Below are 51,120 nucleotides of genomic sequence, written 5' to 3'. Positions count from 1 at the left end.
GATCAGTGCTTGCCCCTCCTCTTCCCCTCACAAAGAAGTTGTAACTGCAATGAGGTCTCCTGTCAGTCTCCTCCAAGCTGAACAGACCTAGTGACCTCAGCCACTCCTTGTACAGCTTCCCCTCAGGGCCCTGCACGACTTTTGTTGCCCTCCTTTGGACACTCTCTAATAGTTTCATATCTTTCTTAAATTGTGGTGTCCAAAGCAGCACACAGGACTCAAGGTGAGGCCACCCCAGAGCAGAGCAGAGTGGGACAATCCCCTCCCTTGCCCAACACCTTGGTCCTTGAAAAGGATATACTTCAGCTGTAAGAGTTAAAGAATTGCCACTTATCAGCTCTTCCTATGTATTAAAAAAAAAAAGCTTTAAAGATAGGAAAATCAGTGCTTGTAAACAATTATAAATGTAAGTATAAATTTAGAAGAGATCAGAAGAGAACAAAAAGGAAAACATTTTGCTGCTCTCTTACTTGAGTGCAGAAAATCAAAGCACCAGATTTTTCAAGTGTATTTTTGTTTGTAGTGATACTGATAGATATTTTCATGGGATTTGGAAAAAGCAGCTAGCTGCCTAAACTTCATTGGGAATTTAAGCACTCAGGCACTCAGCAAAATCCTAGAAGGTGCCCACTTGAATTTTTGAGTCACAGTTTTAAAGAACCTGAGTCACCTAAATAAAATAGAATGAAAATAATTTCCATAGAGACTAAAGGAGTAATATGTACCAGATCCATGTGATTTGTAGTGATCCTTAATGAAAAGGGTTGTTTTGGGGACTTAATGTAGACTTAGAGAAATCTCTCCTAAAGCAGTTAAACTGTAAGCCACTGCTTTTGCAGAACAGGTTCTCAGTGTTTCTCATGTGTGTTTTCCATGAACATAGGCATGCATTTCAGGCTCATGATCCAGAATTTGGAATCCTTTCAGAAGAGCTGGGTTATTTAACCTCTACTTGCAGAAAACATTCACTGGTGGTAGTAAGTTGATAGCATGTGCCTGAACTAAAACTTTTTGGATCAAAAGAAGTACTCCAAATCTTCTTGATCTCAAGTGATGTTCTTTCAGTTACTTTCTGTAGATATTTGGATCCTTCTCCCATAAATAAGGGGTGATGTAGCCCAAAATAAAGGAAGAGGGGAGTGGATTCATTGTAAATGAACTTTCCCAGAGCGGATCTGATTATAAAGCTGTAAGAAATAGTTTGCTGTTAGCAATCATTCCAAGAGCTGGACAAAATAGTTTTCGTTACCTGAACTTCAGATTTACTGTTTGTCATGTCCCCCAGCACTGTGTTTGTCTGAAGAGATGCATCCACCAGCTTTTCTATTTTTGGAAATTGTAAGTGAAACATTTTATCTCCAAGTGAAAATTAATTTAGTATTTCATTCCTACTGCACAGATTACAGGTGTAGGAGGTGGAGAGAGCACAGTAGTATGAGGAAACTTTAGGAGCATCTTGATCAGTGTTAATTTATTCCTTAGAGCACATTTCCTGGCAGGCGGTCATGCTGCTGCTCCCCCAATACACATCAGGTCTCTCTTGCAGATATTTAATCCTTTGCTGCTCATCAGGGGAAAAATTGTCATTTTCCAACCTGCCATCACCCCTGTCCTTCATCAAGTGCTTCCTGTCTTCCCAGTTCCTGACCCCAAGCAGCCATGCAGGGACAACCTCCCAGCCTCAACCTTGAAAACAAGGTTCCTCTACCACTGCTTGTTGTTAAGTGCAGAGGCTCTTTCTCACATTTAGAAACACTTAATTGCCATAGTAGGTTATTTCTGGACAGGAAAATTCTAAATGTGGTTCAAAAGGATGAAATTCAGTATTTGCTTACATTTAGGTAGCATTTGCCAGTAGCGTGTCAAAGCCTATCTCTGGAGTTACAGTAAAAATCCAGTAGATCCACTAAGGAAATGCTTTCTTTGGTGAGACACCCCATGCTTGAGCTATTCAGCTGTGCGGGTTTCTCAGAGGGACATCTAACAGGGAATTTGAGGTCCCCTTCTGCCAGGCAGGCTTACAGGGCCATCAGGTTGGCAGCCCCTTGGGTACTTTGCAGCCAGGCAGACTGCATCCAGCCTCTGGAATAAGTGGATGTGGGTTTTTCATTTATCTATGGGAAAAAATCCAAATGCATGTTGTGGAGTGGCTGCTGGAGACAGAGTTGGATGTTCCTGTGGGTACTGAGTATCATCAGGGCTTGTGGAAAATAGAAACCTTGTTCCTGACAGTAGTTAGAGGTACTGGAGATGCCAATTGTTACAGTAATTGTGGGGAGCAAGCCATGCTGTCAGCATCAGGAGGTACAGACCACAGGCGCTCCCAGGGGGCCAGAGCAGGAGGAGTTGAGGTGTTGGTCAGTTGAAGAAACTTCACTGATGTGTCTGAGAGGTTCTTTTGTATGCCTGTGCATAGGGGAGGTAGTGGAGGATGCCTCCTTCCAAGGTGTCCAGAGGGTTTCTTTGGGAAAAGAGCTGGGACCCTTTCCTTACTCCAGAGATGGAGCAGGGGAAGGGAACTGCTCTGCCCAAGAAAAACTTGCTGCTATTGAATTGCATTTTCCCATCCCCATCAGCCGTTTGAAGGGAGTTTTGAGGCAAAATGGGTCAATCACTAAGCATTGTGTCTCCGGCTGAGGAGTCTGGGGGCAGCAACAGCAGCAGGTCCAAACACCAACAGTCCAAAACTGTGTCTCATTCCTCACTTCATGCTCATGTCGTACCACCAGACCCAAACCTCTTCCCTCCACCCCAGCTGCCACATGCCCAGGTGGCTGCCGGAGCAGCCCGCTCATGGTGGTGGGTGATGTGGCCATTTTTAGGGGGGAAATAATAATATTTAGGCTACAGCCCTTGGACTCTGCAAGGCAACGCAGTCAGAGGTCTTTTCACGACTGTGACCAGAACTGGATATGAATTGTAGCTTAAAAAAATAGGAATTTGGTAAACTTGAAATCTCTCGGTTTTACCCTGTTCTCCTTTTGCTGGAAAGCCACACGATGAATGTATATGCTTTATCTTTCTATCCAACATAACTGAAAATCAGACTGCCAACTCCTTGTTTTGTATTAGCCTTTTTTTTTCTTTAAAAAAAAAAGTTTGTGAGCAATATATGTAGCATGCTGTGAACGTCTGTTTTGATCTTTATAGTTACTCTTTAATCCATCAGTATTAACACCAGTTCTTTTTTGTGTTCCCCTTGGTACTTTGTATGCAGTGTAAGCAGAAGCTGTGATCGGCTTTGCAGTCCTGTGCCATGTTACTGTAACTCCTTGATTTTTTAGGAAGCACCTGACTGTGGGCCACCCTGGGGCAGGTAGCGTGCTTGTACACGACTGCCACTTTTCGGTCTCTTGTACTATGTATAGTTCTAAGTAGAATAAGCTTTTTAACAGAATATTGATGCAGTTTATGAGTCACACAGGCTGCAAGTGTCTGGTGTGTGAGAGTCTTTGTATTTATAGTTGTTGGGGTTTGGTTTTTTGTTTTGTTGTTTTGTTTTGGTTTTTTAATTCATAAAGTAGCAAACTTGATAAACATAGCCACTTTAAACTGCTCTTGCTAAACAGACCCTGCTGTAGATAAAATACCACTGTAGATACAGGGAGAAGCACCAGCTGACCTCTCTCGACTGTGGGTGAGCTGAGCCCCTCTCTGCAAAAAGCACGGCCCGAGCCACACGGCCACCCTGCGTTTGACCACACATGGACCCAAACGTGGCGAAGGCTGGGGCCTGGCATCTATTTCAGCCCCCTGTGCCCGTAAGCCTGCCACTGGCTGCCTCCCACACTCTGCTCACCAATGCACGGGGCAGGCGTGAGCCTTGCTGACATGAGAGGGATGGACAGACCAGCTGCTGGACCACAAACATGGTCACGGCACTTCTGCAGCCAAAAAGCTTCCAAGCCTCTCTCAAGTGCAAAAGTTAGCCCTTGATTTGCTGACTGGAGAGCCTGGCACACTGGGGTAAGAAGCAGCACTGGCTCCCCGTTGGCAGCCATGGGGCTGAGCCCCCTTGGCTGGGGCAGCGCTGTGCCCAGGGAGGGGCATTTCATTGCATCTCCCACCTCTGACCCTCTGGACAGGGGGTGAGTTGTACCCAGCCCAGCCCAGCAGCTGTCAGCTTCTTGCCTCCTTCTGCCACGGCCATGCAGGTGTTTTGGGATGGAGGGTTAAGGACAAAGCTCTGATCCTGCAGCTCCCTCCCACCACCAGGAAGTGGGGAAGTGTGGTAGCTCTATGGGTCCCACAGTCCCTACAGCATCCTGTGGGCAGGTGCCCATCTCCTGTCCTGCCTCCCAGGTCACCACCTGCCCTGAGCTCAGGAGATAGGCCACGGGCTCCATGCTTTCACAGGAGGTTTGCCTGCAAGGTGAGGCAGCTGCTAGGAGCTCACTGTGGGTTCCCACAGCAGCTTTTATAATTTCTTTCCTATTGTTGCTGGTTGGGTTTGTTGTTTTGTTGTTTTTTGTTTGTTTTTTTTTTTGCAAAGGACAGACTGACCTAGTGGGATGGATTTTTTTGTGTGTGACTTCTGTTAGTTTTTAAGTTACCCGACTTGAATTTATCTGAACAGATGCAGAAGGAACTTTCTTTTTTTGTGAGTTAAGAGACAAAAACGCATTTTTAAACAAAGGAATCATGTATTAACATTTTAACAGCAATTCATAAATCTGCACTTTTTATGAGGTTTTGAAAAATCTATTTATAGGTACGGAACAATGGGGTTTGTTTAAAACTGTATCGCATTTATACTTGCTGAAATTACTTTCATTGTTATCAGTAGGAATTTCATTGGTTAAATAAAATGCATAAAACCTGCCTCCTGTTTGAGTCATCATTTGCCCCATGCTGGGGAACACATCTCTGGAGCAGAACATCCTGTGTTTTGGGACAAAATCCAGTCCTCAAAGTGTCTTTCCTCTCCGTGCCTTTGTAGTGGGTTTTAGTCTATGTATTATTTAACACAGAGATTATTTAATCCCTCTTCCAGGGAGACCTGGGCAAACCCCAGAGCAGAAGCTGGTGAGAGCCATAAAAACAGGAAGGGCCTGTGAAGCAGTGAGAGGAAATGTGTGCTGAGGGTGCTCAGGGCAGTGCCAAGCTTATCTAGCAGTCAAATTGCCCCCCAGGTCCCCCAGTCCTGTGCTCTGCCCCATCCAGCCCCAGAGAAGGGTGACTTAGTGCTGAGGGATCACCAGGGAAGTTTGTCCTGGGGAAGATGATCATTTCCCCTCAGAAAGACAAAACTAGTTAACACAAGCTGCAGACCTTTCGGGTGTAACTTTACCTCCAGCTGCAGGATGCAGTGATCACAATAAAATAAATACATGTACATATATAAATATCTGTACATGTATAAAGTGCTTCTTTATTTGCTTTCAGTGGGAGTTCCAAAACACTGAAAGTATTTGTCATCTTAGGTCCAGGCAGAACTTCCTGCCCCCTCACCAGTCGTGTGGCTGTCACCCCCAGGTGCCAGAGCAGCTCAGGACTGGGAGGGTGACCATGTCTCCAGCAACATCGTGAAAAAGAAAAAAATCTTGCACTGTTCCTCAAAGCCAAGGGCTGCTGTGGAATTCCTGATTTAGTTCCTAGAAGTCCCAGAGCATGGGTGAGCAGCAGGGCAGGACAGTGCCCTCAAGTGAGCCCTGCCCTGATCTTGGTCCCTGCTCCTTCACCCAGCATGTGGTGTGAGTGCTCAGATGGGGGTACCCAGCATAGGCAGAGGACAGCCCTGCTCCCCCACACCGCATCCTCACCTCTCCAGCTGGTTTCCCCCAGGAAATCCAAAGCCAAAAACATCTGTGTGTTGGTGATTCCCCAAGACATTTTTGACCATCCTCCTGGGCCACCACTCTGCTGCCATCTACCCCCTGCCTCCTGCTCTCACACCAGAGACCAAAGGGCGGTGGCAGACCAGGGACCACATCACAGGGATGCTCATTTGCCCACACCAAGTGCCTGCGGGACAAACTTCCCTGCAGCCCATAGGTGACCACTGTGAGATGCCCCTGGGACCTGGGAAAGGGCCATGGCTGGGATAAGGGTAGGCAGCCCTGCATGGGCAGCACATCCATGGGGAGACACCTGGATGGGCTAAGCCCAAGCCTCCCCAGGTTCCTCCCCTCCTCATGGAGCACAGGGAGACACCCTGGTGTGCCCCATGACCATCAACTGGGAGCGTGGGCACTCCCAGCCTCCTGGTTGGAGCCAAGAAGCCATGAGCAGGGCAGGGTGGCCAGCAGAGTGGTGTGCCACTGCCAGCAGAGACTGGCTGCCCACTCATGGCCCGAGCAAGCCCACAGCTGTAGGGTTGGATTTCCGCTTGTGCCGGGGTCTCCTTTGCTTCTTCCCAGCATCACCTCAGGCTCCTTGTGCCATAGCATGGGAAGAAATGGTGACCAGCCCTGGACCCCTGTGCAGAGCCATCAGTGGATCCACTCTACCAAGTGTACATTAACTGAAGTGCACCCACCTGCACGACTTCATTTCAGCACTACGCACTAGATTAGACCAAATTATAGGCAATGTGGGAGCATGGAAACTCCCCCAAAAACTTTTAATTAGATCATGATTGGAGTTACCTGGCAAGGCACCTGGGAAGAGGAGCAGAGGCTCTACAAGCCCAGGCTAGAATTACATAAGTTTTAAATAACATCATTCATAATGCTAATGAGCTCATGTAAATATCATTGATTTTTTGTTAGCTTTTCAATATATACAGGAAGATGATCACTGCATTTGTATTTCCTGCTAAATTAAAACCCTCCACATCTTCCATGTGGTTTTTTTTCCCAGGCTTTTTTCAGGCCCTTGCAGCAAAACTGGAAGGTTTCTGACCTGCAGGAAAGTGCCCTCTTTCTCCTCCTTCTCCTCCTGCCTGGGGCTGGTCTTCAGAGTATCAGTATATCCAGGCAATAAAACGTTGCCAAAAACTAGATATAACAAATGCAACAAAACGTGATTTCAGTCAAAATGGAAGTGTCTTAGGAGCGATGACCTCCAACATTCAGTGTTGACTTGCCCAGGAAGGAGATTCCCAGCAGTTTGCTGCCACAGTGTGCAGACCCATGGAGGAGGGCTTAGCTTCAGCCCAGACCTCCTCTCCCATGCCGATATGTCCCAGCATCTCTGAAAGCACCAGAAGGGCTGGGCTGGGGAGATGATGCTGCCTGAATACAGGCATTAAATTTGCCTTGCAAAATGACCTAGCTAATCTCTCCTGGCTTCCTCTGCAACCCGTGGAGAAAGGCAGAGACTCCACCAGAGGGTGACATCTGCCCTGAATCATCTCCTGAGGGACTCAGATCCGCCTCCATCCTCCACGTCAGGGGAATCACAGTTGGGATGCAGCGTTTAGCTCGCAGAAGATGAAACTGCCCTCACATCTGCAATACAGCACAGTGATGCTGAAAAGATTGGCTGAAAACATGGTATTAGATTTAAGGTAACCCCTAGGCATTTTTTCTTTTTTTTTTCCTGATGAAAAAACAAAACAACAAAAATACATTTTTTGTGAAAAACAGGAACAGGAGCAGTTCAGTTGGAAGCATCATTACCAGCTCTGGTTAGTAGACCTGAGTGCAAATCCCCACAGCCACAGAGGTCCAAAGCCCCCGGTGCTGTGTCCACAGGAGTCACAGCAGTGCCAGCAGAACGTGTTGAGGGAATGTGCTCAGTGTTGAACAGCTGCATCTGTTCACAGCTGGAAATGGGGTCTGGGGGAAGAGTGAGATTTTGAATAAGCTCCTGAGAGAAATAAAGAACAGGTACCAAGTTCCCAGATAGACCCTACACCACCAAACCTCCGTTGGACTAGGAATGGGGGCATGATCTGAAGCATTACAGGATCTGGGGATGGACAAAATTACCTTTCATCACTGGAGTCTGAGAGCCTGATTGTGGATACAAAAATGCTGCTAGCAAGGATTTTCTTGCTATTTTCTAAGTCCGTGAGAGACTTTTCTCTCTCACAGAAGAGGTAGCAGAGTTCTGTAAACAATGAAACACCTGCAACCTTGAAAAGTATTGTTTATAGTACAGTAGAAAAATATTTTGACAATGGATGTTTTAGGATTTTAGCCAATCACCCCCAAGGGGTGCTGATCCTTTGTCCAATTAGACTATGAAGAAAAAAGTCTATAAAAAGAGTTTGTAAAATAATTAAATCAATCAATCTTGCTGCACAATTCCTGCCTGCTGGATCTTCTCTCCTCCTCCCTATGGCTGCAGGACACGGTGATATACCCTAGGGCATTTTTTTAATACCTGTTCACTTGTCCTTGATCACACATGAAAGCTGATTGCAGCCAGGTGCGGTTCAGTCTCTTCTCCCAGGCAGCAAGTGACAGGACAAGAGGAAATGGCCCCAAATTGCACCAGGGGAGCAACTGACTTGAGATTAAGAAAAATTTGTTTACTGAAAGGATGGTCAGGCATTGCAGCAGACCGCTCAGGGAATTGGTGAATCACCATCTTTGGAAGAGTTCAAGGAACATATGGATGTGGCACTTGGGGACATGGTTCAGTGGTGCATTTGGTAGTGCTGTGTCAATGGTTGGACTCAATGATCTTAGAGGTCTCTTCCAACCTTAATGATTCTATCTGAGTAGTCATCCTCAACTGCTGTGATGATGAGCCTCAGATTTGCCCCCCTCTAACACCAGGACAGCCACTTTTACCATTCAAGCCTCTTCTGCAGCCATGGGTTCTGTGCCCTCACAGATCCTTGAGAAGGCAGCCCCTTGCCCCACATCAGACACTCACCTCATTTTTGCAGAATGCAGTGGTGTTTTCAAGTGCAGGCTGTCATCTCCAGAGCAAAGGTGTACAGTTAACTCCTCCAGGTGCCTGAGGGTGAGGGGTGAACTCATCCACCCCACAAATACGCATGTTTTCCGTGAACTCAAAAAACTGTGGGCGAAGTTCTTTGGGGGCTGGATTCATTACACACAGGTCAGGCCAAGCCATGTGGCTGAGGTGCACAAAGTGGTTAATCCCTTCTGTTTCAATAGGGCCACACACAACCCCCACCACCACCCAAATGTGGCTGTGAGCGCTGTGGGTCATTTCCAGCGGCACTCAGGAGGCATCAGACCCTGATATTAGTCCTACCTGCATAGAAGGATTTAGTGACCCAAGGGCCTTCCAAGGGGCTGTGGGAAAGAGCATCCCACCTGTACCATCATCTGGGTGAACGATGTCAGTGGACCCCTCAAGGGTCTTCAAGGGTGGGACAAGCCCCATCAGCCACCAACCCGAGCTAAGCTTTATTGGTCCCAGCTTTAGGCACCCAGCTGAGGTGCCCAGCTGAAAGCCAGGTGAGGCATTTGTACTGAACAAAGGGACTCCTGTGCCTGCAGAGAAGAAATTTTAAATGCCTACATTTAGATAACATAAATCCAGAAAGTGATGTCTCCATGAGTCTATTGTATCATCCCTCTGGAGCTGCTTCAGGCATCTCAGCAGATGGTTGGTGTCAGAATCAAGCAGAGACCATTTCTCAGCCCTTACTGTCCACTGTTTAGCTGGTGGCCACTTGGTTTCACAGAATCGTAGAATGTTTGGGTTGCAAGGGACCTTTAAAGGCTACATAGTTCAACCTGGGACATCTTCAACCAGATCAGGTCACTCAGAGTCCCATCCAGCCTAACCTTGAATGTTTCCAGGGCTGGAGCACCTACTACCTCTCTAGACAACCTGTACCAGGGTTTACCCTGTGATTTACCCTCATTTTAAAAGAAATTTCTTCCTTTTATCTGGTCTGATGTTCTTCTTCCACATTTCCTCCCCTGCCCAACAGCACAGTCCTGCCCACCTGCTGCAGCTCCTGGCATTGGTCCATAACCACCTTTTACCAGCAGGTACTGGGGATTTGGAAAAGTCACACAATGCCATCTGCTGCAGAAGTCCATTCTTCACCATATTAAATTAGCTTAAAACATCAACTTATTCATAAAGGTGATACTGCAGAAGAACTCGATGCCTCTGCTTCAGTTTTGCATGCAACTGTGCTGCTGGCTCAGTAGAAAATGGCTTCTACCTCTCAGGAATATTGTCACAATTTCAGCATTTTTGGAAAGGAGACAGGGTTTTTTTACCCTGGAAGAAAATGACACATATGCTAAGACGGGCCATGGCTGAAGGATATGCTTCTGAAATGGAGAGAGCCACGTTCACATGCCAAACCTGCTGTAAGGCAGGAGTGGGTGCTGAATGTCCACATCCAAACCACTAATCCAGATCCTGGGCTGCTCTTGGATGTTTCCTGTCCTTGTTCCAACCTGGACCTGAAAAATATTTTCCACTAAAAATGGTAAATTGCTGTGAAAAGAGCCCTGTATGATAAATCACCCTGTTCTGACAGAATATAATTCCTTGGAGATTTTCCAACCAGCTGTAACACTAACACCACTGGAAAGTCTTTAGGCGTTTCTGCTTGGCTGGAAACACCGGTTCTGTGGAAATCAATAGCAGATGTTACCCAGTGTGAGATCCACCAAAGTAAGTCCAACAGCCCAGAAGTCTGTGCAGCAGAGAGAAGTCATCCCATGCCAAACCACAGTATTGCAACCTCACTAATACACACACACCCCAGACACACCTCACACTCCTTGCTCCCAGACAATCCCTCCTGGCCAAACGAGTTGCACTGGTATTTATTTTCCAGTACCTTTTCCATTTTCTGGCACTGACTATGCTGGAGAGATAACCTTTGAGCAAGTACGGCTCGATTCCCTGCTGAGCAGGAGCAGCTCCCTGACAAGAGGGAGGGACAGAGCTGCTGATGGAGTTCCACACAAGGTGAGTAGCTCCAAAACGTGCAGTGGCAGCAGAGGTGTGACCCAGAGGGCCTGAGACTGAGGGGCTGTCCTGCCAGGGTTACTGAGTTCCTCTGCCATTATGGATGCCCAGCCCCAGGGTGGATGCAGCAGTGACAAGGGTCACCTCGAGGTGCAGATACCCCTCTGTCGAGCCTCTGGGTGATCTGGTTAAGGCAGGGACATCTTCCACTAGACCACGCTGATCAAAGCCCCAGCCAACCTGCCAACTTGACCTTGACCATTTCCAGTGATGGGGCATCCACAGCTTCTCCAGGCAACATGTACCAGTGCCTCACCAGCTCCTGCAGACTTGAGACAGATGCAGATTCAGTTGCAGGGCTTCATCTGCCCAAAGAGAGGTACCTGCAAAACACAGGTACCTGCAAAACCAACATCTGGTTTACTCATCACAGGATCTCTATACTTTCAGTGGAGTATAATTAGCCCTTTCAGGAAAGGTAAGGAAGTTGTGATGAAGCCAGGCCAGGGACTGGCCCTGCACAAGAGGGAGTTTCTCCCTGTGAGCTGTGAAGAACTGTGCTGCTGCGCTGTGATTTCTGTATAAAAACTGGCTATCATGCTGCACTCCAGTGCATCTCACTGGAGTAAAACAATCCCCTCTCCTGGCACACACAGTCATATTCACTGCCTGCCACATCTCAGCTTTTACCTACTTATTCTGCAGCTTAATTATTGAGTCTTACAGTGCTTTGTGAGAGGAAAGGTGTATAAAAAGCACAAAAGAGCCATTAATATCAGATGTCAAGCTGTTACAAGGAACAACTGTGCTGCTGGTGTTTTCTTGATTAGTCAGGGCACCCTAGGTTGTATTATCTCATTTGCAACTGTGACAGAAAGTGATACCAGCCTCTCTTTGGAAAAGTTAATTTTATTTTGTTGAAGCCGTATGTTTCCAAGGATAGAGTAAAGCTCAGGAGCCATAAATCATGCCTAGATAAGAAGAATCTCAAACAGTGTTTTTTTGCAGGATGTTGCTTGTTCTGTGATAATTGCTCAATATTCAAGGCAGATTTCCCTCTGCCTACTCAGACATGCAGCACAGAAGAGAAATGCCCCATGTCAGTTACTGTACTTAGCATTTGACATCTGAGCATGTTAAGACAATTTTAATAATACAGTTGCACATCTGCCCAAATCCAATAGAGCTGCAGTGCCTTAGATTTCAAGGATTGTCCCCTTGCTGTCAGAAGTCATGGCTGCAGCAGAGACATGCTGGCCTGAGCCAGGTGGGGTAGTGACAGTGGTGGCAATTTGACAATGCAGACCTCGTGAGGTGCCTCAGCTTTGCTGCTTATCAGCACGTGAGCTCCCATGTCACTGTGACTGCAGAGCTGCACTGGAGATGCTGGTGGACCTGGGATGCAGGGGCTGCTGGGTTCAGGTGTAGGGAAGCTGCTCTGGATACAGAGACCCCAGGAAGGGCATGGCTGGCTGCTGTGCAGTGCCACACAGCTGAGATGGGTCAGACATAAGGCCACACACAAGGTGCAAGACAGCTGTGGGGGGCAGCTACTCCTTCTCCCCAGTGCTTGGGTTGCACTTGAGAGCTGCTGCTGCCACACATGCCTTCAGAGGCTGCTGGGAATCCTGGGGACCCCAGGCTGGGGCCCCTGTCACCCCATCCTGGCATCCCCTTGGACTTGAGCTGGCTGCTTTCCTGCCTTGAGAGCTGCCATGTAGCCCTAGAGGAGTACCAGGATTGAGACAGGGTCTCATGAAGGAGCGGGGAATCAGCTCCACATCTGTCTTGATAGCAGACCAGGCATGTTTGAGTGGGCAGAAATGCAAAGTTCAGTTTGGAGAGCATCCGCTGGCTATTCTCTGCCTGTTAGGAGCAGTGACCTTGCCCCTTGCACCCAACATTCCTATAGTAGAACACCACTGACTTTACCCAGCTATACCTCTACTGGCACACAAAAGCTGCCTTTCCTTTTGAAAAAAGCCAGTGCTGCTTGCAGTCAGCCTCTCTTTCTCCATAAACCAGCTGTGCCCATGAAGGGAGAGACGAAGAGTCATCCTCTCTTCCCACTCATGCCACTGCTTCCCCACTTCACCATTGTTGGCATCCCCAACTTTGCCATTTGCATCACTGCTGAACAAGGTGCCACCCGGCCAGGGTGTGCTGGTCTGGGATGTGCACACACACATTTGGTTGCGTTGAACATAGCCCCTGAGCTGAAGAAACTACTCTGTCCCATCATGAACCAGCCATATCTCCTTTTCCCTCTGAATCCATCCATGCCAGCTCAGCCTTGCTGCAAGCTACATGCAGAGAGGCAAAGCTGCCATGTTAGTAACTGAGTTTTCTTCAGCCATGTTAGTAACTGAGTTTTCTTCAGCCCAGGACAGGCCACCACCAACACAGCACCACTGAGATGGCAGCACCATCACTCCTGGGACTCATCATGGGATGCTATGGCAGAACAGGGGTCCACACCAAGCTGGCGCTGGAGGGAGAGACACAGATGGGTGTGAAAGGAAGGAACCATGTAGGTAGGACTCCCAAATGCCTCTTGGAGTCCAGTCAAAGTAAATGCTGCTGAGACAAGAAGCCTCCCTCCTGTAGGCAACTGCACCAAGAGATCCAAAGCCCCTTGCTGAGCCAAGCCCCAGGGAAGGGCAGCACTCCTGTGCCTTTCTCCAGCAGCCGCAGGCGTCTCTGTGCCCCTCATCTGGCTACTAACACTTGATGGTCCCCTGCAAAGCCTGATGTGTGCCCCAGCTCCAGTGGTGCTGATGCTGGGGGACATGGCTCATGCTGGCAGAGGGAAGATGGTGTGAAGAGTGAGCAGAGAGGATGAGCAGTGCAGAAGAAGGGTTGGTTTTGCCTCTGGCATTAAAGTGAGTGTTTGTGCATGGGTTCACCAGGTGGGTTTTCACAAAGCAAAACAAGAGCTGCAGCCAGGGATCCCTCCTGCCTCTCCTCCCCCTTGACAGTCCATAGTCTCCTGAGTGCTTCAGGAGCAGTCAGCTCTCAAGGGAGGCAAGGCAGGTGGCAACAGAAGCCAAAAGTATGACTCGCAGATCTGCTGGGCTTTGGAGCAGACACGAGGGCTTCAGAGCTAAGACATTTATGGGCTTAGACCTTCAGAGAACACCACATCTTGAATTTTCAGGGCTTAGACCTTCAGTGGTCACCAGACAGCAAGGAAGGGTTGGGGGAAGATGACCTTGGTATGGCTAAGGAAAAATGCTTTCCCATCATGCAAAAAAAATGGGCATTGGGTCTTTCCTTGCTGCAAGAGCCATGCAGTTTCAGACGTCTGGAAAGGCCTGAGGACTATGAGATATACCCAGTTGCAACCCCTCTACCAGTGGGACACCAGAAAAATGAGCAATGCAGCCAACAGCAGGACCTTGCCCCCATTCCACCCCGCTCCCTGCTGTTTCCCAGCCCCAAGGCATTGCCTCCTTCTCCTTTCATCAAGTCCCAGTAACCCTCTGTAACCAAAGTCCTCCCCTGACCACCACCACCTGCTCCTTGGAAGGGATGGGCTTCTGCAGAGCTCACTGACACTTCATAAGTCTCAGTGTCACCACAGCCAGAAAGAAATTACCTCGTACCACATTTAGTGTGCATTTCCCAGAGGAAGCATCTTGACACCTGCAAATCACAGAAACTTTGTGGCCCGCACCGATAAAACCCGAACATTTTACAACAGACAGAACTTGAGTTACAGTGGTGGCGGCCCCAAGCAACATTGCCTTGGCCCTCCTTGTTATTCCCCAGTCAGTTCATTATTATTAATGTCACTACAATAAATACCAGAATGAAATTGACAGCATTTGGCCACGTATCTTAAAGCATTGCCCCACTCCTCCTTCATTCCATGTATTTGCAGCCTTGGTTTCCGTCCCTATCAGTCATCAGAGGAGCCTTTAGGGACAAACCGTTTGACGATGTGACCAGCTAGGTAATAAAAACCATGCAGAACTGCAGCTGTGGCATCGATGACCAGCGAAAAGGTGCCCCCGATCCCAGTGGCCATGTCTTTAAGGACAGAGGGAATGGCACAGATGGAGTGGTAAGGAAAAGCAGCAAGGTGAAGGATGAACCCCACGGGGATGCTCAGGATCCTGTAGGTGAGGGACATCAGATCTTGAACAATTTGCAGGAAGCCCAGGAAGATATTGATGATGACCCTCCCAGCATCATAGGGGATGCTGATGAGCACCATGCTGACAGCTTTAAGGTAGGACACCATCCCATTCCACAGGCTGTACACTCCATCCAGAACTGTACCAACAACTCGCTTTACAACAAGCCACAGAAAATAAAACACAAATTTCACCAGCTCCACAAAGATGTAGATGAGGAGTTCCAGAAGTTTGATGAAAGGGGTAGCAATGATGCCAGCCACTCTTCTCACCCAGCCGCTGTCCTTGGTCTCCTGGTTGTCACTTGTTTCTACTTGCTCTCCAGAGCGGATCTGACTGACAGCTTGCAATACTGCTTCTCTTTTCTCCTGGCTTTGTTTGTCCTCTCCACAGTTGCCCTTGAACAAGTGAACTCCTGGTAGAAGCTGCTTCTCCAGCTCTCTTACAGTGAGGTCTGCCAAGCTGTTTTCATCATTGATTTTTTTCACTAGTCCCAGGGACCATCCCTCTGGAGCATCACAGCAGGCTGCCAGCCAGAGGCTCTCTGGCACTGACACCTTGCCTTTAACTCGGACACTGGAAGGAATTGCACCTGCAAGGAGATATAGATGATCCATCTTGGAGCAGTGAGGGATCAGAGCTTGTTCCACTACCTTCCCAATGTCTCTGTGCCAGCTTTTGCTCAGAGCTGGGCTCAGAGGGACAGCGTTCGTGAGTGTGTAAGTGGCCACCTGGAAATCCTCCTCATTAAGCACACTGGGATTGAGAAGGCCTCTCTCATAGCCAGAGCCCACGTAGTCTGAGGTCAGGGCTTGATTTGCACCAAGGTTGGCCACAGTGCCACCAATATCGGCTTCATGCACCATTTCGTGCAAGTCATTTTCTGGATCATCTATCTGAAAGAGTAGAGAGAAGCGTTACTGCATGCAATTCACCTTCCTAGAAAGCAATGTGTAACATGGGCCTCGACATTTACTCTTCGTTAGCACTACTAGTAGATGCCATGCCTTGGATTATATCCTGCACCCTCTCCTTACTTTCCTTGAAGTGCTTCAGAGGAGTGTATTCTCTACTTAGCTGCTCTGCCAAACACATTGGTTTAGGCTCCAAAGGATATTCGCAGCTCTCAAGTCTCGTACACCGCACAGCACATCCTTCAAAATCTCACCAGGCACCCTATACGAAGCCTCTAACTTGTGCTTTGTCCTAGAAGAGGTTTTTGAGACCAATAGATGGCTTGATTTAGGGTCATGTTTTCACCTCCTACTGTGGTGGTACCTGCAGCTCATTTAAGAACTTAACTATGGCAGCTTAAGTCCCCCTGAACTATAAAATCCAAGCCAAGGGGAAAGAAAAAACCAAACAAGCCATGGTGTATAAGGTGTCTAGAGAAGGCATTTACCACTTATTGTGTAAGAAGCAAGCATGAAGCCATACATCATGTCAGGTCACCTAAACTTCCCTGCCTTGAACAGGAGACACAGCAGTGAGCTCCTAGGGCTGTTGCAGGGCTGGTCATCAGTAGTCTAATCCTCACGTCATTAATAGTCTGAACCTCACCCTTAATGACCACACAGCCATCACCAAAGGTCCTCGATGGAATCTGTGCTACTTGCTTGTGTCTTTGGTTCCCATGCTGTAGAGCCAGAGGTAGCAATTACTGCAGCAAAATTTGTCCTGGAGCCATGCACGGGGCGGGGGAAGGGGGCAGGTGGAGGCGGTAAAGAGCAGTGGGAGGAGAAGCACTAAATGTCAGGGTGTGTTCAGGTCTTTCTCAGGCGGCCACAGCTCTGTCTGATCCATAGTCATTCCTATTGACACTGCCTGCAGCCGCTCCAGAGGGCTGCACCAAATTGTCATTTTGTTCCTCAGATTAGAGGGTGAACATGTTGGTAGAAGCTCGGGGGTGGCAGACGATCTCTGGCAGTCACTGCCTTCTGTATTCTCTGTTTCAGAGGCTGTGGCCCTCAGGTCCCAGCACTGTGCTGGCCCAATTAAACCTTCTGCCTTTGCCCCGGCCTATAAATTGTTTACTGCACTATCTAATATGCACTTTGGAGACATCTATAGCAGACAGTTCATAGACTACCTTGAATCACTGCCATCATCAAGGTCATCCATCCTTGTCTCTTGACCACCCTGCAGTGCACATGGACAGACACCCAACTATGTCCTTGCAATCTTACACAGAGTTTGCATCCTCTTAGTGCCACATCACCTCCTCACAGTTCTGCGCCAGCCTGTGCTGAGAATCAGGATGAAAAGGCCAGTGCTGGCCAGTGCCAGCAACTGTGCATCACCCTCAGCCGGGAGCTGAGCTCTGGCTGGCGTCCTGCATCAGCCAACCCCCAGCAGTCAAGGCGCAGGGCTCCCTCTGCACCAAGCTTGGTCACAGTGCCAAGCTTGGCCATTGCAGAGGGCTGCATTACCCCACCTCCTGCTAAGGAGGTTTCTTCCTCTTTTTTTGAAGCATCTGCTGCTTATTGCTTCAGGACTGGGAGGACCATTGTGAGTCCCATGTGCTGATGCCCAAATCACAGCTTTTTCTAAATGCGCTGCTTAAAAAAGAGCTAATTCTGCACTTTTACTGTCTTATTCTGCCCCTCTTGCTTAGTCACCCCAAACAACAGGCTGCATCTGGCTGATGAGGCCAGACATTCTGCATTCTACAAAATCACTGTCTCTTCCTGGCCCCGCTCCCCTTGCCATTCTCCCCTTCTGATGAGATGATGGTGTGCCATGGGACAAGGGATGCACCTAGTGTGTTTAATCGCACAGAAGAGGTGAGGGGGATTGGGCACAGATGTGAGGCTGTGCCCAGGAACTCTCCTCAGTGCTATGACCCTTTGGAGTTTTAAACCCTCCCAGAGACACTCATCCCATCTCACTCCCATAGTGAGCGCTGCCATGCTACAAGGACACATACACCTAAGATGGATCAGCTCTGCCTCCTGGCAGATATCCCCAACCTACATGAAAAAGAATAATTTTAATTTCTCTCTCCTTATGAGCTGCTGCATGCAAACCTTGAGGAGCCTATCAAGAAAATACGTCCCTGGTTACCTGTCCAGTTTCAGGCCTTTGCACATACCATCGGGATTGTTTGGGTGCAGTTAAGGAAGAATATGATAAAAATGCAGCTGTGTGCTGTTTATGTGTCAGGCTCTGACATCACCTAATTATGCTTATAATAACTCCTATTATGGTTTGTAATAACTAATGCATACCTGAGGTTTTCATGCCTTCTCCAGCTCAGTCCCAAAGGCAGGCTGTCTCAGCACTGCATCTAATCTGCATTGCAAGATACATTTCTTCCCTGCTTCAAAAAGCTTCTGGCTTGTGTCACCCCAAAGCATATCTGCATTCATGGAGTCAGCCATGAAGCCACCTGTCCAAACAACCTGGAACTGCTCAGGGTAAAATCCAAGCAGACAGGTAAACTCCTTATCATAAGATAGAGATTTAAAAATAACTTATGTGCCTGAAGCCTGTGTGGATGTTAGCACATAACAACATTGATGTGTGTCATTAAGTGGAGGGTGCAGATGGGACAGAGGCAGAGGGGATTAAAAGCATGGCAACACACAGTTATTAGGGCAGGCAGCTTCCATTGAGTTTGGTCATTTAACAAGGCAGGACCTCCCACCTTCCCCACCCTGGTATTCAGGATCCCTGGTGAAGTTCAGCACCCCTCTTCCACCACTGCTTCCTCAGGCACCCTTACACCTTTGATTGAAGTGGAAATGTTTGATCCAACCTTAGTGTGGGACTCGTATGTCAGGGAAGAGGCACACTGAGGTTTCTGTAGTAGGACGTTCACATGAGTGGCTCTAGAAGTGCCTGTTTCTTGACTCTCTGCCAAGAGAGATTGCAAGAGCAGCTCAGAGGTAGCTGCACTGTAGCTGGGTAAGAATCCCAGCTTGGTCATCTGCCTGGTGGTAGCCATCAACCAAATGAAAACACGAGGCAATTCATCCAGCCCCTCATACATTAGGATGGAAAAAGCAACTCCAGAGTTTTCCATCTCTGTCTAAGCTACAGAAAGAAATCAAACACAGAGATTTCCAGACAACCAAAATGAACGAGGTGAAAGACACCTAAGTGACTTGCTCTCAGCCCCTAGGAAATCTATGGCAGAGCAGGTTTCCAGACCTGCGCCTGGGGGAGTCCCATCAGCACCCTGCTCATCAGCCTACCCTTCCTGCTCTCTACTTTTTCACTAATTGCCAAATTAATTCATTGTTTCCAGCTGCCAATCCGCAGTGGGTGGCACTGACATACCTCACATTTGTCACCCAATTACTGCTGCTGTGCTACATTTGGCATTTGTTTCTCAGGCAGACATTCCTGAAGAGGGAGTGAGACGGTGCCCTCACCACTTATATCATAATCCCCCCCCAAAAAGCATATGACAAACTTGAGGCCCTCACTGGAGTGCTGAGAATGTTTTACAGTGATTTCTTTCCATTTGCTGTGTGTCTGCATCTCCATGTGCATGCCCGTGCCACTGTGCAGCTCAGCCAGCTCGTACCCAGCTACCCCTGTCTCAGCAAGGAAATCACCCAGAAAATTGGTGATATGAGCTCCCTGGGCTATGCTACAGAGCAGGTGTAGCTAAGAGTTCCCTTCAGCAGCCATCTGACCTAGCCTTGATAGAACATACATGATGGGTGTGAAAGCTCTTCCTCACTCTCTCTCCTCCAAGTGGCAGTGTCTGAGAGGGCTGTATGTACTTATTTCTTGAGTTACAGGAATTTTTCATATTCTTGATTTCTTCCCCTTATATATCCTTCTGCAGATTTTTTTTTTTTTTGGTCTTAGTACTTTTCTAACTCAGAGGTTCCTCCAGGGAACTGCAGAGTTGCTACCCCCTGCCTCTGAGACGTGCATTTCAGCAATGGATGAAGGGGACCCATTAGTGAGTCTAAGAACTACTGTCAGCCTGTGAGGCTGCTCTGGAGAAGCTAGAGCAACTAAAGTTAGCACCTGCCCTATTATTTCTGAGGCTGCAGAAGGTTTTGGTGGCAGGACACACAAGGTTTGGGACTCTGGAGTGCTGGCAGGAACAAAGACAAGATGAGGGATGAAAAGGAATGGAGCAGGAAGGGCAGAGAAGCCAGCTAAAGGGAGGTGCAGGAAAACCGAAGTTACTGGTGGGGGGCTGCCCACTGCTCCATGGCAGGAACAGCTTCTGAGCCTACCTAGGTAGGTTGGGAGAGTTGGACCACAAGAGGCAGGAGGAGATATGGGGGCTAGAGGTGATGAAGCGTGTCACTGGCCAAGGCAAATGGGAAAGGACCTCATCTCTGCTGCTTTACCTTGCTGCCTCCATGGCACTGACCAAAGATTCTTGCCAGCCTAGGTTCCTTTATGCTTTAAAAACTTACCACCCTTCCACAACTCGGTAATGACAGTCTGCAAAAAGCTTCCTCTGTTTTGAAAGGGCAAGCTCCCACAGCTTGCCTGTGAAGTGGAAGGAACTCAGATCAAAAGGCCCTTAGAAGAACTCCTACAACTCAAAACCCAGCCCAGAGAGCCCTGAGATAGTCCAGGGTGATAAGCACTTAGGATCTTCTCTCTTCACTGCCTGTGGCCTTGTGGCCTTAGTATCTCATCACCGCACATGAGAAAAATAAGCACAGCATTCTCCTGGCAGAGGGGTGAATTTGATTGTGGCAACATCCAGTAGCTGAGGGCCACACTCCCAACACACTGCTCTGACACTTCAGCCATTCCTGCCCTAACAAAGCACCCTTGCACACTGGCAATCTTTCCTGAGCTCAACAGATGGGGTAGCTTGACGCTGCTACAAAATTCCTCATTATCACTGCTGAAAAATCTAAAATTTGGGGGGGGGGGAGGGGGGAAGAAGAGCTAATGTTGTCTTAGGGCACCACCAATTTTTAAAGGATTTCCTTTAAATTGAACAGCCTGAAGGCCTTGCTTAAACATGCCAAGCGTCAGGGGAGACAAAAACTACTGAGGCTCTGGCAAAATTCATTTTATACTGCATACTTCTGACTTGACTGAAGCCTGCATGCCCCAGGACACAGCAACTCATTTCCCTACCTCAGTCTGTAACAGTGGGACACACTGAAAAGCTGCAGCATCAACTTGGTGAACCACAAATGGATGTTTTATCTCTGCTTAGTGAAGCTGAAGAACTCCTATCAACACTGTGATCACACTGGCAACAGAACAAACTTTGAACTTGACACTGCGATGTTTAACCCACCAGCAGCGCTCCCTGCCCACAAGAGCTGGCTGGGCAGGACAGACACATCACTGGTGTGGTCAGAGAGAGCTTTCCTCTCCCCTGGGACTGCACATTCATGCAACAGCCTCCCAGTTTTCATTATAAGCTCCCTGGGATAAGAAACTATTTGTTTGCTCAGTTCCAAGCACAAAAATAAGTTCTGCTCATGCTAAATTCATACCAACAGAAGTTCAACAAGCAGAGTTCCTGCCTCCTTTGCAAAATTGTAGCCCCAGCTTCACCCCAGAGGAAATGTTCTCCAGGAATAGTTGCTTTACAGCGAAAGAAAAGCTGCCTTACCTGTGGTTCAACCAGCCAGTTCTCCTCCTCACTTTGAGCTGGCTTTGTAAACTTAAAAGCTGAATAAAGAGGGATTTTGTCCTTAGTACTGTAGAGGGTTGCAAAGCGTGGCTCTTTGTTGTACTGCTGACAGATTTTCACATGGAACGGCTCCGTAAATCCTTCGGGGGGGACTTGTCCAGGGAAGAACACGTTACACTCGGCAAAACCAGTTTCATCCTCTCTAACAACTCTGCCCTGGGAAAAGCCTGGGAAAACTGAGATGCAAAGCAAGAATACAATTGACGTCTTCATGGTCCACTCCCTGGAGCTGAGGGAAGCCCGGTCTGCCTCCTCTGGGTACGGCAAAGGATCTACGGTCAGAGTCCATGCAGCAGCGAAGCCAGAAAGGGTCTGGAATTCGGGTGTAGCGTGCGAGGGAAATGAAATACGAAACCACAGCCGATCCCTTCGGGAAGCCAGCGCGTTCTGCAGGCAGCACCTTGTGAAACCGAACGTGTGCCAGGCTGCTCTGACACACGCTGCGGAAGCAACTGCCCTCAGGAGATGGTGCCAAGCAACCTGAAATCATCAGGGCTCGGTGGGAAGAGGAGGAGGGACGCCTATGGCAGCGGCAGGACTGGAGCTGAGCAGCGCTGGCTGTCCAGGCTGGGGCTCAGCGCCGGCGGGGGTGTGGTGTGCTGCATTGCAGCAGTCCCCGGCAGGAATTTTGGCTGACACAGCCAGAAATGTTCCTGAGGCTGTCAGAGGGGATGCTGCAAAGTCAGACTCACCACCCCAAAGAAGGTATTAGCTGTCCTTTCCAGCTGTGAGCCTGGCCAAAGGAGAGGGAGAGGAAGAAGAGAGGTGGCAACACTGGAGATGCTGGGAGCCCCCTTTGTCCCTTTTTGGGGTGTCTGTCACCACTATTGCTGCCAGCCACAAGCTGCTTAGATGCTTGGGAAAGGCATTCACCTCCTATCTCTCCTGGTGCTGTATGGGGCATTCAAAACCCTTCAGTATCACCTCACCTTTGGAGACCCTCCCTCAGAAGATACTAACAACAGGGAGAAGGATGAAGACCCTCAGATCACATACCTCTAATCAGCATCCACCTCAGAACGTTTTGCCCAAACCTACTGAACTGGCAGAAAAAGGGAATGAAGCTGCTCCTCTGAGTTTATGTTCAGCAGAGTAACCATCCGCCCAATGAACAGCTTCCTGTGATAGCTTGGCGACTGCTGGGTAAAAGCAGTATTCCTTCAGTGACTGTTTTCAAAATAGTGGAGACGGAAAGGAAATTACAGAGCAGTACCTCGGAGTCAAGAAAAGGTAGCATTTTCCCACCCAAGAAGTGAGATGTGATCCTCTGTCCTGCCAACAACTTAAAAAATCCTGGATGCCAATAGGGCACAAGTCCCTTTTATAATACAATTTCCAAGCAAAAAATCCTCCCAAGTGCTACCATCCCACAAGTACTTTGCAGACAAGGTAGGATTAGTCCATACTGAAAATTATGAAGTGGTACAATGAGTGATTAAAGTGCCTGCCCAAGGTCAGAGAAGGAGTGTCTAAAAGGCTAAAAATAGACTGTACTGTATGGCTATCATTCCTCTACTCAGGGATGACTTCTGGAAGTATCAAGACAAGGAAATACGTCAACAGCTCTTGGTGTGGTGATATCAGCCAGGGGAGACAGAAGCAGGCTGGACAGGCTGGGGAACAACAGGAAGTGTAGTAAGTGGGTTTGGGTTTGGTCCAGGCAGATGACTGGTCACCGAGCCCTAAAAGAAAGAGTTAGTCATGTTCAGGAAAGGTGATGGAAAGGAAAGCACAGACATAAAATTTCATTTTCCTGGATGTAAAAAGGCTCCTGGAAAATCAAGAACTGAAGCTGAACCTTAGCTGTTAGGTGCTTTTCTGATCTCAGACTTGCAATTACCTAGGCAGCAGAAGAAAATATTTTCACAAGCATGGTAAGCCCTGCTACTCAGGCAAACCTAGGCCAGACAATGACTTTAAATACCCCACTCCAAGGCTGACATGCATTACCCCAGTATGGGCATGGTCCCAGTCCAACAAAAAGGCAGCATGAGGTGTCTCTAGATGTGCATGACAGCGGCCACCAGCACGCTGAACAGATCAATGATTTCCACCTGGAAACATCCTGCCTCTGTCCTGGACCTGCGAATCAACCTCTTACCTCAAAGTGGCACCTCTGTCTCATCAGGTGTATAGCCCCAAGTTTTCTTCTGAGTCTCAAAGGCTTTTTATGGGCTTTTGGGAAACTCTGAGGAGTTCTTTCCTTTCAGGTGTGAGGCTGGGGTCTGTCTGCCAATTTAACTCTGCATTTACCAGCCAACAGATAAACCTGACTCATCCTGAAGAGCAGGAGCTTCAGGTTGTCGCTTCCCATGAGGAACATCTGTTGAAAGCCAGCATGGAGTTCCACTCCTCTGCTCCCAGTTCGATTTTCTGTCCAAGCGAGGTGCCTTTCCCGTTTCTATCTAATTTAAGATAGCTGTTGTGACCCTTGAACACAGAGCTGCATATTTTTTTTCTCTTGCTAACATCACTATTTCTAAAGAGACCAGTGCCATCATCATGCTGTGGCACTCACCATGCTGAAAAGATAAAGACAAAAGGACTGCTCTGCCCTGGGAAGATTACATTCCCAGCCAAGGCAGCAAGAAAGAGGACTCAAACACAATGAGATGGAGTTGGCCAGGGGTTCTGATGATTCGGTGCTGCAGTAGCTTATCTGCTATCGTAGGCATCACAGGGAGTGATGCCTATAGGGACTGATGTCAAAAGGAGTATTAAGATCAGATCCCAAACAGCCCTAAGGTCATTGATGTGAGCAGAAGGGCTCTGGAAAAATACACGTTGAGTTGGCAATGGGCAGCATGAGCTGGTGGTGTCAGCATGAACTGTGGCAGCAGTGTGGCCTCGTGGGAGCTGGGGCTGCCTTTTCCAAACCCGTCAAGGGTGACAGTGCAATAAGCTGAGCAGCCCCAACAGTGCAGATAAGAACCTGATGTTTCATGTGATGGAGCAGAGGGAGCCCAGGGAGGATGCAGAGTGATGTGGCTAAAGGGACACATGAAAAAAGTGATCATAGAATCACCAAGTTAGAAGTGACACACAAGGATCATCAAGTCCAACTCCTGGGCCTGCAAAGGATGCTCCAAGAGTCACACCATGTGCCTGAGAGCATTTTCCAAACACTTCTTGAACTCTGCCAGGCTGGTGCTGTGACCACTTCCCTGGGGAGCCTGTTCCAGTGCCCAGCCACCCTCTGGATGAAGAGCCTTTTCCTGATATCCAACCTAAACCTCCCCTGACACAACTTCAGGCCATTCCCTTGAGTTCTGTCACTGGTCACCAGAGAAGAGATCAGTGGCTGCCTCTCCACTTCCCCTCATGAGGAAGCTGATCACTCAGTGGCAGGCAGAGGTGTGTGGAAGACAAGAAAGGCTGTAGACAACAAACTGTATAGACACAGGGTTTGCAAGGCATGACAGAGGTAAAGTGTGTTGGGGAAAATCAAGAGAGGTTGGAGACAAGGAAGGGCAAGAAAAGAGGTAAGGATCCAGAAAATAGTATTGACCAGAAGGAAAAGGAAGATACTGCACAAAAACTAGAGTGGAGAAGGATCTGCATTCTTGAAAATCCGGGGTGCTAAGAAAAGGTTAAGAAGGAAAACAAATGGAAATAGGTGAGAGGAAACCCAGGAGGCAGGTTGTGACAGGTCAAGTGAGAAGATGAGAGAAATCTGAGGAAGGTCTCTTGTGATAAGAAAATGAGGAGAAAATATTAGGAGGAAGAGGGGGAAAGGAGAATGAAACGTTTACATCCATCTTCATTGACCTGACATAGATGAGCAGTCTTCCTGTTCTCCAAGAGTCTCAAGCACCAACAACCTCTCAAAAGGAAGAATACCTCCCTGCAAAATGAACCTGAAAAGCATGCAGCATCCAAACTCTCTAGACATTAAGAAGCTGCCAGGCTTGTCTGTCTGCTTTCCCATACTGTTTCTCCAGCCCTGTCTCTGTTCACATGGCTGACACTGGATTTGCTACAAATAGAAAATCTATCTCCTCACATGCTTGACCCCTCTACTCTAGTCTTTCAAAACATTCTTGACTCCAAATATTTTTCTAGGCTGGATCTCCAGTCTCCTATCATGGCCTCTGTGAGACTCTAATGTTGTATGTGACTGTCCATTTCTTCTGAGAAGAAAAGGAAGAAGAGAGTGTCTCCAAGGGCAAGCAGTCTCATGAGAGAGACACCATTTGTTTCAGTAGACATACCAAGCTTGGACTGGGAGCACAACAGTGCCAGCCAACATGCCATGGCATGTCAGAGAGCACATCTGCCTCCTCACTGCCCCATGGGGAAACAGTCTCTTTTTAAAATTAGTTTAAAAACTTGCTCTGGGAAGGGAGCCCAGTGCTGAGCAACAGAGAAAAGCAAGAGTGAAACAATCTTCCTATTATAACTAAGAGATTCAAGGGCTAGGGGAGGGGGTGGGCAGAAGGACAACAAACTCTTCAGGGAAGAGCTTAAAAACACATTTTTGGGATTTTGATTCCCACCTAAAACAAGGTTTTGATGCCAATCTCTGCTGCCTTTTGTCCTCACACTTTCCCCACGGTGTCCCTGGTGCTGGTGAGGAAGGGCCCTCCACTGGTAGTGCTGCTTTGTTGCTCACCTCTGTCATGATGCTCACAAGCAGGGGTGGACTAGTGAGAGGCCACGAACTGCCTCAGACTGCCAGGGATGCTGATCTGACTGCTCTGCTTCTTTACTTGCATTTTCTCCTATCCAGGCTCACAGTGTCCACCCACAGCAGACAGTGGATGCCCTGAAGTGGTGGCACAGCTGAAATCAGAAGAGAAAAAGACCATGAAGTTTTAAACAAAAAACTGCAGAGGAGGTTGTGCACGGTGCACAATCAGAGGAAAAGGGTGACAGCTGGGAACAGTAAAGCACCCAAACTGCTCTATGGATGGTAACACCATTAGGACAGAGACATACTCTCATTTTGTACAAAAGCTTGCACAGTGGGAGTCTGACAGACACCTTGTAAACCATGAAGTATAAATACATTGCATAAATACTGAATAAAATTAATAAAATCCAAAGACTGCTTCCTTTGGCACTTTATCTCAGTCTTCATACCCAAGAGATCTCTGTTAATCTTCAGACTGTTCAAAGCACAATGACAATTCCATGCTAGACAGCAAAAGTAGGATAGCTTTAGATTAGCAGTATAAGGCAATATTTTTAATAGTGCAAATGATTCTCTGTCAAAATGAGCTATTTAGAGATGTGCTGAAAGCTCCAGTATTTCCATTCTTTAAATTAGGAGGTGCTTCTTAATCTTACAACAACTACAAAAAAAGAGTTCATGTTTCAACTGTAATGGTCTTTGTTTTACGGATTGTCAATTAGTCAGAGCCACAACAGTTCTTACCCACCCTAAATCTGTTTTGGACAGGGAAGTTATCCACTTACATGCTTTTCTTCTAGGTATTAATATTGATTTTTTTACTATTTGTTTTGTTTTATATTTTCAGAAGTGTAGTGTGATTCAGTCAATGCTGAGAGCTTGCCGTGCTACATGCTGCCCAAAACAAGGCGTGAGACAGCTCCTGACAGTCTGCATTGACAAAAGACTGGTGAGTGGGAACAAAATTAGAGGTACAGGCTTGTTAGGCTTGCATCATCTCAGAAGAGGGAAGGAGAAAGCCATAACCCTTGAGAAAGCTAAACCTGCTGGCAAGATCCAGAAGCTCTAATCAAGTGGCAAGATAGCAGCCACACCCAGGACTGCCTGTCTCCAGAAACACCACTGTGTTTTGGAACCAACGAGTAGTAGGAGGAGTGAGATGTTCTGCATTAAAGGTTTGGCCAGGCCTGATAGGTGGATATGAGGCTCCAGCTGCTCCCTAGCTCCAGCACCCTCTGTGCCACTCAGATCAGCAGTGGAGATGCCCCTATGGAGCCCAGTCATCCCAACAGCCATAGCAGAGAGGCAGGCACCACAAGGCTGTGACTTGCACCACACTACACAGCAAGGTGAGGATGAGATGACATCCTCCAGATGTGCCTCTGCCTCTGCACCAGCTTTAAAATGAACCCAGGATGTCCATAGCTGGTCAGACAAACCTCAGGCAGGATCTAATGTACTCCTGCCCCCACAGAGACTTAGCCCATGAAAAATAAATTACGTTGGCTGTGTGAGAGAGTAGTGAGCAGCTCTTTCTCCATTCTCATTTCAGGCCTTGACTTGTTACGGAAATACATATTGCAACTGCTGCTAGGCGTAAACGTAATATCATATTTTCCACATATGTTCTTCTTGGCCAGTACTGCCTAGGGAAAAATTCAGATGTGAAAAACATGATCACCAGTCTTAGGATCTTGTCACTACCATGAGTATAGGGCTCTGATTCTGCCCTTAGAGTTCACAGAATAGCATCAGTGCATGACAACCAGGACAAGGTATTTCCTCTAAAATAAAAAAGCAGCAGTGCCTTTAGTCACATCAACAGCAGGGTGGAAGGAAGTACTGGCCTCAAATTAGACCTCTAAACAAACAGGTGGCTGTTGGGATTCCAGGTTAAATTACAAGTGCAAAACCCCTGAGGAAAGGTAACTTTGTCTCTCTCTCGTAAGCTCAGTTCAGCACCTAGAAGATTGAGGTTTAGATCTTATCTCCATCAGGAAGCAGAAGAGGTTTGACCTCACACCTGTAAGAGCCAGAGACAGGAGTCACTGTCCTCCTGCCCTGGGCTGCTTGCCATTGAATTTTGCACAAATAGTCAGAAGGAGAATCACCTTCTGCCCTTTAGTTCTGTAGTGAAAGCACAAGAGGAAGAGTCTCACAGTCCAGCTTGGACCACTCTGCTTACAGTCCCTCTGAGCAGCAGCCCCTGTGCCTGTGCCATGACATGGTGCTCTCAATCTCCTCTGCACAGCAGCCAAAGGAACCAGAACTCTCTGGAGTGCACCCCCGCCTTCCAACCTCCCTCCAGCACTAGGCCTGCATAACCACTCCCGTGTTCCTAACTGATCATCCTTACACCTGATGGGACGTGCTTTGAAGTCTAACAAGTACGGACTACAGAGCTCATAGCTGGTAAAGACTGCAGGAGCTGGAGTTGCTGGAGTAGCTGGAGTAGGCAGGCTCCAGCACAAAGAAAGCTTGAAGGGGGGGAGAGATGTAAATAGTGCAGCACATTCATCACACGCCAAACATTCCTATGAAAGCCCTACCCCCACAGGCACCAGCTCTATCTGTCTTCCCTCCACAGCTGCTCATGAACTGCTGTGCTCTAGTGGGTGGGACTCCCCACCAGTGGGGTGCAGGATCTTGCACAGGACCAGGAATCCTTCCTCTACTCCTGCTTAATTTTTTACCTCCAAGGATAGCAAAGCCAAGTTATTAGGGGCACAGTAAGATAGTATTGGATAGGAGCAATGAGGTCAAGCTGCTCAATGTGCATGTTTTTGCAGGGACAGACGTGAGATGTGGCTGCTTTCACCATGCTCAGGGCAGGCAACTGGACAAGAAGAACAGGAAAAGGGAGGGAAATGCAATTACTAATCCTCAATAGCAATGATACAGAAACAGGCAAGGTCTTGCTAACATGAGGCACGTCTGCAGAGGCATTTGCAGCACACACACCTTGGTGTGCCCCAAGTCTTCAGGGGAGCATGCACTGCCCTGTTCAAAAGGCCTCCTGCTTACACCCACAGTGGAGCTCCATGTTCAGCTGAAGGAACTGGGCACCAGAAATCCTGAGCCAACCAATTCTGCTAATTGGGTTTTGATACTCCTAACCAGCACTAACCACTTAAACTTCAACTGAACCCCTCCTTTCTTCCTGCACAAATCACAAAACAGAGATCAAAACCCAGGAAGGGAACAAATTTTGCCAGGCCAGTGTCATCTATAAGTGGCTTCAGCCAGGGTTACTGATCTCGTAGGAGAAGCCTCGTTAGTCTGGGTCCCACAACAGGACCCAGTTTACAAGTCTTGCTCAAACAGAGGTGACAGTTCTCATGGGAAAATTAAATGTCAAAGCCCTGTGGGCTTTGTAATATAGGAAATCAAATTTCAGAGCCTGCATTTAAATGGGACATTACATCTACAAGTTGCAGAGGAAAAGCCTTTGGTCCATTATTCGTAGTTTTATAAAAAGGGAAATGCATAAGACTTGGGGAGAGGGGGTGACTTTGTCAAGATCCCCTGGCTAGTGGCAGTGCTAGGAAGAAAATACCTGTTTTCTGAGTGCCAGCCCTCTGCACTGAGAGTTTGAAAAAGCCTCCCTTGAGAACTCAGCAGCTAAAATACTGTGAATTTTCAATCAAGAACTGAAAGGAAAACAACCTGGTTGAGCCCACTTACGGGGATTTCACTACTTTTCAAGCTCTTGTTCTTTGTTTCCATCTGAATCAGGATAAACTGACTTCTGCTCACATCTGAAAGACACAATGCAGCTGGTTAAAACTATTCCAAAGCCAGAGTGGCCTCATTACTGGGCAAAGCCTTTGCACAGTGTGCTAGTTCAGTAAATAAAGGATAACTAAGGATAACTAAAGGTTATCACAGTGGTTAAGAGAATTCACTGCAGGCTGATACCAGCTTAGGTAGGAATATGTTACATTCATGTGGCATCTTTGGAGGCAGTGGAAATTGATCCTATGGCTAACCTTCTTTTCAATTGTTTTGAGGACTGCACTACTGAGATGTTGCTGGAAAGAAACCTGAATTATGTTCTAAATTGTTCAGGATGACATATAGCTGTTCCACTTTTCTTATAAACTCTTTCTTGCGTTCCTGGTTTGGAGACTGGAGATAAATAAGGAGATTCTGTGCTTCCACACTGGCTTCTCTATACCTTAGAGCCCTGTTTACAAAAAGTACTTATCTGCATCTTGAAGCTTTCAGTAATTGAAATTTTAAATCCAGAAGGACCTCATCTAACTTAACCTCATCTTTGGAACATAACTACTTACGTAGTTTTATGTTGTAAACTCCACATCTTCTGCTTGCCTTTGTAAATTACTAATGAAATATAGAGCAGGATTTTCTGGGATTGCCCAAGCAAGGGAGTGAATCATCTCCCAGAGGAACCTGTCACTGCCCGCTGAACAGAAAAAGGGCCCTAGAGATTTGCCTAGACTAGATACCTCACTTACCTGGAGCCGTATGAGAGTAATCCTAAAGTTAAGGGAGAGATGCACATAAACTGAGGACTGATTCAGACAGAAAACATTGATAAAGCATTAAAACATTAAAAAACTTACAGAGAAATATGTGTACCTGCTCCTGATGTTATTGCTAAAAGTTATATCTCTTACAGAGACAAGGTCATCTCCACTCCACCCTGCCTAACAAACTCACTTGTGGAATACTTCACTGGTTTCTTTATTCCACATCTACACAAAGAGGGAGGTAAAGTGAGCAGATCAAAAGCCAGAGTCCCTGTGGTACATGGACAGCCAGCCCTTCCTTCCGTATAACACTGGTTTTTAAAATCTGGGCACTGTACTACTGAGACTCCTCCCAGCCAGACTGAGTCATTGTCAGCCAGCATTAAGGAAAAGATAAAATTAGCTTAGCTATTAGAAATGTTTGGTTAATAAATAAAACAGTAGGACAGTTTTGCTTAACAGTGGATGCAACCATAGACAGAGGTATGTCATGGCTGCTTGCCTGGATGTAAATAGTGCATGGCTAAAATTATTTGCTTTGTCCAAGCTCAAAAAAATCTCTTCAGTAGAAACAAGAGAGCTTCCATGGAGCTGAGTATGCATCCAAGACTGTGAGTCCAGAAAGCATTAGCTGTGTGTGTCTTGGGGCGCCACTCCTTCCTGCAGCACCCTCCCTTCCCCAAGTCCCTGAGTGCCTTTTGGCTGACATCACGTCTCACGTTGGAAAAGCACTGGGATCTCAGCAGAGAGCTGCGTGTGTGGGGAAGCAGACAGAGGAAGACACAATAAACAGAAGATGTATTCAAAACCAGTATGTTGGACCTGCAGCACTGGTCTGGCTCGTTTAATGGCTGGCTGAGAAGCCACAGTCTGCGGTGTCTGATGAAGGTCACCACTGCCTCGGGGAGGATCCAGATCAGGTCCTCATCCTGTGTCTTTTCTTCCAGGGAATTCCTTCTCATTCCTGGGATTTTCCCTCTGTGGTGAATAGGTCACAATGTGTCTCTGTTGCCACAAAGCAGGAGTTTGCAGCTGCAAAATACACCCTGGACTGGAGTACTGAAGGCACAAAAATCCCAGCAGCCCAGGGAATGGAATGGAATGGAACGGAGCACAGAAGCAGAAAGCTGGAGAGACAGTGCAGTGGGAGGCGTCAGGGCAGAGGTTACAGGCTGGAATGACTTTGTGAGCAAAGAGAAGCAGCAGTAAATGGTATTTACTGTCCCATGGCAGGCAGCAGGGAAGGTGTGACGGAGAGCAAAGAAAACAAGATGGCCTCATCGGAAAGCAGCCCCTGCTGACTCACCGGCTGAGTCACAGCCTTGCCCAGCTTCTACTCTTTTTCCAATCAAGGAAACAGCAACTTCCCATAAACTTATTTTAAGGCTGGTTCGGATGCTGAGCATTCCTGCACCAAGTTTCTAGTCTTGACAATCCCCCGTGCCCTTCCATATCTGTTTCCCAGCAGGAGGCACAATCCTTCAAAGCACACAGTGTCCTGAGGTAGGAAACGGTGCTGTGGTGCTGTGGCCTCTCCAAAGCAGAAACAGGATTTTCAATTTACTGCTGATCAGCCATGCAAGCTGTGCCTCAGATGGCCAAAGACAGGCTCTCACGAGAATGGAGAGGCAAGGGGAAGATTCAAGCTGGGAGGTTTCCATTCTGGCACTGAACCTGTGCACTGCTGGGGAAAATGCTCACCTTCAGAGCACTGCTTTGAAAGAGAAGATTGCTCATCCTCCTACTGTACTTTAAGGGTGGGAAGAAGATAGCCTACAGTGGGAGACACAAAAACTCAGGAATTACAACTTCTTCAACTAAATTCCTTTCTGGATTCAGAAAAAATCAGTGAAAATCAACAGGTAAGAGTAATGCTATAGATGGAAGAAAGGGAAACCAAAAGCCAAAGAATACACATCAGAAGATGTCAAGAACAGAAAAATTACACAGGAAACAGGAAAAATCCCTACACTGGCAAGGCTAAAAGGGAGTTTTTAAAGTCCATTAGCAACATAAGCAATCTTCATAGCACTACAGGCCAAGAAGTAGATGAGAAAAACATTAGCAGGGATCCAAATAGGCATAAGATTTTTATAAATGTTTTTGTTCTCTTTCAGGACACGATATCTTTTGCAGTCTTGCCACGATCTCAGAGAAGGACCAGCACTTTGGTGAGACCTACATCCTAAAGCACTGGGATAACCAAAGAACCGCCCCAAACTGGGCCAAGAGACACTTCAGAGGTAGAGTCAGAGAAGTGGGTATTTGCTTTATTTGGCACCAGGTGCGTGGGGGATCGCTCCTCCAAACGCACACACACGGCACAGTATTATGGGTAAAATTCATGAATAGTCATCACATTCCTTGGGATAGGAGTGGTTATACAAATTAGTTCTTGGAAGTCATTAGTATCATTAGCATACGTGTCACACATGCATGATGTGTCCCGGTGTGACCGGTGAGGAAGGCTCAGCGGTTTCTGTGTTGTTTTCAAGTAAATTCTTGTTCCTCTTATCTTGACAAGATTAAGATGAATCCTGCTTCTTAGGTTTTGTGATGAACATTTGCTGTCTCTTAATAGTTAACTGTGCTTACATGAGTTAAGTATTGATCAGCTTTATCAATCTCCTGGTGTGATCCACAAGCAGCTACAAAATTGCACTGAGAATGTCTGCAGGTACCAGAAACAGTAGCTAAGAGGCTCTGCCAGTGACACCGGCAAAGGATTTATTTTTAAGACCGATGTCTGTAACACAACCAAGTATGTTTATGTGTTGCAGCTCAAAGACTACGTGGCATTTTCTAATCCAGAAAATGACAACCTTGAGAAGGATTCAAGAGTCACCACGGACATGTACCTGGATTCAAGCCCCCAGTGCTGTGGTGTGGGTAAAAAGGCCGGTGTGATCCTCAGATAAACAATCACATAGAAAGCTGTGGGAGGGAAGCGACTGTATCTCCCTAGTTTGCATTGATGGAGCTGATGCTGAAACAATTCTTATATTTTTGTTGTTGATAAATTGGATAGAGTGCAAGAAAAAGTCCTCAAATAATTGATGTGAGGAAGAAAGCAATCCTAAGGTTAGAAGAGCCCAGGCTGCTTACTTTATTCAAAGGCAGCAGCAAAACTAGATTACAAAGTATAAATACCTAGTGAGAACATAGGCTTTTAAAATTATCACAGAAAGGCACAAAAGGCACCCGTGGTTGGAAACAAAGACAACTGATACTAAAAATAAGGTGCAGTTTTATACTGTGAGTATAACTAATCACTGGAGGAAATGAACAAGGGAAGTGGTGACTTCTTCTGTTTCTCATGTTTTCCATGCAGTACACAGTACCTTTCTAAGAGTTGCCACAGCCAAATTGCTCAGCAAAGATTGGAGCAGCCATGGGAAGGGGAAAGATCTGGGGTTCTGTTATTGCCTGCTTGTTTACACTATCTGATGGCATTTTAATGCATAATCCAGGAACACAGGAATTCACACCTTTACCACTGAACTTGACTGGTGTCTCCTTCTACATCCCTGCTCTTTGGTGGAAGTTTAATCCCTTCCCTTATACTTGCCTAGTCAAAAACACAGGGAGAATGTCCCTAAATGTCAAAGCCTGCCTGGTGGGGCAATAATTATCCATATGCAGGGTGAGCCCTGCATGGGAAAGAGCTCTGTGATGTGACCCAGAGGGACTGAGAAGTTGATGGTGATAATGATGAGAGCGGACATGCTCTGAGAATAATTACTGAACGAAGGCTCTCTGAGCACTTGAGCTGGGGAATAGACCAGCTATCATTGTTAGGGCCTGGAGACAATATGGTGCTAAACTTCTTACTCCTAAACGAAATCCAAACAAGTTTAAGATTGGGAAAACCTCTTATCTTAATGTTTAGAAATCTTTAAACCCAAAAGTTGTGGACCTGTGAAGGTTAAGTGCCTCTGCAACAAAACTAAGTAGGTATTTTTAGGAATCATGACTCAGGCACTTCCACTTCACCAATATCCTTCTTTAGTGCTCAAATCTTCTAAGGAAATCAAGCCCTTGACCATAAAACACATCTTCACAATGATACACACAATCTGGGGGAAGGGAAGTTCCCCGGGGAACAATTTTGGCCAAAGACACAAAGCCATTCCTTTACTATTTGAAGAGTCTTCTAATCTGTTCAGAGCAGGGACTGTGCTAGTTTTTAACACACAGTGGAATGCTTGCCTTTTCCTCTAACCCAAGAGCAGGAGAGGTCCCTTCATTTATTGAGGTCTTTAATCAAGGCTTGATACCTTCTGCCAGATGGATATTAAAACTGAACATTAGGCACTGCCTTCAGGACATGTTACCGAGCAAAACATAACATCCTGCTCCACCACGACAGTCAAATTATCATAATCAGCTAATTATAATCATAATCATAATTAGCATAGTCAGTGCCTCTTGGTTTAAAGTCCACAGATTTATAATCTAGGAATAACACCCACCATCACAGAATGATGCATTCAATTCAGGCTGTTGTGATGTGTAGCCCAACAACACCAAGTTCCTTAAGCCAGATTTCTCTGCAAGGTTTGATCTTGAGTTTAAAGTGCCTGTAGTGGAAGAAATCGTAAACCCATTTCACAGGGCACCAATAGAGGCTTGAAGATGAGAAAACACACTGCTGGATACTTGGTTACTGACAGGTAACTTGGGATATGACACAGTAATTAGTGCTACTATTTACCCAACTTCAGAGTGAAGCTTAAGTTGCTTAAAATAATTGGTTTCTTTCTATACTAAAGGCCACTTCTTCCAAGTGCTTTCTCTGATGGCTCGTTGACGCAAAGGGTGCAATTTCCATCGTTGCAGTAGCTGCCTGGATAGCAATATCTGTGGGACCTCTTGTGGGCTCTCTTCTAAACTGCATGTTGGGTGTCGAGTACTCAGGAAAATGTTTCCCTGTTAATTTGTAGCTATATCAGAGACCCTTTAGCTTCACATGCCTTGGTGTGGATTCGCAGAACCTTGATAATAAAGTGCACCTAAAAGGAACGACAAGCACAGGAAGGAGCTGCAGTGTAAGAGGGGGAATTTAATTCCTTAGTGATGGTCGTTCGTGCTTTGGCTTCTTTACACAGACAGCAGTGACTATAGAATCATAGAACAGTTTGGGACGGAAAGGACCTTAAACATAATCCTGTCATGAGCAGGGACACCTTCCACTAGATCAAGTTGCTCAAAGCCCCGTCCAGCCTGGCTTTGGACACTCCAGGGATGGGGCATCCTCAGTTTCTCTGTGTAACCTGTTCCAGCGCCTCAACACCGCCACAGTAAAAAATGTCTTCCTTCTGTCCAGTCTAAATCTATTGTATTAAACATCTACACCATGTAAGGCAGTTCTTTGCAAGGAGGGCAGGGACAAGTCAAACATTGCTACCTTACAGTCAGACTTAGGCTGATGTTCCTAATACACAAGCCCGAATAAAGAGAATACCTTAGGTACTCCCTTTTCCTCCGTCTGCCACTGTTTCTATCCTCCCCTATTATCTCCACAAGGCTCCCTGCCTAACCCCGTCCCTCCTTGCCCTGACACCCGCACCGGGGGCGCCATCGCTACCGAGCGCGCTCCCGCCCCGGCACCGTCATGGCGGCCGCTCTCTATGGTCAGAGCTCCCGTCTCGATGGCCCGCCGCGGTGCATTGTGGGTGCCTGGCGGAGCTATGGTGGTGCTCTAGGGCCCGGCTGCGCAGGGCAGAGGAGGCCGCGGTGTGAGTGCTCGGGAGTGCGGCAGGGAGGCTGCGGGAGGGTCCTGAAGATGGAGAGGCGGCTCTGGAGCAGGGGGTGTCGGGGGGGACGCGGGCCCAGCGAGAGGACGGGCTGCGGCCGGGCCCGGTGCTGCGATTCGGGCCCTCCCGGGAGGGAGCACCCCGGCAAGGCCAAGGCAATTCAGCTGCAGGCCGAGCTCGGTCACTCCCTCCTGGCCGATAACTCCTGGTAGCGCTAAAGAGGCTTCTTCGGGTATTTCTGAAACCTGAGAGGTTTCAGGTTGAGTCTGGGTCCTTTAAAGCCGAATACAGACTGATTTAGTCCTGTGAGGAACGGCTGAGGCAGCTGGGGTTGTTTAGCCTGGAGAAGAGGAGGCTTAGGGGTACCTTATCGCTTTCTACAGCTGCCTGAAAGAAGGTTGGAGCCACGCGGGAATTGGCCTCTTCTCCCAGGAAAAGAGGAAGTAACCTGCAGTTGTGCCAGTGGGGGTTTAGGTTGGACATGAGGAAGAATTTCTTCACCAAAAGGGTGATTAGACATTGGAATGAGCTGCCCAAGGAGATAGAGGAGTCACTGTCCCTGGAGGTGTTTTAAGGAAAGACTGGATTTTGGCACTTAGTGTCCTGGTTTTTTTCAGGAAGGGAAGGAGTTTAGTTACAAGACTGTATTGCTGGCTTTAAGGATGCGAGATCAGTCCCTGACTGGTGTTATTTACTTCACAAATGTAGCTTCGTATTTAAATTATAGTCCATGTATTGTCTTTCAAGCATATTGGAAAAGACATTATTTTGAAACCTGAATAGATTCTGTCAATAAAAAGCTACTTAAATTTTGGGCTCATGAGCTGAGTGACAGCTGATATACTGTAGTGGGACTTGTCACTGCTTTGACAGATCCAGGAGCAACATAGCTCCTAATGAGTGTCTTTCACTGTAAGTTATAGTAACAACTTGTTTTATCCTTTGATCCTGTAGGAGTGAAGATGACGACAGCAGCAAGGCCAACGTTTGAACCTGCAAGAGGAGGAAGAGGAAAAGGTGAAGGAGACTTAAGCCAGCTATCCAAACAGTATTCCAGCAGAGATCTTCCTTCTCATACTAAAATCAAATACAGGTTAGTATCATTTTTTGGGTGTCAGGGCAAAACAGGCTGGGAATGACTGTTTTGTTATGAGTGGTACTCTTAAATTTTCTCAGTATATGTTGATGTGTTTGACACTGAGCAAGGTCCAGAGATTGTGCAGCAGTGCTGGACAAGTGGGCCAAAAGTGATAGTCTCAAAAGCAGAACTAGGAGCTCAAATGCATTGCAGGTGACTTGGGGAGGTTTAATTTTAGTGATAATTTGTTGCTGCTTATGCACATGAATTATCAGGAGAAGATAAGCATTGGAGACTGAACATTTTGGGCAGTGAAGTGGAAAATGAGTTGGCATTGGGACTGAGCCACAGGGAGTACTGTCACTTGCAGAGCAAGATGGGATGAGAGAAGTGAAGTTGAGCACATCTTAAAGGCAGGAAAACCACATCATGTATTTGGCAAAGGACTCTGTGGTGAGGGCATTAAGAGCAGGCAGGGGAGCCATGGACTAGCACTGGGGTAGTGGTGTGTGTTGGAAGAGCTGATGTTAAGCTGCAGGTGGTTTACGCAGGTCCTGGGAGAAGAAGTTTCTTTAACCAGTGAGAAAGATAATGTGATCTTACTAAAGTTTTCCTATGTCTGAAATGCATAATAAATCTTTATCTTTTTGAAAAAGTAAATAAAATCTGGAGTCAGTGTGATTGACACATTTAATTTTAATTCTTTCTAAAAATGCTCATTTTATCTAACTGATGTTACTCTTGTCAGTGAAATTACTGTTAAGGTTTTACTGTTGGACTTTTTTGTGTAGATGTGTGACCTGTCACCTCTTCCCTCTTGCCCCTTTGGTTTTTAAGAATATGTATTCATAAGGCAGTTGAGTGTTTTGAAGAATACCAAATAAAAAACACAAAAAGTGTTGTCAAATGCATTTTGCTGGGAAAATTGCTGGTGGTTTGTTTTCTAAACAAAAGTGGGGTTTGGAACACCAGTCTGTTGCTTTGGAAGAAGTCTGTGGGGACAGGTATGTATGGGAATATATCATATATGTTTTAACAAATCCCTCCTTTCTTGGGAGAGGGAGAGATGGATGGAGCATCAAGTGTCTTCTGGTCTTTCTCCCAAGTACCTAAAACAAAGTTGTCTTTGTTAAATTGCCAGGACTACATCACTGCAGGAAAAGTCCAGTGTTTCAATCCCATTCATGTTTGTTTGCATGGCGCAGGGTTTGGGAAGATTTTGCAGCTCTAACAGGGATTCCAAATTCAGGTTTTTAATTACAAAAGCAAATTAAGTACTTCATCATAAAGACAGGCTGTGCACACAATATGTTTATAATAGCTCAAGTCTGGTTTTCTTCCAGGCACTCTTACTTCCAGCACTGGGTTCACAGAGAGGTGAAAGAAATTGCTGCTTGTTTTTATTCACTAGTTCTTTTCAAGATATCCACAAAAATGTCAGCAGTCTCTAGGTGGAACTTAATGTGACTCAGATATATGTAGTTCATTGCTTTTTGCTGGTATGTTGTTTTATAAAAGAGGGATGACCATGTATTTACAAGGTGTTTCACTAAAGCTAGTGTTTTGTCTGTTCTCCCAACTTTTTTATTATTGGTCGTGGTCTGGTCTCATGGAGAAGAAAAGGTTTGTGAAAAAGGTGTTCTAGTCTTGGTCTTATCTGTAAGCCTTAAGGGACTGGGTTTGCAGCAGCAACTTTGGCTAGTACAACAATGAAGAAAGGTGACCATAATGCGTGTGGATGCCTACTAGGACACTGGGATTGGACTGCTGGAGAACAGAGTATTTCAACATAGTGACTGCAGGCAGTTGTAGTCACCCTGTTTCGTAGGAATTTAAGTGGGGTCTTTCATTCAAGAGCCACCAGAAGGAGCACGAGCGTGTGGCGTGGCCGGTCTGTGTGTGCAATGCGTACGTACACAGGAGGGCTCTGCTGAAGAGAGAATAAATGTACGTTTACATGGAGCCCAGTTCTTGCTCCCTATCCTTACCTGTGCACCCCAGGATTTACTGGCCTCCCTGAAAAAATTGCTCCCAGCTGTAGACTGTCAAACTTCAGGCTTTTTCCCCTTTTGTTGTTTTAGACAGACCACTCAGGATGCTCCTGAAGAGGTGCGTAACCGCGATTTCAGAAGGGAGCTGGAGGAGAGAGAACGAGTTGCTGCAAGAGAAAAGAATAGAGACAGACCAACCAGAGGTAAAAACCAAGAAACAAAAATCTTAATGCCTTTGTGAAACATTTCTCTTGCGTGAAATTCGGTGCTGTAAGAAGTTTGCAGTTGCAGACAGCATGTCATGAGAGTAGAATTTAGGGTATTGGTCTGATAGTTCAGAGCTGTTGACCTGCAAGGGAATGTCCACTGGCTTTCATGCTGGCTTCATGCTAGCAGAAATCTAGGCCAGCTGGTAGAAAAGCATGCCCAGCCAATACAGTATAATTGTAATGAATTGGCAACAAGTGTGTACAGCTACTAAAGGGCATTTTTTGTACTTGGACGAGCAAGACAGGAAGGAGAAGGGGTAATGAGTCATCTTCTACTGCTACAGCACCAGTGTAACAATAAAATCTGTTTGAAAGTATGCGATTCTGTTCAGATATGGTGAAGTAGTAACACAATCAAAGATCTTTTTGAGAAATACTCGTTTTTAGTATTAAACTACAACCTATTGTACTTCAGGTGTAGGTGTGAAGCTATTGCATGGCTCTCAAATTCACAGAAGTAAGTAGATGTGGTTTGGACCAAACTAGCCAACAGTAATGCTTTGGGATCATCCTAAATGGGAACCCTCCAGTTGGATATATATAATAAGAACAGCTGTTTCTGCACAGCTGTTTTTTCTGCTATTTTTCGGCTTGAAATAATAATGATTTCAAAAAACTTCTGGAGGCCAAATTGTAAGTTTGGGCTGTTACTGCTGCTCTTGAGGCTACCTAGGGGGAGGAATTAACATGGGCATTAAGATTGAGAAGTGAGGGAAAGGTAAGCTTAACCTTGTTTCTCTTAGCCTAATTCAAGACAAATTGTGAAGATTTTTGCTTTCTGACATTAGATGCTGTTAAATGAAGTGACTTAGTCACTTTCTCTTTTAACTCTTACACCATAGAACATACAACATCATCATCTGTGTCTAAGAAGCCTCGGCTAGACCAGATTCCTGCGGCAAATCTTGATGCAGATGATCCTCTTACTGATGTATGTATCTTCTTTTCTGTCTTCTTTCCTTTCAGAACCCTGCCTTAAGGATTTGCTGTTCATGCAATATGTACTTTTAGGTCACCTAAAGACTTCAGACAGGTTCCAACTTATTTTCCTTTTACAGCTTCTGTACTGTGGTGAAAGTCCAGAGTGGTTCAGAGGATTCTGGTCCATGCTGTAATGATATTCTTGGAAAGCACAAAAAAAATCTAGGAAACTGAAAATACCACTTAGAGTATGGGGAATTACCACTGGGTTAGTAAGAGTTCCCCAGAGGTAGAACTGTTGAGATACCTGCAAATGACTGTCTGCATGAGCAAAAAAATGCTTGCCCTTGACTCTGCTTCTTATGCTGACCTCTAGGAGTTAAGTCAAAGGCTTGACAGTAAGCTCAGGGTTTTTTAATCCTGTGGTATTTGGTCCCAGCAGTATTGGACAGAGTAATCAGGCACACAGAATGACTTGTGTCACAGTGATCAGCGACTGGGGACAGCCATTCTCTAGAGTCTGTCAGTTACATAGCATTTTTAATTGCAGTCATCCCAAAAGCACAAACCTATTTTTCTCTCAACGTTACTGTAGAAGAGTAAAAACCTCATTTGTATTGTATTTGCTGCTACCCAAGTATTTCAGAAATCAGCCAGCAGCAAATTGTAGCCTTAGCTGGGCAGCCCATGGCCATTTTTATTACATTAAATGACCAAGCTGATTCTTGCCTTCCATTTGTTACTGTTAGGAAGATGATGAAGATGAGGACTTGGAAGACAGTGATGATGATGACACTGCAGCTCTTCTGGCTGAGCTGGAAAAAATCAAGAAAGAACGAGCTGAAGAACAGGCTCGAAAGGTAAAATCTCACACATTAAAAGCACCTGGTTTTGTGTACTGGTGTCTATTAAAACCGGTGTGCCTTAAGTACTTGGGATGAGTGAGAGCTGGTGAACAAAGTGCTGTTCAAACCTCCTCTCAGGTATGATGGATTTGTTCTTCTATCTAATAATTATTAAGACTTTTTTTCTTTATAAGGCATACTGAATGCTTTACTCAGTGAAACATTTTATTCACTTTTCCTACGCTTTGTAGGGGCAATGAGTCAAGATAATCTTGATTTCATGTGCAAGTCCCCTGAACTCAGCTATCATACCAAAGTGTATAGTGGTATTAGTGAGCTGCATGCAATCCAGTGTAATTTAGTTTGTTAACTAGCTTTTATGAAACAAGAAATATTAATTGTATTTATGAAAGAAAGATGTGTGATTTTTGATGCTGCTTCTTGTGGCTGCAGGTTTTATACAGTAGTTGTCCTTTCGCAGCTTTGGTGCTGTGTTGCAAGGAGCACCAGTTTGAACTGTAAGACCAGAACTATTTCCATGTGATTATACACAGGCAAATTCATTTGATAAATGTCTCTGCAAAACCAGATAATAATACAGCAGTCTTTTCAGAAATGGGAAACTTAATTCACAGGTAGATTTCATACCTCTCTATAATCTCTCTCTCTACAGACAGAAACACTGTGTTCTGCCCTTGAAAGGGGAAGAAAGTCCCTGTAGTTACAGATGTTTTCCTGTGAGTGGGATTAAATCCTATGCTGTTGATACTATTACCTCCTTGGTGTGAGAGAAATTGCTGGGATGGAGTGCATTAGCAAAATCCCTAACTATTGATTGGACTTCAGGGACTGTTTCTGGGAGTAGTCTGTGTTGTCTAACTTACCAGGTTTTAGGATTGTATTGGGTACTGGTTCTAACAATGTACTGCAACAGAATTTAGAGTCCAGGTATTTCATCTTCACTGCTGAAACACTCTGCTCTGATGGTGCAACAGAAGTAGTGGATATGTGCAGAGTTCCCTCATCTGCTTTTACTAAGTGCTTTCTTTTTTTGAGTAGGGCTTAAATGTTTTAGTGCTTTTGTAAAACATTGGTTCCTTCATCTGGAGTAGTTTTGTATGTTTTTGTAAGTATATTTCTCCATTCCTGTAAAACAAAACAAAAATCCCTCAACAAACAAACAAAAAACCCAAGCCACCTGTCACCTTTGTATAAACTAATCTGAGGTGGTTTTTTAGAACATGTTAAATAAACACGAGATGCTGATCAGGAGGCTAATCAAAGGCAGCTCTGACAATATAATGCTTTAGTGCCTCTGAACTACTTGTAACCTTTCCTGTAGCTTAACATACACATTCATAGTTTAATGTCTTTCATGAGTGCTTAGCTGGCAGTGAACAGGGCAGAGCTTCCAGCAGACACTAGGAACAGCGAGGAGATGATAATGTTTTAACTGCTGTTGGCAGCGCTGTAGTTGCGAGCCTGTTCTTGCCTAACAATATAAAAATTTACCTTTAGACTCAACAAGGCCTGTAGAACCAGTGAGCTCTGCAGCTCTGCACTTAAATACTATGGAAGGCTAAAAGCTGTACCATGCTGCTTCAGTGCAGAAATTGTGCTGTAGAAGACTGTTGCTACTTGATTGCCCATCTGGCCTGTGAGAGGTCTTCTACATTAAAGTGTGTCTGAAAGCATCTCTTGTCTCTTTAGGCATTTGAGGCACATCATTTGAAGCAATGAAATTGTCTTTTGCAGTAACAACATGGTGAAAATTACTTAAAAAACACTGTCAAAAATTCGACCTCATATATTCCTATGTGAAATGTACTAAGATACAAATTAAGTGTAGCCATGTGTAGGAAAGATTTTGATCTCAGCTGTCCTTGCACAGTGCTTAAAATGAAAGCTTAGGTCTGTGTGGATTTTTCACTTTGCTTGATAGTTGAAATTATGCATCAAGATTAAACAGCGTAAATTGTCACATTTCAGTGTAGAAAACTTGCATTAGGAAAATAATTGTTAGTAAATTGTTAGTAAATAGCTCAGATAACCAAGTGCCTGCTTCTTTTATCATGTGTGAGAAGTAGGAACATTATAATCTCTGTGAAATTCTAATTTTGTCACTAGAGGGTGCTGAAAGCCATGAAGTATTTGGGATAGCACTTGTTTTACTTTGCTGTCTCTTAACAGCAAATGTAATGTGTTACCTTCATGGATGTTCTCTTTACTCCAGCAGCAGGTTTTTAATGTCAAATGCTCTATGTATACTGAACACAATTGTGTTATTCATTTGCAGTAGTGCCCACTATTGCACACTCAGAATCTAGACCTACAGTGTTCATCCTTTCACTGGTTGGTGGCAGGTAGGCTCTCTTTAAAATTGGCATCTTCAGTAAATAGAGGGTGCTCTACAGGTACTTGGAATTTTATTTTCTTGTGGTTTTTTGGGGAATAGGAAACTAAGATTATTTTGATGGAAAAAGTAAAAGCCAGAGTGGGGCACAGCCTTGGAAAGAGTCTTTAGGAGTAAGGGTCATCTTTGGAAAGATGTCTTATGTACGTTGGCTTTAGTGGTGCAATCTGTTTAGATTATGCCTTGTTTTCCATGTCTCTGACATAAGGTGTTAACTGGCAAAGCATTTTGGAGTTATTTTATATGAATTCATTTTCCCTTCAGATACCTGGAGTTTCATGTCACTATGTACTGCAAGCCATTTGACCTTGTATTAATCATTCAGGTGACTTCAAGAGAGCATCGCATGTAAAGTCTTACCCGTGTAGTTGCTGTTAATCCTAATCCATGTACAGGAGTGCTTTACCTGCTGAAATGCTGCTATCCACAGTAGACAGCATGTGGAAGCCAGTGGCCAGGCAAAGGGAAACTGTGGAGTGAATACCTGTTCTCTCTTCACTCTGGTCATCATTCTCAAACCCCTTTGTTATGCAGGCAGATTAATGTGAACATCCCAGGGTTTTAACAAGATTAAGAGGGTAAACAACTGTAATGTATCCCAAACCTGTGCCGTATGTAAATTTTTCCCTGATACTGAAATTATTTTGATTTATTAAAATGCTAGTCCAGTTATTTCTGAGAGTTCATTTAGAGTAAACTGTATTTTTGTCAACAGTCTTCACTCATCACTTTGGTGTTCATTATTTAAATTGCCACGAAAGGAGAACGGCTCCTTTCCAAATGGTGGTGAAACAGCAGTTAAAAACAAAATATGAGAATCTGCTTTTTTACAGGACATCCTGTTCTCTGTTAACTTCCCTTATGGGTAACACCAATTTCCATAGAAGTCCTCTAAATCTAATTTTGACAATATTAATATTAAGAGGTTCTAATAGTTCGTCAGCCAAATAAGCAATTCCTCTCAAAGCTTGTTAACTTCTCAGAATGTTTAGGTTACCTGAAATTATGTAGAATCATTAAATAAATGCTATGAATGTTTTTTTAAAATCATTTGAGTGTGGGAGTCCTGCTGACTTTTTGTCTACATTTGTAATCTCAGATTGTATCTAGCAGACACTAAGATGACCAGGAAATTGTAGTTTTGAAAGCCGTTTCTGTGGAATAATTCTAGGTCTGTATAAAACTGTGCAAACACAAGGTCGGTGTCTGTGTTAACCATCCATGGGTAGGTTTCAGGAAACATTTCAATATTCTAAGTTAAGCTTTACAATGCTCTTGTTCTTCAGTTTGCCAGTGCTTCCTTAGAAAGTAAATTGAAATAATTAAAAAGAAACTTCAAACCATTGAGCAGCTGAATGTATGTGTGCAGTTCTAGCAAACCTGTTTTAATATCCAGTAATTTTTTGCTTAGCTGAGAGCAGACTTAAAGTTTGTTTCCTTAACAGTTTTATTTCACCAAGCGTTTCTCTATAACTGCATATATTACTTTACCAATAGTCAGAGTAAATCTTAGCTCTGCCCCCTGTTTTAGCCGTGTCACAGGCCTTCAGATAAAAGATCAGAAAATGAGTCTTGATAGATATTAACCTTTTCACTTAAATCTTAAGGGTCTGACTAAAACTAGAAGATCAAATCAGTGTTTGAGAAAGAATTTCAGTAAAGAGGCAAAAGCAGATGGCAGAGTATGTTTCTTCATACAGTGTTTGAGACATGCCAGGAACACTTAACCCTTGCCAGGAACTAATGATAACATCCCTTTCCTTGTGGATAAAATGACAACAAAGCTGCATGTGGATGCTGCTGTTGTGATTACTCGGTGCTCTTTGTTTTTGAAGTCTCAATGAATTATTTGAATCTCTGTGTTGCACAGAGTTAGTAACTTGCACAGGATCAGATAACTGAGGTGGATCTGTGCATTCTTGAATTTCATTCTCTGCTGCTAAAGGCAGTGCTATCATAGTTTGTCATTCAAAAATCAGTGTTTCAATCAGGTTATGCTTTTTTTTAAAGCTTTTTTTCAGCCTTCTATGAAATGTGGGTATTTCAGGTTTTCTTTCAGCTGCTCAACATCTATAAAAACTGTAGGATAACTGACTTTAATACAATAGAGTCATATGGGGAATTTCAGCACTTTCTGTAAAAGTAATCTTGCTCTGTGCTAAGGGTAGGAACTATGCTAAAAATAAACATGGTGACAATGTTTTTCTTTCCTTTGCAGTCAGAAACAGATATGCCAAGGAAAGAAATTCCCAAGATTGCCTCGACCACTTAGTTTATCTGCCACTTTTCCAGTCCTCTGCAACAGAAGTTGACTTAAGTCAATGCAATTTTTTTGCTAGCAATAATCAGCTGTAGACAGAATTCAGTTGAGCCTGAAATGCCAAGTTGTTGGGGCCAGTGTACGAATTGTGTATCCCAGCCTGCATGATGGTGCAGTGGAGATGCAGTCAGTAGAGCCTGGAGTGTGGCTGGTCTCCTTTGTCATAATTTAGGGTGAGCACAAGAGCTGTCTTGGCTCCCTCTTGTATCCTCTAGGTCTCTGCCAGGATGTGAGCTCAGGTGCCTATGGGCCCATGTCTATCTGTAGGTGTCTTAACACAGAGATAAATCCCTCTTTTAGTCTTAAACTAGTTCTTGTAGTGTAACACTTCTTAGAAGTGTTATTTCGGCTTTGATTTTTTTTTCTATCGCCACATTTTATCACTTAATGCTTTTCTTTTTATCAGAAATCAAACTATGTCAGGCTGATTGAGGCTGAAGGATATATATGGGTTGTGCCAAAGCAGATAAAATTTAGGATGATGTGTAACATGCCTTTTAAAAATCTTAGTATAGAAAATTTGAATGTGCATCTGTGTGTAGGAAGTACATTGGAGTACAGTATGCATATTTTTTATGATTCTTAATATTGACTTTATCTTTCTCTAGTGATTCTGAATATTTGCCATTCAAATGATGGAAGCTTTTGGCTTCTCTTTGTGCATGGTAAAGAGTGCTGGAATCATCAGCTTTGTAGGAACTGTTGAAATCAAATCTGAAATGGAGAAAGGGAGGGAAGAAGAATTGTAATTCCTCCTCAGAAGATGCTGGCTGACTCCAGTCAATTTTTGACCACTAGAAAAACATCGAATGTGACGTGCATACTTGTAGTTCTGTATATGTCAATGGTGTGTGGATGCATTTTCATACATTGTGAAAACCCAAACTAAAATAGTAATGTCTGCCCCAGATAGCATAAGGCATGATGCACAGGTTCAGAAACTTTGGATCATGTCTTAGAAGTTTGAGGGTGAGACTGTGGCATGCTCTACCTGCCACCTTCAGAAGAGGTCACCTGGAGTCCAGCTCTAAAATGAAGAACTGCTGCATCTGTATAAACTTGGAAGAAGTTCTCTTCACAGAACTGTTTTTCAGCAGAGGACTATTAATTTCTTGCAATGGTCTTAGTAGTGCTACCTTCTCTTGATTAGGAATTTTAGGTTTGTAGCCGTCTCATTTCTCTCAATGTTTTTCCCAGGCCTGTTGTGTTTTCAAAGCCTCACTTTTAATGGAGCACTGCAGATTAAAGTTAATGGTGCAGAGCCCACCTCATTTTGGACAACACAGAGAACAGTTCACATGCTTGCATCCAAGCTGTAAATTTGCTCATGGTCGTAAACAGTATCTGATCACCTCCTGGGAGGTACCTGAAGATCAGTACTGGGTTTTTGCTTGTTCCAGTAGCCAAGGTTTTGCTTGGTTTCAAGGCAGTGCTTTGCATGCATGTGCTGTATGATAATCAGAGGGCTGCTGGACTTCGGGTGAGAACACATGGCAACAGACTGCAGTAAATTGGATTTCATGGCTGTTGGCTACTCCATGTTATGGGGAAGGAAGATGGTAAATCAAAGGTTGGCATTCTGTGCAGAAGCAGCTGCATACATTTCTTGTCTCTGATCCACAGAGAAAAGTATCATTTGAGTTTATATTTCTAATATGGGAGGAAATTGCTGTTCCATATCAAATATTTTTATTCCATGTTCCCATACTGACTGGGGTGATAATAACTGAAGTTGAACTGCAAATGTTGGATTTAGAGCTATTTGAAAGCTCAAAACCTTAGTTGATTTGTGTTAATAACTTCTAACTGCTGTGGTTTGTATTACAGCTCCATGGATACAGTAGCAAGAAAGAGCAAGTTTTGCCGAGGCATATGTTTTAATAAGGGCAGCTGTACTTTGTTTTTGAGCAATATGCCCTTCTGGGGAACTCTTTCCATCCCACTGGCAATTAATTGCAGCTGGTTCTACATTTTATTTGTGAGAAGCAGTGTAATGGTGTTTTTTCATAACTAAAACGTGGGTAGATTTTGAAAGGTAAAATCTTTACCAGTGATCCTGCATCATCTGGTATTCATGTGTACATTAAATCAATGTTCTTAAGAAAGCTGAGGTATTTAAACAGAAAGTTTCATAGAATCACAGAATGGTTGGGTTGGAAGGGACCTTAAAGGTCATCTAGTTCCAACCTCCTTGCTGTGGGCATGGACACCTTCCACTAGACCAGGTTGCTCAGAGCTCCATCCAGCCTGGCCCTAAACACTTCCAGGCTTAGGGTGCCCATCCAGAATTTCACATACCTGATCAATTTAATGGAAAAACATTGTAAATTGTAGGTAATAATAAATTACTTAGTATTGGTTAAATGTTTGAAGCTAGAGAACTCTGGCTAGCATCAGCATCAAGTTTAGCATTTAAACTTTGTAAACTCCAGCAGCAAGGAAACTGCTTCCTCTTTTGGGATCCTGTAGAAGTCCTCCGCAATTCATTTTCTGCAGGTTTTTTTTTCCCAGCTCATGGAAAAGCCCCAACCTTGTGATCTCTTTGTTTTTAGTTTATATAATTTTTAAAAGCCATGGTTTGGTTCTCCTGCAGTGCTAATGAGGCTTCAGTTCATTTTTTAACCAGTGTCTTCAGACCATACTTCAGAGTAGGAAACCTACTTAGTCATCCAAATTTAAAGAATTACTTTTTTTCCTTACTGGTTCTTTCATCAAAGAACACTCCCTGCAATATTTGTGAAAGCTTGTGGAAAAATACAGTGATGTAAAATGAATATTAAACATTAATTTTGAAGTCTGTAAACATTTAAGTCACTAGATGTGCTAATAGAGCTTGGAAGCGTGGGCAGTGAAATTACTTTGTGTTGCTTGTAGTGCATTGCTTCACTTAGGCTTGAGTTACATGCATTTGACAGTACAAGGACAAGAAAATTCATCTGCTTCTTAATATTGAAACTCTTAAATAGTCTTATGACAGCCTCAGTTCATTTCACTGTGGGGTTCTCAGTATTCTTTTTAATTTGTCCCTAGGGGAAGTTGTAGTTGTAAAATCCAAACAGCTGCTGAAAATAGAGAAGTTTCAACATGCTGTATGGTTTCTTCTACCTAGTGAATATTGTATGATGTACTCGCTTTTCTCATGAGGATAAAGAAAATCTTTTAATCTGTATACAGTTTTTAATGTAATACATATGTATATGGTAGAGCTAGAATTTAACTGAGTATTTGATGTCACATCAGAGCTAAGTAGAGCAGATATGAGTGTTGCTAGTTTGACAGTTTATTAGCAAAGTTAAGCTCTTTAGTGTATCTCTGCTTCTATCCTTATTCTCCTCATATGCAAGTGCCAAACACTCTGAAAAGTCTGAGCTAAGAATTAAAGCTCCATCTGTGTGAGTGTTCAAAGCTAAATAATGTGTATCTCTACCAATCAGAGGAGAAAAGTAGCCTAGAAAAATAATACATCCATTTCTGGTTCTCAGGAACAAGAGCAAAAGGCCGAAGAAGAAAGAATTCGGATGGAGAACATCCTGAGTGGTAACCCACTGCTGAACCTTACTGGGCCAGCACAGCCTCAGGCAAACTTCAAAGTGAAGAGGAGGTACCGTGCAGTCTGTTCAGTGACACCCATCCCCTTGCTGACTCTCGCTGTTCAGAGTCAGAAAATGTTATCACTGTAGCTGGTTTCTATTTCCTTCCTCAGATCTTGTCACAAATGTGTAGGAGACAGGTTGGGATAGAAAAATAGATCATCTTTGTGAAAGACTAAAATCTAATCCTAATGACTAGGTGTTCTGTAGGAGGGTCAAACTCTGTATATATGTTTTTGTATATTGCACCTAATTTTCATACAAGCTTACTGAAATTAAAAACTTTTGTTTTCAGGTGGGATGATGATGTTGTCTTCAAGAACTGTGCCAAGGGGATAGACGAAACAAAAAAGGACAAAAGATTTGTCAATGACACTCTGCGATCAGAATTTCACAAAAAGTTCATGGAAAAATATATCAAGTAGTACAGTTTTATGTGCAGTAGCGTGCAAGGACTTGGTAGGTCATGGTCGTTCCCTCCCTTTCCCTCAGAATTTAAGGCTGAATGTTTGGTCATGGATTCCCAAATGCTTTTCCAAGATCAGCAACAGCTTCATAATTAATAAGTGCTATGTGTCTGGAGGTTTTATTCCTGCATATTGTTTTCCTTTACAGTTTTAATTAAACCAGTTTGTGTCTCATGAATGTTTTTCTTTCTTCATGTGTGTTTACTTTTACTGTCCACCTTGTAAGTGGTAGAAGAGAGAACCTGATTTGCAATAAATACTGCTGATTGTTTAAATTGCTTTCCAAAATGCCCTGTATTTGTAGTGATGGTGGTTTGTACCTCATGCAACTTTGATAAATCTCAGTATTAATCAGAGGTGAGGAAGAACTGAGTATGGTAAGCAGTGTGAACTGAAAAGAGCTATACTTTCTGTAGCAAACTGGACTTCCTCTTAAAAGCTAGTTAGTAACTTAGCTAATCTTCATTTTTAGTTTCTTTCTACTGTCAGCAAAGATACGGTTTTGGGGTGGGTCCAAGTTCTAAGCAGCTTTCCTACTTTCTGGGCTCTCTTGGCTCAGCACATCTGGAACAATGCCATGTAATGCCTGGGGGAACCTTGAGTGGGAAATGCTCCATGGAACTGTGGGGTTTTTTTCCTCCTTAATAAACCACTGCAGTGCTCGGTCCCTCAGCCACAACCTAGTGGCCACAAGGTTCAGTTTCTGTGTGTGTCCTTTAGTGGTAATAATAGCATTGTCAGAAACTTGCAAGTGTTTTTAAC

General features: G+C 45.1%; 2 protein-coding genes and 2 long non-coding RNA genes across 4 annotated transcripts; 2 read left to right on the top strand and 2 right to left on the bottom strand.

Moving 5' to 3' along the window:
- Positions 1 to 4,621: 4,621 nt before the first annotated feature.
- On the bottom strand, positions 4,622 to 13,156 carry LOC125321549. Its single transcript, XR_007201583.1, has 2 exons — positions 8,770 to 13,156; positions 4,622 to 7,721 (listed from the first exon to the last, which is right to left on the bottom strand). It is a non-coding gene; the product is annotated as an uncharacterized LOC125321549 (long non-coding RNA).
- Positions 13,157 to 14,415: 1,259 nt separating this feature from the next.
- On the bottom strand, positions 14,416 to 22,681 carry ENDOD1 (endonuclease domain containing 1). Its single transcript, XM_048294581.1, has 2 exons — positions 21,502 to 22,681; positions 14,416 to 15,841 (listed from the first exon to the last, which is right to left on the bottom strand). The coding sequence occupies exons 1-2, from the start codon at positions 21,793 to 21,795 to the stop codon at positions 14,708 to 14,710; spliced, it is 1,428 nt and encodes a 475-aa protein (XP_048150538.1). The 5' UTR covers positions 21,796 to 22,681; the 3' UTR covers positions 14,416 to 14,707.
- A 9,096-nt stretch (positions 22,682 to 31,777) lies between these two features.
- LOC125321652 lies at positions 31,778 to 34,209 on the top strand. Its single transcript, XR_007201627.1, has 3 exons — positions 31,778 to 32,570; positions 32,826 to 32,951; positions 33,489 to 34,209. It is a non-coding gene; the product is annotated as an uncharacterized LOC125321652 (long non-coding RNA).
- A 2,132-nt stretch (positions 34,210 to 36,341) lies between these two features.
- CWC15 (CWC15 spliceosome associated protein homolog) lies at positions 36,342 to 50,633 on the top strand. Its single transcript, XM_048294795.1, has 7 exons — positions 36,342 to 36,446; positions 37,419 to 37,557; positions 39,624 to 39,736; positions 40,645 to 40,733; positions 41,473 to 41,583; positions 49,784 to 49,902; positions 50,187 to 50,633. The coding sequence occupies exons 2-7, from the start codon at positions 37,427 to 37,429 to the stop codon at positions 50,314 to 50,316; spliced, it is 693 nt and encodes a 230-aa protein (XP_048150752.1). The 5' UTR covers positions 36,342 to 36,446; positions 37,419 to 37,426; the 3' UTR covers positions 50,317 to 50,633.
- Positions 50,634 to 51,120: the final 487 nt, after the last annotated feature.

The sequence above is a fragment of the Corvus hawaiiensis genome, chromosome 2 (assembly GCF_020740725.1).
Source record: "Corvus hawaiiensis isolate bCorHaw1 chromosome 2, bCorHaw1.pri.cur, whole genome shotgun sequence".
In the NCBI taxonomy this organism is placed as follows: domain Eukaryota; kingdom Metazoa; phylum Chordata; class Aves; order Passeriformes; family Corvidae; genus Corvus; species Corvus hawaiiensis.
This window is presented reverse-complemented; position numbering and strand designations above follow the sequence as displayed.

Bases quoted from the DNA above. Each gene is read 5' to 3' on its own strand.
- ENDOD1 (XM_048294581.1), bottom strand. From the start codon at position 21,795: ATGAAGACGTCAATTGTATTCTTGCTTTGCATCTCAGTTTTCCCAGGC. The intron at 15,842-21,501 runs GTAAGGCAGCTT...CTACTCTTTCAG, and splicing joins ACTGGCTGGTTGAACCACAG to ATAGATGATCCAGAAAATGA.
- CWC15 (XM_048294795.1), top strand. From the start codon at position 37,427: ATGACGACAGCAGCAAGGCCAACGTTTGAACCTGCAAGAGGAGGAAGA. The intron at 37,558-39,623 runs GTTAGTATCATT...TTGTTGTTTTAG, and splicing joins CATACTAAAATCAAATACAG to ACAGACCACTCAGGATGCTC. The intron at 41,584-49,783 runs GTAAAATCTCAC...TCTGGTTCTCAG, and splicing joins CTGAAGAACAGGCTCGAAAG to GAACAAGAGCAAAAGGCCGA.